Source organism: Lepisma saccharinum, chromosome 6 (genome assembly GCF_977018435.1).
Source record: "Lepisma saccharinum chromosome 6, izLepSacc3.1, whole genome shotgun sequence".
NCBI classification, from domain to species: Eukaryota; Metazoa; Arthropoda; class Insecta; order Zygentoma; family Lepismatidae; genus Lepisma; species Lepisma saccharinum.
Genome location: NC_139234.1, coordinates 6,261,061 through 6,333,149, shown reverse-complemented (window position 1 = coordinate 6,333,149; position 72,089 = coordinate 6,261,061). Strand labels below are relative to the sequence as shown.

The 72,089-nt window shown below is 38.8% G+C and overlaps 1 protein-coding gene across 3 annotated transcripts; it reads left to right on the top strand.

Annotated features, from left to right (window-relative positions):
* The first annotated feature begins 52,453 nt into the window (after positions 1–52,453).
* On the top strand, positions 52,454–67,789 carry LOC145989210 (alpha-tocopherol transfer protein-like). Of its 3 annotated transcripts, none has more exons than XM_083124515.1 (7): positions 52,454–52,529; positions 58,407–58,547; positions 59,557–59,716; positions 60,662–60,911; positions 62,649–62,759; positions 64,157–64,262; positions 67,599–67,789. In XM_083124515.1, the coding sequence occupies exons 2-7, from the start codon at positions 58,412–58,414 to the stop codon at positions 67,751–67,753; spliced, it is 918 nt and encodes a 305-aa protein (XP_082980641.1). In that variant the 5' UTR covers positions 52,454–52,529; positions 58,407–58,411; the 3' UTR covers positions 67,754–67,789. The 3 variants fall into 3 exon arrangements, with proteins under 3 accessions (XP_082980641.1, XP_082980642.1, XP_082980640.1); XM_083124514.1 differs by lacking the exon at positions 52,454–52,529 and adding an exon at positions 57,161–57,340; XM_083124516.1 differs by lacking the exons at positions 52,454–52,529; positions 62,649–62,759 and adding an exon at positions 57,160–57,340.
* Positions 67,790–72,089: the final 4,300 nt, after the last annotated feature.

Below are 72,089 nucleotides of genomic sequence, written 5' to 3'. Positions count from 1 at the left end.
CGTCCTTCAACGCAAACGACATCAAGAAGCAGAAAAACGAATTACTAAACTACATCCACTCCCAGAAAATTGACATCATGTGCATTCAAGAGACCTTTCTCAAGCCCAAACATCGATTCCAATTACGGAACTTTCGAACGTATAGAGCGGATAGACTACACGCGCCAAGAGGTGGAGTAGCCATACTGGTAAACAGGAATATACCCACGGAAGAAGTGCAAATTCCACCACTGCTGCAGATGGAGGCAATCGCAATCCGGATACTCACGCCGAGGACTCCGCTTGTGATTGCCTCGTGCTACAAACCACCGGGCAACAGGTTGGAGGACCAAGACATCCAAACTCTTGAAGGCATCAGTCCACACCTAGTCATCGCAGGGGATCTCAATTCCAAACATAGAAGCTGGAACTCCCGAAACAACAATGTGGCAGGCAACCACCTTGCAAGAATACTACCAGGCACCTCACTACAAATAGACGCCCCAACCGAACCAACCCATTTTCCACCTCGAGGAGAACCAGATGTCCTAGATGTGGTCCTCTATAATGGATGCGCAATTACAGTTCCACCGTACGCCGATGTGGCACTCGAATCCGATCATGTTCCGATCCTATTCGAAGTGGCACATCAGGTGATAACGCACGCACCACCGAACAGAACGGAGCCAACCATTAACTGGGATGCCTATACAATGCACCTTAACCAACTGGTAGACCCAAGGATGCCACTACAAACTCCAAGGGAGATTGACCGCGCGGTAACAAACCTCACAACCTTCATGAAGGACGCAATGCGCAATGCCCGACAGCCAGGACAAGAAGGAGACAGAAATAGACGAATACAACAAGACGACTTTCTACAATTTCTACTAGCAGCCAAGAAAAGAGCCAGGAAACACTGGAACACCACCAGAGACCCAAGGAGCAAACAGCAATACAACGACCTTACCAGACGCATCAAAAGAAGACTCCAACTCAACATTACAGCACAGTGGGAGAAACGCTTCTCCGCAGTCCAGGAGAAGGACGGTGACTTTTGGAAGATAGTCAGACACGCCACCCGCCCGCCACCAGACTCATACACTACAGTTCTACAGGGACCAGGAGGACTGGAAATAGACCCGCAGAAACAAGCAAACATCTTCGCACGCCACCTGCAAGCAGTCTTCACTCCAAACCCACTTCCGCAACTCCCGGACCCACATCATGAACGGGTTCAAGAAACAGTCAATCACATTAGGAACATGCATATCGAAGACCGCCCCCGACTTACTACTCCAAGAGAAATAGCCGGATACATCCGAGGAATATCAGAAAGAAGCGCACCAGGACTAGACGGACTCCCACCAATGGCACTGAAGCGAGCCCCCCGGAAAGCGGTAGTTGCTCTCACCAGAATCACGAACGCCATCCTGCAAACGGCACACTTTCCTTCCCAATGGAAGACATCAAGAGTCACAATGATCCCCAAACCCGGGAAAAACCCTCGTCATCCAGCCAGCTATCGCCCAATTAGCCTCCTCTCACATCTGAGTAAGGTGTGTGAAAGGGCGATTAAGCTGAGACTGCAGGAAATCACCAAGGAGAAGAACATCCTGCCCTACTTCCAGTTCGGCTTTAGGCCGGGGCACTCCACTACGTCGCAGTTAACCAGGGTGGTGGATCATGTGACTACCATGCGCACAAGGAAGCATTACATACTGGGCGTCTTCCTGGATATCCAAAGTGCTTTCGACAAGGTCTGGCAGGAAGGAGTGACCTTCAGGCTACACGACTACCGCTTCCCGGATTGCTACGTCCGGCTCATCGATAACTATCTCCGAGACCGGAGCTTCATCCTGCGCCACAAAGGAGCCAGTGCAACACCTAGAAGGATCCATGCTGGAGTCCCGCAAGGCTCGGTCCTCGCCCCTCTACTATATGCGATCTTCACAGCAGACGTGCCAATCCACAGAAGGGTCTTCCCTGCCATCTTCGCAGACGACACTGCATTCTTCACTACACACCGCGACCTAGAAGTGTGCTACGACAGGATGCAAAACCAACTACAGACATACGAGACATGGACTAAACAATGGAGAGTACTGCCAAACCCCACCAAAAGCGAGGCAGTGATCTTCGGAGCAAGGAAAGTGCATCGACGACGAAGACTACAACTCCTTGAAGATGCCATCCCTCATAAAAATGCCACAAAATATCTGGGGCTGAACATGGACAAAGGACTCACCTTCAGACGCCACGTGGAGGAGGTGAGACAAAAAGCAGGCTGCAGGCTGGGAGGACTCCACGCTGTCCTGAGAGCCTACTCACTCTCATTAGAAACCAGACTACACGTCTACAAGATGTGCATAAGACCCATACTTCTCTATGCCATACCGGCATGGCACCAGGTGGCAGCATCAACATTCCATCAACTCCAGATCATCCAGAACAGGGCAGCAAGGACCATTAGCGGACACAGCAGAGACACAAGAGTCACCCAGATCCACGAGGACCTGAATCTACAGATGCTGAGGACAGTTGCGGTAAGACTAACACAGACTTTCTGGACAGACATTCATTTTCATGACAACCCAGCTGTACGCAGCATTGGACAAACCCCAATCCTTAGGTGGAAACACCGAACCCCCAGACCCGATGACCCAAGAAACAGACAAAGAGACGAACCACCGCAAGACGAACAACTGTAAGACGAATCCTACAACCCGACAAGAGTAGAACCCTGCCTTAACTATTTTACTTCCCAAAAACGCAACCTTATAAGAACCTTATTGCATTACCTTTTATGGATAAACCCTGAATATACCCTGTATACCAACTATTTTAACCTTCTCTAACCTTATTAATGAACAAACCTGTATGTATCAACCTTGTATTATCCTATATTACATCCCTGTATGTATAAACACTATATGTACCCCACCACTTCCCAACAAAGTACTCCTCTATAAATAATTTTGTCAACCTTGTATGTAACCCAATATGTCCAATAAATATACCCATCATACTATCCTACCTATGAACTACCCTGTATGTTAAAACCCTGTAAGAAGTAACTCCAAATATTCCCTGTATGTCTTCATAAAAAATCCCTACGTATAAACTCCAACTGCATTTCACGATTATTTCTCTACCCACACAAGCTGAGGGAGCAAAACAGCAAAACAGCAAAACAACAAGACGACCTGCCAATACGCTCAGCCTCCAAGGAGGCTAACACCACCCTTCTACGAGGACTAGTCCTCAAATCTCTCGCTCCAGCCATGATAACAGGAGCAACCCACTTTTCCCACACTAGAAACCCCCGCTGTTGCAGTTGCAGCGGAGAACAATCCATTCCAACTCACCAACAATTTCTCACTTACACCAATTCTACATAGCACACCTTCACCCAATAAAAGCAGAGTCCTACGGGACGGCACTTACACCAACTCTAACCAATGAAGAATGATGATGATGATGCTGCAGCCATGAACGTCGTCTACCCCCTCCCCTCCCTTGAGCTCCCCTCGCCCACAAGCAAGAAGCACAGCATCGTAGTAAAATAGGAGAAATCCAATTCTGTACATGGGCTAATCTTGAGATTATGAAACAATTACTAAAATTCTGGTTTTAAAGTCTTGTTAACTACTTTTTCACAGTTTTCCGTAAAGTATAGCTAAATGTAAAGAATAAACGCGATAACATGGAATCATGGACATCGTGTTTGTTCCTTCATCATTCTATCACTCCATCATTCCACCTCATTGTTTCGATTAACCCGCGAAATACACCAGCGACAAAAAATAACCAAAATATAAATATTTATGTATGAAACATTTTAATTAAATAGGTGATGCGCCAAATTGTCAACCAAAGACTGAGCCCAAGAGCATAGATGTCTGCGAAAATCTCAGACATCTGTGCAAACAATTTGTGCGTGTGGACGCTCCCCTCAGTCTTTTGTGCACCGCACCTGTCGCTCAGTTCTCATTCTACCCTACTGTCGAAACACTATTAGCGGAGGTCGAGAATTTGTTTTATTTTTTTCCCTGATAAATTAGACCTTTACGACGAAGACCAATCTTCGTCAGTGTTCACGCGAGTATTTAGCTGAGTTCATTGAACTCTACAAGAGCTTTCCGTGTTTGTGGCAGGTAAAATCAAAGGACTACAGTGACCGTGACAAGAATCAGGCCTATGACGGCTTATTACAAGAATACAAGTAGATTGACGCTGCAACAAACAGAGACACAGAAGTAAGAAAACTCAATTCTATGAGGAGAGTTTATCGTAAAGAATTGGTCAAGGTGAACAAATCAATTTGTTCTGGTGCTGGAGATAACGTTGTTTATAAGCCAATGTTATGGTATTTTCATTTATTTAGATTTTTGACCAATCAGGAAACTTTGAGGGAGTCTACGAATTCCATGGATGACGAGTCTGCTATATTGATTAGGTGTTTTAAGTCCACGTTGTGCACAGTAAGGCTAATCGGGATTGGACATACAGTTTAAAGTGGGATCAGAAACACTATGTGCCTCCACCGGGTATCGAACCCGGGACCCCTTGATTACAAGACAAGGACGCTACCACTGCGCCATCGGGGAGGCCTTGAATTGATTCAAGGGATGAGGTACACTCAAGTCTTTCATTTCGTAGTGGTAAATCTGTCGCCATATAATCCAGGGGACTTGAGTTCAGTCTCCGTAGGAGTACATTAAACTGTGGTTGGAATTCCAATTATAGGTCCAGAGTGGATTAGCCTATCTTCGTGTCCGAGGCGGAGTGGGTATCACACTGTACTTCGACGCCAAAGGTCCCGGGTTCGAGTCCCGAACTGATCATATGTGTTTGTGAGTGTCCATTCATCAATTTCATCATGTCATCTCTCATCCCCATCTTCGCAGTTAGCCAAAAGTAGCGTAAAAGTGTAGTAAAATAAACCAAACCACAAATGATAACATGATGGTACTTTTTCAACCTCACAGGAAGTGTACTTTAATATTACCTTACCCTATCTCTATGGCAATACTCTCAGCAAAATATACCAGAAAGACAGAAGTCTCAGGTTCGAACCATGGTCATGTGCGTATGTATCACTTTGTTCGTCCAATCATCATTAAATCTTTCATCATCCATTCTCATCATCGCAATTAATCCAAGAGGTAAAAGAGCGGCATAAAATAATGAAAATATAAGTATCGTGTACATTGTTGTTGATTTCTTACTTATAATAGAAGCATTTTTAAGCAAACTGAATTATAAATAACTTTCTCATTAGAGAACCGTCAAAAAAGGCTATTATGTTAACTTTTGATTTTTGAACATTGGAAAGTATTCCAACTAAGAGGGGCCTCCCCCGTGCCGCAATGGTGAAATTGTTTTTCTCATACAAGTGCTTTGTTTCGTGATATGTGGGGTTACTAATTCCAGTAAATGATTGTATGTTTCAATATCCATTCGTAAGTAATTTCGCCAGTCATCAGGGTCACCACGTGAGAAAAAAATGCAAATTGCGAAAATGGACCACAGTAGCACTTCCTACATGATGGACTGCACGGAACTGAGTAGGTAAAAGACGTAGCGTGTGAACTGCAACATCTTTAAAGGTACAGTTTTGAACTGCGCAAGCAAGACGTACTATAAGACGTAGGGTGTGGACCGGCCTTAAGCGGCTGCAGGGGAGGTAATCTTGAGTTATCTAGGGGAGGCAGAAAATGACTCGTCTGACCAATCCCTTCCCCAAGCACAAAGGGTTCCTATATAAAATGTAAAAAGGTAAAGTGTTCCCCTGTGCTTAGCACCATGCCGGGGGTAATGCCCCACACTTTCTTGATCCGGTCTCGTGAGTGGGGGTGTGATCAGCATCACGCCCCTGACCGCATTTACCCCCCCAGGGTTTCCCCCAGGTACCCATGTTATTCGACGCTGGGTGGGCGCCGGGGCCGCTTCCAACGTTAGAAAAGTACCCGTATTTGAACCGGCCGGGGATCGAACCCGGGACCTTTAGCATGGTAATCAGACGCGTTACCGACTTTTTTTTTTTTTTTTTTTTTTTTTTTTTTTTTTAAAGGAAAGCCCCTAAGCGGAAGCTTTCCCCATCACACTTCATTCACTCATATCATTTACATTTCTATTTCAGGACTTTTCAGGACAGACAATCACAAATACCCATGCCTTACCCGGGACTCGAACCCGGAACCCCTGGCGTTGTAGCGCGCTCTGCTAACCACTTCGCCACGGAGGTCGACGACTGAGCTACCGCAGCCACTCCTATATAAAATGAGTAGGCATAATTAATAATAGTCGTTAAGTTAATACTGGCTATGATTTGATTAGGATGATTACACATATCTTTCAGATATCTGTATTTAAACTGACTCGCAAAATCGGTTTAGCATGATTATTCTTTGGCATCTGTTGAACAACGAAAACTGGGAACATTCAAAATTGTTCGACCATTTCTTACATTAATAAAACGCAAATGCGCGTAGGCGTGGAACTAAACGTACTTCCAATCACACGTGCATGTGCTTTAACTTTGTTTCTGGCGTGGTATAATACAAGGAAACCCAATAAAATACATCTACTTTCTGCGTTTTCCGTACCTTGTGGGGGGGGGGTGATCATCTACTCTCCCCTCCCCCGCAGCTAACGGCGCCAGCAATCTTCCAACCTCTGCATTGAGCACTTGTAGCCAACAAGAAGGAAAGACGAGGTGGTAACAACCGAAGAGGGAATGATATTTGAAAGTGAAAACAAGCACGAATGCAGAAGCAGTGCCCTCGAAAAAATATATATACTTAATGAAATCCACTTCAGAGCAAGAGCTAGGGTTGGATGATATCCGAAATTTGATATTGCGATATATCGTCAAGAAAATTTCGTCACAGACGACACAATACGCTATTTTCTCCCTATCGTGATATCGGCGATATATATCGCCAAATTTCGTGACGATATACCGTGTAGTTGATATCGCCTGGACGATATAGTTTCAATATCGCGATATAACGTCCAGACGGTATATCGCCCAACACTAGTAAGAGCTAATAACCAAGTAAAATTGGAAGTTTAATTCGAAAATAATCGAAAGAAGGCAAGAAGAGGAAATTAAAAATTACAAACAGATTTCATAAGGGATTCTGTGGTTCGAATGTAAGCCAATATAGGGTGGTGGGCACTGGATAAAATGCTAACAGCCCGACTATTTCTTAAAAGTTCTTGAAAGAAATAGGCCGGAGGAAACAGGCTGTCCCTTTGCCTGGTTGCAGGTGTGAAAGAACCAACGCTGAAGAAAGAAAACATGCAGTTTCTGGTTCCGCCCTTGTTTGAAATCTTCATTGCCGAAGTTGAAACTAAAATACAGGGAGGTTATTTCAGTCGTTCACCGCCAGCGGTTCGGCCGTTCGGCGGACTCTTCATGCAACAGGTCCCGGCAAATTGCGTTCAGGAAGTCCGTAACAGAAACCGCTTGTTTTGTAATGTTTCCACTTTTCACAATTACAGTTACAATTACAATTGAAATAAGCACGTACCTTGTCGCAAGGATGCTGGAAAAGGTGTCCTCCCAAATACAAATATTTCTGGCACCTTATTTCTGACAGAAAATCTTAGATTAGACATCGTTACTTTATCGTCATTTGTCAGAAAGCGAAGACAGCATCCCGGCGCATAAAGCAAACCGAAAGCGTAAAATGATATTTAAAAGTAATAATAATGATGATCACTAACCTCCTGTGTTATAAGAGATGTTGAAAATGACCTCCTTTAACAGCAATACAACACGTTTCTTAGGTTCAAGAGATCCTGTCTATCGTAATTCCCTGACCACTTTTCTGCAAGAATTCGTTTTCACGTAATTATCGTAACAGAAACCGCTTGTTTTCTAATGTTTCCACTTTTCACAATTACAGTTACAATTACAATTGAAATAAGCACGTACCTTGTCCCAAATACAAATATTTCTGGCACCTTATTTCTGACATCTAATCTTAGATTAGTCATCGCTACTTTATCCTCAGTTGTCGCGACAGCGCCGGCAGCTTATCGGGGGTTGGGTGAGTTGTCAGCCGCGAGAGGGCGCTTCATACTGCACGTGTCGCAGTGATGCCAACCGTAGGGACATGTCCCTAAGCATAGGGACTTTTCACTAAATTTCGCCCGCGTAGGAACGTAGGGACAGATTTTGCCAAATGAGGGAAAACGTAGGTACTTTTTTCAATCTTGGTAAATGACATTTTATGAATTAGTTTATCTGGATACTTTAGCGAAGAGGAGAAAAAAGAAGTAACTAACAAATCTCCATCAGAATTTTGGAACATGTTATCGGTTACCAAAAACTTTCAAGGCAAGTTCCTTTTTGAAAACATTTCAACTCTCGCGAAAATAGTGCTAACATTGCCACATTCTAAAGCGGAAACGGAAATAATATTTTCAATGTTAAGTGATACAAAAACAAAAAAGGGATATAAAATGGGACCAGAATTGTTAAAGACTGCAGGAAATACAGCATCACCAACCAACATCTATCTCTGCACAGCAGCAGCATGTATGACTTCAAATAACATAATCAACAGTAAACGACTCAACCTTATTCATTAGGGGTGTGCGGGATACTTTACTTTAAAAAGTCGTTAATTCTCGACGTTTTCTGCCTTGTAAGTTTCTGGAACTTATCGAAAATTGTAAGTTTTTATTCTAGAAATGCAAAAACAATCACTTAAAGTGAAAATGACTTGTAAAATTCGAGATTTCCAGTGCTTCGGGAAATTTCGAACATTTCCCGTCCCGAAAATTTTCCGACTTGGTCGGGAAATTGCAAATTTTTCAGTCCCGAATGTCGGGATTTAAAAAAAAATACCGTCCCGATCCCGTCCCGACCCAAAAAATTCTGTCCCGCACACCCCTATTATTCATTAAGGCAAGAATTTACAATACCGGACCCTTCTGTAATTTCTATGCTACGTCTTATACTCACGAAATAATTATTCGTGATGATTTATCTCAAGTTAACATGTTGGGGTGAGGGGGAAAAAATGTTAATTAACGTGTAGAAGTTGTAAAATAAGCATTTCAATTCTCGCAATGATTCTCCGTATACAAGTATGGTAGCCATATTTGTTGATATGAACAAATTACAATTAGTTACGCTGTCTACAGCGTTGCCACACTGTTTATTTCATACTTGGAGAGCATGGATTGTGTAAGAATAGCGGAAGAGAACAGTAAAAAAGTTGTTAATGTTATACAGATTGTTAGGTGGAGTGTGCAGGAGGGCTAATTAATAAACTTATTCATTTCAGTATATTGCCCAAAGAACGTGCTTACATGTGACAGCGACAATCACGATGTAGAAGAACTGATTTCATTACAGGTAAATTTGGCAACATTACATCAATCATAAAATTGCAGGATAATAAAATGGCGTCCTCGATGATGTTAAAGTGCTACGAAAAAAATATTTTTTATCGGTTCGTAATCACAATTACCGCAAAACCATTCAGGAATAGCCCCACTGAGCATTCTCGGTAAGGTTAGGTTAAGTTAAGTTAGGTTAGGCAAGGCAAACATAGTTAAAATTTGGGCTCGAAAAACGGGTAGCCCAACAAACCATTGACGGATAGCCCCACGAACCATTCAGGTACAAAAAAGGTAAAGTGTTCCCCTGTGCCTAGCACCACGCCATGAAGGCGTATAGGGGGTGTGAGGGTAACGCCCCACACTTTCTTGATCCGGTCGTGAGTGGGGGTGATGTGATCAGCATCACGCCCCTGACCGCCTTTACCCCCCAGGGTTTCCCCCAGGTACCCATGTTATTCGACGCTGGGTAGGCGCCGGGGCCGCTTCCAGGTACGGTTAGGTTAAGTTAGGATAGGCAAATGTAAATTCGCTCCTTCATTAATTGTGGAAGCACCGAGCAGAAAGATTTGGTAAGTAAATGTGTATATTTTATCTTCTGTTTTGCATGCTCATGAGGTGATAATTTTTTTAGTCGCTTTACTTGGCGTAGGGACATTTGGTCAGTTGTAGGGACATTTTGACTACGTCTGTAGGGACATTGCCGAAAAATGGTTAGCAACACTGTCGGCTACCAGACGTCAGTGTACGTTCATGTTCACTTCTGTTTGCGTTTATCAGTACACGTGTTGCTTATACTGTGTTATTGTAATGTGCTACTCATGGCCAGTGCTTTATTGTGTGTTAATTGTTATTCATTCATTAGTTATGTCGTTAAACAAATATAGTCTTGAACAGAGAGTTTTTATGTACGATAATTACGTGAAAACGAATTCTTGCAGAAAAGTGGTCAGGGAATTACGATAGACAGGATCTCTTGAACCTAAGAAACGTGTTGTATTGCTGTTAAAGGAGGTCATTTTCAACATCTCTTATAACACAGGAGGTTAGTGATCATCATTATTATTACTTTTAAATATCATTTTACGCTTTCGGTTTGCTTTATGCGCCGGGATGCTGTCTTCCCTTTCTGACAACTGACGATAAAGTAACGATGTCTAATCTAAGATTAGATGTCAGAAATAAGGTGCCAGAAATATTTGTATTTGGGAGGACACCTTTTCCAGCATCCTTGCGACAAGGTACGTGCTTATTTCAATTGTAATTGTAACTGTAATTGTGAAAAGTGGAAACATTACAAAACAAGCGGTTTCTGTTACGGACTTCCTGAACGCAATTTGCCGGGACCTGTTGCATGAAGAGTCCGCCGAACGGCCGAACCGCTGGCGGTGAACGACTGAAATAACCTTTATCGAAAATTATCGAAAGGAAAGTACTGACACTTTCATGTTTTGAAACATAAAAATAAACAATGCATATTTTACACTTTTTTTAGCGTACTGAACCGTGCTCTTGGTTATTTGTGTGTTTGACTTTTCCAACTAATTCTCTGCTCGAACATACCACACACGTACCTGGGGCCTATCCGATGGCGTAGTGGCAACGTCGTCGCTTTATACATAGTGTCGTCGGCACATAGTACAGTGGTTCGGATCCCACTTTAAACTGTAGGCCCAGTTCCGATTATCCTATCTGTGCATAAAGTGGATTTAAAACAACCACACATACACATTTTTGTGTGAAGTTAGATAGAAGTGATAGAAAAAGTATAAAAATATTTTTTAATGTTTTGTTATTTATTATATTATGAAAATTCAATTACTGTTGTCCCCTCCAAAAATTCCCATTAAGCATCGTGTCCCAACCGTCTCCGCTTCCTCTGAACACCCCTGGCTCCAGTTTGTTTAACGACAGAGTTGACTGAAAACCTAGTCAGGTCAACTTAAGTAGCTGAAAGCGTTTTTGTTTTATTCGTACGTTTCTAATTTTACGCCTCCTTTCTGATACTTTTGATTGATTGCGAAGATGAGAACAAATGATGAAGACACGAAATCGCAAAAAATATTTAAAACTTTGCTTTAAGTCGACTCCTTGCAAAGATAGGTTAACCGAGACTGTACCTACAGGTTAAATTGGAATCCGAACCAATGCACAATGTGCTTCCACAGGGGACAGAATCTGGAAACCCTTGATTACAAGCCAACAGTGTTACGCACTGCACGATACACTACACAAAAATAAAACACTCATTCCGAAACAAGGCGTTTAGGCTTTATGTGAATAATATGGACTTATAAAAAATATAAAAAGAAATAAACTCAAAGGACTCAACTTTGAACCGTTGCTGGCGATATCGTGAGTGAGCGTCTACATTCTGTCATTTGTCATCTGAAACCTTTGGTCGGCTTCCGTTGCGGAGTAAACGGCGTAACACGCTACGAAGGTCCAGGTTCGTACCTGGTCAGTCGTGGATGTATCATTTTGTGTGTCCCATCAGAATTTCATCGGTTCATCATTTATCCTCATCGTCGCGATTAACCCGATAGGTAGAAAATCGGTGTAAAATAACCAAAACAGAAATACACTGGAAACCTTAGTATATTGTTCACACTGGGGATGAATGATGGAACTGCGCACACAAAGACTCGTGTATTAGCCGACCAGGATTTGAAAGCTAGGCTCCTTTTCGAAGACCACAGCAAAACATCCTCTTGCTGTATACAGTCAACGGCAAACATTATAGCAGGCAAAATGCTCATCGTTTTTTCATTATTTTCTTATTCAGTCCAATCCTTGAAGATCACATTCAGGGACACAGATAATTGATTGATTGATTGGGTTTATTTTACTTCGCGTTTTGTTCCTCTTGGCTAATTTGCAAAGATGAGGTTGAGGGATGAAATTATGAAATTGATGAATGGACATTTACAAACAACCAAGCCCGAGCGGGATTCGAACCCGGGACCCCTAGCGTCGCAGCGCGATGTGCTAACAGCTCGGCCACGGGGTCCGGCGCAGATAATTAATTAACATAATGATCAGTGTAGTAGCGTTATAGTACGCCCATACGCCCTTCGTACCGTGATTTAAAATTTCAAAAATGCGTGAATTATGAAAATACAATATAAAGTAAAACTTGACTAATTTCATATATGTTTGACCGTCATAGCATTATAATAACTATTTTTCGCGATCCGCTTGCAGCGCTCCACTAAAAACAGTCGTTCTAGCATTTTTTCAATGCCTTTCCTGGCCGGACGCCTGTCAGGTTTGGCGTAAATGACTATATTCCCAGCTGCCTATCTGGAGGTTGAATCTCTACAGCATGCGGGCAATGCTCTCTTGGACGCTAGCTTACGGAGCAGAGATTGGTTCTAGGGCTCATGTGACCTTTCCTTTCTTCTGTCGCAGATGACAGAAGCAGAATTCCTACTCGTTTAATCGGGCTCGTGCTGTTTGATGCAACAATACGCAATATTGACTGACGCAACTTTACCAAACTCAAATATACCATTTCTTAATGACCACTGCATTGCATAATTTATCGCATGAACAGAGATGTGCATTAAAAACTAATAGATCAACAGTTTTTGTCAAATAACTTGGTGAAGCTCTCGTGATATAAGTTCAGCATGTGACTGCTCTACCACTTAACCCGCAAAAACTATTCTTTTTTATAATTATTATTTTGTTAGTATCTAACCGCTTAATATTGTGTCAGTGGGAATGTTTAGTATTCATTTGAAAACTCTTAACATCGAATGGTCTCTGGACAAAATTATTTTAAAATGTTTATCAGCATTCTCAAGATGCAATAAACAGTAGTCTGAATTACTAATCGGCACTGTTACGTTAGTAGAGTGTACGATAGTTGGATCATCCGCCACACCTCCGTGTCAGAGTGTTTTGCATAGCGCGCCAAGACGACAGAGGACCCTGGTTCAAATCCCGGCGTGAGCACGGGTGTTCTTTGTGAGTGTCAGTTCATCAATATCATCACTCATATTCATATTCGCGATTAACTAAAAGTGGTAGAAAAGCGAAGTAAAATAAACCAAATCAATCAGTAGTTGGATCACCCACAACAATAACATCTACTGTTGTTCAGAGGCGCTTGTGATTCAGGTAGGTTTCTTAATGACTTGCGTCATGCCGAAAGGTATAAGAAAGGTGTAAAACACCAGAGTTCAAAACATTTTTGGCGTAGTGAGGCATCTAATTTTCTAGCTAAAACATGCATGGATGATGTTTTATTGAAAACCCAGCTGACTTCATGCAAATAAAATACCTGTAGCTACTAATTCCATAAGTAAATTATTAAGGGCCGACCCTTCCTTTGGACTTGGCTTTCCAACCCGAAATGCCCATGCTACGCCAATGATAATGATAAGCAATTTGTCTATTATTACATATGCCTTCGATTGCACGCACAACACAGGATTTCTGTATTTAACCTAAGTTACACAAGAAGAGCGAGAAAAGTGCTTCTACAGATAACATCTAATAACAACACGTACTGGTTTTCTCCCTTCGCTTGTCTGGGAGGGGATTAGTGGGCATCGTTGCCACTACCTCAGAAACACATGTAGGTCGTGTGGGAAGAGAGAAGCAAGAAAGCTCACTTCCGTGTTTCTCAGCACTACTTCACGACACGTACAGCAATTTTTTTTATTTTCAATTTAAACTGTGTAAACCAACTTTATGTTTTAATGTTGAAAAAATTACGTTATTTAAAAGCAGCGAAGTTAAGCATAAAAGATGAGTGTCTGGCAACCTTAGATACCGATAGCAGAGAAACAAGATCGACTGTTCAACAACTACCCTATCCTGTCTCCTCGTTTGTGAAGTCATCGAAAAAAAAGTTTAAAAGAAGTTGGTTTCTTTAAAGATTATTCTGTCTACGAACTAAAGACAATAGTAATTGAATAGAATGGCCATATTTTCACGCGATAAATTTACTTTTTACTCTCTAGTTTTTTTTGTTTTTTTTTTGTTTTTTTTTGTCTGATTCCCTTCTTTCTTTGGGGCCGAGATCGTACCGGGGGTGCTGGTCTGTAGACCCCCCAAATCTGTGGCAAAAATCAAATGCGTATGTACGAGTGACTTACTAAGTACGAAATTACCTCGCATATAATTTTGTTGTGAAATTTTCACATTCTGCATTGTTATATGGACAATTTTCGTCTGCGATAAACAAATGCTTAGCTTTCTTTAAGCTGTCATTGAATAGAAGTCAACTAAGGAAAAAACAGAAATCCTCAGCATTTATCACCAATATGTGACACGGGCGACACCAGACAAAATTAGATAAATTTCTTAATAGAATGACCTCGTACTCTAAATCAAATGAATGCAATTTTTAAGTTATAATTAGATCTCGGATTTCAGGTGTTTAACCTATTTTTTCTTTACAGGTATGTAAGAAATAATAAGTTATGTCAACGTTTGATTAAAAAGCGCAACAACTGATGAAGTTTTATAGTTACGAAAAAAATATTTCGCTTGTTAGAACCTATTTTAAGTTTTTGTGCCTAAATCAAGCCTTTTTTTAGGTTTTTATATATTTTGAAGGATTTTACAGAATTTTTATGTCACACAGAAGCATTTGCTTTGTTTCGTCACGAAAAAATTCAATGACGAACGTGTTTGAAATGTACTCTCTGTCGATTTCCCTTCCTCCAAGTCCATGGTGATTTTTCAAAGCTCTTAACAAAGCAAAATGTCTGGTTCCACTGTTACCTGTACAATCCAAAGTGGTCTGATCTGTGTCGCCTTGCTCACTTTCGAGTCACTTCGGTGCTTTGTGGCATTCACCAACATTTCAGCATTGAAGTTTGCACCATTGACTATGTTTTTGTTGAAAGATTATTTTCAACATATAAGATGATCCTCACAAACAAAATTGCGGAGTTTGACTGTGAATAACATGTAAAAAGGCTGTTGCCTAACTATACGGTAAAGAGTGGATTTTAATAGCCAATTTCCAATGGTAAGTTCTGCCATTGCCGTAGGGTTAGGCAACACACATAATGTTATGCAAGATAGTGCGTATTTCAGGATATAGATGACTATACCTAATCAGAATTTTCAAGAATTTTGAACAATTTAATTTTTTTTGAACCTATTTCAGGATTTTTCGTGAGTAACTTAATATTTTTAGGATTTTTAGAACCTATTTTAAGGTTTTTCGTACATATTTTAGGATTTTAGAGCCTATTTTAGGAATCTAAAAGCACACTTTTCAGAACCAAAAAATCCGTCTAATCATAACTCATCCCCATTTTTGCGATTAGCCAAAAGTGGCACAAAAGGTAAGTAAAATAAACCAATTCAATCAATAAATAAATCTTTCAACAGTTAAATAATTGTTAAATAATAAAACAATTTCAACAATTTTTAAATTTATTGACTCTTTAAAGTAATCAGTTCGTTACTTTGTACAGATCTGATATTTATAAAAATAAGTCAAATATTTAATAATGCATTTTTAATTTAATAATTAGTAACTCCATATTTAATTTTATTATTATATATTCGCGCGCACTTGTGTGTAGATTAAGATATTTTTTCCCTCAGCCAATCTTCAGTGATTTCACACTATGTACGCCAAGCAAAAAGAAGGAGAATCAGTATGATCATGTAACAACCACATTCTGCGTTTCGTTTCAAAGGTAATTGAATGCAACTCTGTCACTTTGTAATCAAGGGGTTCCGAGATCGAACTTCCATCTCTTCTGGGTGCACATTGCTCAGTGGCTCGAATCTCACTTTAAACTGTAGGTCCTTCCCGATTAGCAAAAGTGAAGTCGAAATAAAGTTAAACCACAGACAAAAGTGGTTTGACCACCTTTTTATAGCTTAAGGAAAGGAACATGCTAGTATTAACTTCTGTGAAGTTAGGTATTTTTTCGTGTTAGTGTAGTATTTTTTTTGTCCCTAAGTAACTTGGAGTTACTTCCCCGATGGTGTAGGAGGAACGTCCTTGCCTTGTAATCAAGGGTCCTGTGTTCGTTGGAGACACATAGTGTTATCATTTAACTTTAAATTGTAGGTCCACAATGACTAGCCTATTTATATATAAAGTGGGTTTGAAATAAAGCTCAAGTCAATTTAACTCACCTGATTCATCTAACCTATTAAGCACAAAACATTAACAACATTTAGGACAGCTGTATTATTCGTAAATCCTCGTAACTTCTTTTTCTCTTAAATTTTACAATTATTTTACACTTCTTCTTACAATCCAGTAATATAGTATTTTTCCCAGTGCTGACATTTTTCTGTACATATATTAATAGTGGACAAAGAACGCTGTCACTTTATAATCAAGCTTTGTAAGCAAGTGGTCCCGGATTGGATGTCAGGTGGAGGCACATAGTCCGGATCCCATCCAGTCCCGATTAGTTTATCTGTTCAAAAAGCGGACTTGCAACAAATCTTTAGCTCTTTACCTGAATATCCAGGAGCAGTAAGTTGTTGATCTGAAATAATTCTACACATGTTTATGTAGTTTATTTATTTGTATTAACATCATTAGAATTAAATGCAAAATTAACATTAAAAGTTTTCCTTCTAAATGCTTTGAATTCAAAGCTTTATTCTTCCATAGCATTTGAGCTTCGGAGGGAAGCAGGCATGAGAAGAACGCTTGGCACATCGAAGTCTGGACAAGACTCCGCGAAGATTAGGGATGAACAAGCGAAAATAACAATTATACCAACACAAAATTAGATTTATTCAATTACTTTAATTTTGTTACTTCCAGTTTCCAAATGCAGCAGTAGGCAAGTTGTCCATCATTGTGAATATTATGCACATTGTTGTATGCAAAGAAAAGCTCTAAGAAAACCGAACACAATATCAGAATGTCAAATAACAGGCACACAGTAGTGATAAGAGAGATGGGAGAAGATAAAGTAATGCAACGTGCACACGTCGCGAAAATTGGCTGCTAAGGCCTAAGAGCCTTAAACCTGCCCTCCTAACCTAACAACGTAGGCAGTATTGTAAAAAATATATACCGGCTGGTTGCTTAGGAGTGTTAAGTTTGGTGCAGTAAGCAAATTTTATCATCACTTGATCCCGAGCGGCGTTCACCGACAAGAAAAACATAGATCGGGTCTATTTAGTGCCCACATCAGTGAATTTCGAGTTCAAATTTTGTCATTGTTGACGTGCATTTTGTCTATTTCGTATTTTTTTTTAAACAAAAAACAACCGACACTGTATAAAATTTCAGGAGCTTAGAGACCACCATTGCGGGGACGTCTGCTATGCTACTGTCATAAAGGAAAGAAATCAATATCTTCAACTCAAGGTTTTTTCCTTCCCCAAAGTTTCCTGGTGGGGACCATTACCAAAGGTACATTCATTGTTCTCTCTGTTGTCTTGTATATAGGAAAATGTATTATACGCATATACGAGTATCAATGCTAATATCCCTGCGTAAGTATTTGTATGTTGTTTCTTTATATTTTTACTTTGAATGCAAACATTTAAACAGAAAGTTCGGCAAAAGACAACGAGTTTTGGGCGCGGCCTTGCCAGATGGAGCTGGAATACTGTGACCAAGGATTATAGAGTATTATAGAAAGAGCATTCCGATACACAGCGGTCTCCCATTGGCCAGGAGCCGCTACAAGCTCTGACTTGACCAAGAGGTATGTCAAGCTTGCGAGTCTCGCGTAGCAAGGCAAACTTACGGGAAATGTATTAAGTTTTAATCGTACATATCTTGGTTCTATCAACCATTTACAGTTGGGTATTAGGCAAAAAACAAGAAATAAGACCTAGGCAATAATATGAAGAAGTTTACAGCACGTAATAACAATAAATTTCGTTATACAAATCAAGCAAAAATAATCATGACTATCATCAAGTATCAAATATCAAAAAGTAATCACGCTACATTGAAATCTAAAGTTGCTTGTGGGAAAATAAATGCAATTTTACGTATGAAATATTTCGCTACGCCACCAACACTTATTATCCTTCATACCTTCAAATTTCCACAGATGTTTGTTATTTATAATGGCGTGTTCATAATAACTTATATATGTCTAGTATATGTAGGATGCAGCTGTTGATATTTGACGTCGCTTTCTACGTCTTTATGGTAACCGCAACATTAAAAATGAATGATGAAATGATAAATTTGATGGGACCGTAGGCAAGATGAGTGTGGCAACTCTGTTCAAATCAACATTTCCCACGTAATTCACTGTCCACAAACTATGGGAAAACTGCAGATATATTCTACCTGAAGTGATTTGTGTTTAGAAAACCGTAACTCAGATATATTTTATTTTTGAAAAATTGAAATTGTTTTCTAGACATTGTAAAAGGATAGAATCTAATGTCGTGGGAAAACGTAATCCATCAATAAAAGATTAACTTCCTCCTGCCTTTGTGGATGAATTACAAAGAAACTCGTGCCAGCTCGATGGCCAATGTGGTCAAGTGCGTTAAGTGTTTGATTTTGGATCCCGTCATTAAAGTTTCCGAGTTCGAGTCACTCGTGGGCATGGATATTCTTTGTGACTGCCCTTTCATCAATTTCATGTGATTATCACTCATCGCCGCGATTAACCAAAAGTGGTTAATCGCTTGTCGCCTGTTACGTGTCGTTTTCGCTTCAGTGTGAAATTTCCCTTACAAAGCGAGAAGCTGGAAGCAACAGGCGACAACCGATACGGAGAATTCACACAGAAGCTGTAAGCGACAAGCGACACCATGGACGGTATTGAGAACACACCGGCCAGTTTGAGCGACACACAAGCTACAAGCGGCACGTGCGGTTTGTTCTGTCGCTTCTGTTGGAAAGGTTCACTTGATTACTGGGGGTTCGTTTCCAAGCGACTCGTGTCGCTTGTCGTCTGTCGTTTGTCGCAAGGTGTGAAATCTCTCTAAAGCTAAACATTCACTGCGAACAACGGACTGAGACAACAGGATTATAAAAGCCCAATTCGAGCAATACGCGAGCGACAAGCGACACAGGCAGCTTGTCTTATCGCGTGTTTCTTTCCTCTCGAAGCCACATTAAGCTATTATTGTATTGTCTTCACCTAAGGAAAGGAAGAATATGCTTACGCAAAGGCAGTATCCGCAGAACTTTTGCAAAGCCACTCACTACATATTTTCTGTGCACACTCAGTGTGCACTATAATCTACTGAAGCGACCCTAAAAAAATATTACTGAAACTAAGTTTTCACCGTTTTCAACGTTCTGAAATGTCACTCACAATACAGATGTTAAGATTCTTGCGCCCTGGGCGTGAACAGATTTAGGATACCCTTCAGTCAATTACAATAGATTGATTGATTGATTTGCTTTATTTTACTTCGCTTTTTGTACCACTTTTGGCTACTTTGCGAAGATGGAGATGAGTGATGACATGATGAAATTAATGAATGGACATTCACAAACATCATGCCCAGGCCGGGATTCAAACCCGTGACCCCCGGCGTCGTAGCGCGATGTGATTGATTGATTGATTGATTTAGTTTATTTTACTTCGCGTTTTGTGCCTCTTGTCTAATTTGCGAAGATGGGGATGAGTGACGATGTGATGAAATTGATGAATGGACATTCACAAACAACCAAGCCCGAGTGGGATTCCAACCCTGGACCCTTGGCATCGCAGCGCGATGTGCTAGCCACTTCCCCACTTAACTAAAATTTTACCTTTGTTGTAATTATTTGCTTGGGGGAGGAGGAGTTCGAATCACGTGGCTTTTGCGAATATACTATATTTCAACAAAGAGAGCGAAGGACAAAGTCACTTATTTCATTCCTTTTTAAAATGACCATAGTGTTAATTTTAGAAGGCCGCGGTCGCTCAGTCGGTAACGCGTCTGACTACCATGCTCAAGATCCCGGGTTCGATCCCCGGCCGGTTCAAATCCGGGAACTTTTCTAACGTTGGAAGCGGCCCCGGCGCCCACCCAGCGTCGAATAACAGGGGACAGGGGCATGATGCTGATCACATCACCAGCACTCACGACCGGATCAAGAAAGTGTGGGGCGTTACCCTCACACCCCCCTATACGCCTTCATGGCGTGGTGCTAAGCACAGGGGAGCACTTTACCTTTTGATAGTGTTAATTTCTCAGAGAACCAGTACAGTAAATTTACAAGAATAAAATCGTGTCTCTTAATGGAAATGTCAATAGAATCTTTCATCTCAAACAAATTCAATATTAATTGAATAGTGCATAATTGAATAAATATTTAATTGAAAGTAGAGAGTATGAACTTGATGTGAAGTTTACAGAAATGTTTGTTTCGCGAGTGGAGCGAAGAAGAAAACGTTTTCTAAATCTCATCCTTTGCAACCACCCAATCACGCTGTTGGTCACCTGACCTCTACTTCCACGTCATCCAAGAAATCTGCTGGTGCTTCTTTGCGTCCAAGTTCATAGACAATTAGCCTTTCGTTTTTGCGATTTTTTTTTTTTTACCGGACTCCGCTCCTTTCTTATTTCGGGATTTTTCTCCCTGCAGTGAAGCACGAGAAATACGAGTTCCACCTGCGCCAAAAGCAAGCACACAGTCACGTTTAAATATCGTGTGTGGATGTCGAATACGGTCCATATATCTAATCAAACCTATCATTATAAGCAATTTTATTGGCATACGTACATTAGGCATAGACGATTCATTGTGTTTGTGCAATTATCATGCCATTACTTCATCATTCTACGGTGAAGAGCAACATAAAATAACCAAAATGGGACTCAGCGATAGAAGAAACTCTCTCCATTAAGCGTAAAATAGCTCCTCCAATGTAAATTTAGTCATGGACGGATTAACTGGGAAATGGGATACTTTCGCCTGAAACGTCTCAAAATGTTATTAAATATTGGGTGGCCGAGTGGCATTAAGAAAGTATCAGTATTAAGAAAGTATCAGTCCTTTGTCCACCATAATAAATAAATAATTTTTAATTAATCAAATGTGGAATATTAATTTCAACAAGTTAAGAGAAAGGAGAGTAAGCGTTACTATGACACTCTAAGGCATATATAAAATACTCTTTCTTCGTTTTATCCTACATTGCTTCTGATGAGAGTATTGATCGAGGCGAACACTGTAGTTGAGCCTGTGACATTTTGTAAGCTAAGCCTAATGGCGGCAAGCGACTAAAAAGTTGGGAGTTGTGTTAATCACGGAGGAAAAAAAAGTTTCTCGTACATTTTTAAAGCGCACACATAACGCTCTTTTACCAGCAGATATCTGCGTTTCTTATCGGTTTTCTTTTCTATTCAAACTCATGTAGTTGTGGAAGAAGGGTTTCCTTTAAATAACAGTGCGTGATGACTAATTTGACTAAAATATCGGGATAAAACTAGAGTTCATCTTCATCTTCACGATTTGCCAAAAGTGGAAGAAAAGTGAAGTAAAATCAAATCAATTAATCAATTAGTAGTGTGTCATTACCGGTCGAGCATCCTTTTCTCCGTCGTTATTTACATAACGATACGATACGCAGTCTCAGTCATGCATCATGATGCCGGGGAATACATATTCAGCTTCTGGAAATGTCACTTATACATTTGGTTAATTAATTTTTCAAATATACGCTCTCCTTTCTCTCTCCTCCCGCTACACACGTGCATGTGCAGACTAATGCATATGGGAGTGCCTAAAGGGGTGTTTCAGTTGACTATCTGGACAACGTTAGCCTATTTGTCACAAGTTAATTTTCCCCTTTCACTGAAACCATAAGATGTGTGAAGATGAAATTTTAAATTATGGTTTATGAGTATGAGTTTTCACATTAGCACACGTTTTCTTATTATTGTGAAGATATTTACGTTATTTACACATAAATAAATCTAATTAGAATTCAGTAACGCAACTGACATGCAAGAAAAACTGTATGCCATGTCTAGTAAATGGAATAATAATAATAATGAGAATATTGATATATTTTACCTACTTTGTGATGAATACTATAAATGTTGTAAGGTTGAAAAGTTTGTACTTCGCTAAAACACGGGACGTTAGTGATTTTATTGCCACAGCCAGTTCCTGACGTGCACTTCTTCTCTGAAGAGGCAATGGAAACTGTTTGAGGAAATCTAATAAAACAGGGGAAAGTCAAAATTGTACTACAAATAACTAAGTTGGTACTTTCTTCAGCATTCCTTGGCACTTTCTATTTCTTTTCAACTGATAGCTGCACTGAGTTCACGATTCGAAGAGAAATGTACAAGAACCAGATAATTATTTATTATTACCCACACAGATTGATTTGATGGCACCCAAGAAATGTCAAACATTTCGTTAATTTCCATCATTGTTGTTTCTACTGATTGACCACTCTAGAACAGATCCTTTTATTTTTTTCTGTTTTGACTGAAAGTAAAATAAAGTGCACCCATAAAATATTTAGGGTGCAATGGCTATCTTTCTTAAAAACATCTTGAAGAGCAAGCTCGAAATTATGACTCAAACAGTGAATGACTGTCATTCCATTCAAAGTACACGTTCAGAGGGGGGAAATTTTCTTCCCATGGTTGGGAATGAAAATATAAATGTAGAGCAGGGCATGGGAAAAATAGAGGGGGGGGGGGAATTCCCCGGTTCACCCCTTCATTCGAATACTGCTTCATCCATCCGATCCTATTATCATTCACCTTCATCTTCGTGATTAGCCAGAAGTAGAAGAAATGCAACGTTAAAAAAATCAAATCAATCGGACTCTACTTCAAACCCTGTTTTCTCTAACGTAGACTGTTGCACCACTACACACATCGCACTGATTACGTAGATCATTTTGCAAATTATTGTGGGTATTGTTGGCATTGTATTATTATTGTTTTGTCAAAATAGTTTGCTTGACACTCGTTAAGCAATCAAGGGTTTCCTCTTATCAGTGGTGAATCCCGAACGAAAGGTCATCTTTCTAGGCGGATTCCAGCTTTGGCTGCAAGTCGTTTCACTCTTCTGGCTTTAACTTTAGAAAGATTCGACCATTAAAATTCAAATCTCGAGACAGTAGGGAAGACATTATTTTCATTATTATAATGGTTCTTTCTACATTCTTAATTTTTTGAGGACGCATTTTGAGGTGTTCATGCACCACTGGCAACCACCGTGCGCACTCCCATGCCCTCACATATCAATTTTAATTTGCTTCATATGTACAAGATGTTGTTTGAAAGTGTGTTAATATCGGGTGTTTTATAGACAAAAAAAGTATATATATATATATTGGTTACTGGGACTCCCTGTTGGCGTAGTAGTAAACGTCGTCGCCTTGTAATCAAGGAGTCCCGTGTTCGATAACCAGTTAAGACATAAAATGGTTCGGGTCCCAGTTTAAACTGTACGTCTAGTCCCGATTAACCATACTGTATGTAAAGTGGACTTAAAACACGAACTCGATCAATTTATCAATTTGTTCACTGAAAGGTGCTATTCGGAAACGAGCAAAGCGTTTTCGTTACTTAAGAAAAATTATCCAACTTTAACCAACAAAATTATAATCGAAACGTTGTTTTATATATCTCGGCTATGACTGCCTGGAAAAGTTAAAGGACGCCACGATTGTTAAATGTCGGTCAACTCATTATATTAGCACAATAAATTCTGGGTTCGAATTCCTACGTCAGTTTCATCTGTTTTACGTGGCAAATAAATAATCAATTAGAGCCAGAGATATATAAAGAGACAGTAAACATATCATTTTGGGGAAGGGGTACTGACTGCATTTACGCACAGTATCGACAGTATTAAAAAAAGGTCGGTAATTGCTTTGGTAATATATCAAAAGCAAAGCAAACGTTGTTATTCACTTTCTTGATTTCTGGTTAAATATTTTTTTACTATTTCATTGTTGATAATTTTATCGGAAGAAAAAATTCTTACACTCTACAGAAGAGAAATCATGTATTAATTTCCGAATAATAGTCACCATTTTATATCATATGCATATCATTAACATTATTCTGTTAAGCCTTGCATGTATCCTGCAGCGAAATAGGACACCTGCCAAAATACTTCATCGCAACCAAAGCAGTGGCTCAAAGGCCACGACAGTAGAAATGCATGTTCCAACGACCTTCAGTGGCTTAACCGTTATCTGTTTCACGGCGCCTGGAGTTGTCTCGCTGAGAGCTCGAGTTTCGGTTTCGCTTGTAAGTGAGTGAACACTTATATACACAAGCAACAGTGGCGTGTGCATGGGGGCAATTAGTTGGGAATACAGTACTCCCAATATGATTCAAGTTCGCTATATTATTAACTTCAACTGCAAATAAAGATGGCGAAAAAGTGTGAATGTTTTCTGCTATCGCAATTCTCCCCAATGGCGTAGTGGTAACGGTATCACATTTAATGGTGCGGTTAGGCGTTTGATCACCATTAGAACCTCAGCGGCTGTTTCCATTGGATGATATTCAGCCAACAACTTCCCCGACAATTGTTTGCGCGAAATCACACCCATTGCAATGATTACGGCAAACGTTTCGGAGCGTGTTGCAAACACTTTATAGACATTGCACCTTCAGTGATTGAGGCAGTGATTGAAGGTGCAAATATAACGATTATATTCTAAATGTAGTCCTGCATTTTGTTTAGTCTTTTAACAATGACAAGACTATCTATTAGACTAGATAAAACGATGTGTAGGGCCTCCCACATCCCTCAATCGCGGCTAATTTGGAGGTGCTGTGATGTGAACAAGAAAAAGCATTGATTCAATATTAACATATTATTTTGAGGTTTAGAGAATAATAAAATATGACGTGTGTAACACTCGTGAAATAATTCGTTCCCTATTTATTATGATGATAATTTTGCAATTATTTGCAACAAAAGAGGAAATTATTCATTAAAAAATTGCTTCTTAAATTTTAATGTTAAAAAGTATCAATATCTATTCATGTCACTGATTGGGAATGATCTACCAAAAGCGCGGATTTTCATAAATGACTAGCATGTGAGTCAATATGTGAAAACAACCGTCTCCTCGAATTAATAGCACGGAGTTAGTGTAGAAACTAGAGCCCCTGGTAGCAGCAGATTTTTCATTTATCCTTTAGGAAAGTTCAAGTTGCTGCTTGTCATATAGTACATGCATGCGAAATATTGAGGACAGAGTGCTGAAAACAATTCTCCTGTCTTTCTTTGTTGCCACTAGCATTTCTAGTTTTAGATGAGAGTATTTACGTTTTGAACGAGTTTCCCCCCCTTCCCTTGAAGCAACAATGCGGCGAATTCAGCAGTCTTTCAACAACCACCCCTTCGCCCTCTGTGATGTCTCCAACTTAAAATATATATTAGCTTCAAGTACATTAACTTGACATTTGTGTGAAACTGTAAAACAATTTACCAATTGATTTTAGGCGAGTTTAACCACAAATATTTAATTTTCGGTAGTTATAACTGCGAAACTCAGTTAACAAAGCAACACCTTTAATCCACAATCATGCAATTATAATTTATTTTATTTTAACGGTTATCCCATTTTTCATATGTCCCTGCTCATTAACACTGTGTTACACATACATATCTGTAAGTTGGGCGGCAGAAATACAACAACCGAAAGTATAGGGGGCATACATACTATTCACCTTGAAACCACATAAAGTTGAGGTATTGATACCGATATGGTTGAATGCTCGGCGCAGACCTGAAACAGCCACTTTCAATATATATTTCGCCAGACAACACAAATAACGCACACGCACTAAAGGAAAACGAATCAACACTACATTATGGTAGCCACACTGCACGCGAACCGGTAAACCGATAAACAATGATGTTGATTTTGGTCGCCAATATCCCCCCAATTGACTTTTATTTGTTGGCATTCAAAATGTTTACATTACTTTTTTCGAGGAACAATTACTTATATTCGAACAATAGAGTTGTACATACTGTTTGTACAGAGGCGAAGATATAGTACAAGCAATGCAAGCACTGCTTGCATAATTCGAATATCATTTAATGTACTTAATGTTCTAACCGTATTTAGTTTCCATCGCACTCGATTTCGCGAAAAAATGCGGCCGCAAACTCCCCCAGCAGCTCTGTAGCAAGCACCAGCCTCAATGCTTGCAGCCGTTCTGCGGGAAAATAAGGCCTCCGAAGGAGTCACATGGCGAAGCGTGAAATTTTGGTGGAACCCGTCCACAAAGCTTCTACAAAAAGCTGTGCTTTCCGAGCTTGCGTGATTCCCGAAAATAGCCGAGTTCAACCGAAAGCAGAAGGATTCATCTATGGGTACGTTGCCAGCAAAAAACTAGTAACGAATATTTGTCTTCATGAACACGTAAACAAGATCGCAAATATAATAATAATTGTTAGTCATAAAATAACTAAAAGAAGTTATTATCACTGTTCTAAATTCCATATATATCATATTATATTACAAATTATTTTAGATTTCGCGAAATATAAAACGCGTAAAAAAAGTTGACATTGGGAGTTGGGGCAGTGGAATTTCTGCACCCCCGTGAAGAGTTTTCTCAGGGAGGGAGGGAAGATTGGACGGACCTTGGTCCCGCACCCTGCTTCCTGGTCGGTCCAGCTCAAATTACGCCAGAAGTGATGACCACTACCAGTGTTTGCAACTGCCAAATTATTTACGCAGTAATTCAAGTGAGCTCTTTCACAAATTTTACAATCAATAAATTGACTGCTTTTGAATAAAACTTGGGGTGAAAATAAAGCTATCTGAGAAAGAACTATCTACTGATATTTGTACATGGCATAGAAGTAAATCGTATACATTCTGCATTTTATGAGCACAAGAATATGTTTTAATGATTGATTGATTGATTTGTTGTTTTAAGTCCACTTTATGCACAGTAAGGCTAATCGGGACTGGACCTACAGTTTAAAATGGGATCTGAAACACTTGTGCCTCCACCGGGTATCGAACCCAGAACCCCTTGATTACAAGGCGACGACACTACCACTGCGCATCGGGGAGGCCCGAATATGTTTTAAGTTCTATTATTATGACGCAAGTGGTGTTCCCAGGGTCTTTTTACGGTCCACATTTTGTCATCTTTTCCTTCCTTTGACGTTTTTTCTTAGATATACTGGGCCAAAAGGGGGTTATGTCTACCATCCAACCCCCCCTTCACCCCGGGCACGCCATTGAATGACACTTTATTACTTAAATATTAATGTACATACTCGTTCTGCTGAAATGATTCTGATTCCTCCGCGTAATTTTTATCTCCAAACTGATATATCTTTCCTTTGTGACGGATAAAATTAAGGAAATAGGTTGGTATCACTTTCTGTTGTTTCAGAGATTTTCAATTTGATCTTGTGTGGATGCTTGTATTTGCAGTTGTGGAAAGCGCGTGGGATAGTGTGAGTGTTTGTTGCTTCGTGTTTTGTGCTGTGAATTTATCGGAATGAACGCGTATTTAGGAACGGTTGATGTGAAGTGCGGGTGTATTATTGAGCAATTGAAAATTGCTTCGTTTAGCTCGAGAGAGATAAGTGTTAAAATGAAAATCGTGGAAGGGGGTCGACCAACACCAAGAGTTTGAAATTTATTGTGGTGAGTACATCGTCTATGCATGTGTTTCTTTGCTTTGAAATGAATTTTTTATTGTTTGTGTTTAACTTTTTATTTAGTGTTTAAGTTACTCCAATGCGGTTTTAGGGTGCCCAAAAATACTAAATTACATCATGCAGCGTAAAATAAACAAATGATTCCCATTTTTTTTTTATCTAAATCGGTTTGGTCACCGTTTGACCATATTAAATAATAATGAACAAATAAAGGTACTAATAAGTAAGTAAGAAATTCCGTCTCCCTTTAGTCGTATGCGGAAAGTTCGCATATGCAAAACGTTTAATATCATATGAATAACGTTACCTGGATTTTTTTAAAAAGGTAAATGTGACGTTTGCGGATCATCTGGTTTATTTTTAGTACAGTCACTTTATTACGATATTTTGACAAATCCAGCGACTGGGTAAATGAGGCTATAAACCTTGAATCTTTCCCCTCGGCATGTCGTTGTACTACATGTTTTGTTGTACTGAAACATTGCTTGCCTCCTTCGTAAGACTACGCTTCGCTACTGTGTTTGTATGATCTAGGTGACGTTTGAAAATAGGCCATGGTGAAATAACTTATTTAATTGCTAGATAGTCCTTCGTTAACGAAATAAGCAAGTAAAAGGATTTGGCACGTTTCAATTTGCCGTGGTTTTCACTTCTGCCCCTTCAGCATCTCATTTTTGTCTGGCCCTTGGTTATAGCCTAGGATAGCCTAATGGCAACCCCCTTCCTCCCTGAGTCCAGGACGTGGAAGAGAGTTTGACATTTAGGCTCTTGCAGGAAAGCCACGCATTACACCCCGCTTCTGTTATCGTTATTTAAGGAACCCTCTCCATTTTATTTGCGGGCAGTATTCCCCACGCTTTCAGTGCCGTACTCACAAATGCAGTAAAGGGATGTGAACATAAGTGGGTTATAAAGGAGTCCCGGGTTCGAATCCCGGTGGAAGCACAAGTGGTTCGCATTCCACTTTAAACTGTAGGTCCAGTCTCGATTAGCCTTACTGTGCATAATGTGGACTTCAAACAACAAATCAAATCAAATCAAATCAAATCATAAGGGGTTATCAGATATTTCTTACCACTCCTAGATCATGCCATATTTTCCTAAATTTGATTTTTTTTTATTTTAAAGATACTTGAGCAAAAATAAGACTACCTAACTCTAAAACTACTTCTAAATACGCCATTGTTCTTAACTTTACAGCTGACATATCATAACACCCATCTATCACCCAGTAACAGAATTCACCTACGATTAGCGTGAAACACAATAATAGCATGCTTTGTTAATATTTTCTCGCCAATCTTATATAAAACAGTTACGATGAAAAAACTCCGTGGCGAAACGGCCTTGAATAACAAAGGCCTGTTAAGTGGCTTTCTTATAAGTTGACACGTGGTCAGCACATCGAATCCCTTTGCCGCTGTTATCTTTATCCTCTATTTCACGTAGCTCCCCAATTGCCTTCAAGAAACCGAAATGTTCGGTAATGGAACCTGTGATCACGCTAAATTGAGTTCTAAGTCTACTTTATGCAAAGATGGGCTAATCGGTGCTGACCTATAATTAGAAGTGGTATCCGAACCACAACGTGCATAAGCCCAACAGTAAGGGAGCGGTTGGAGCGTGGGTGACGGCAAGCAGCTCTTTACAATGTAATCCTGCCCCTGCGTCGTCAAAATGTTCAGCATTCTTGAACAGATGGTCGTCGCCTTTATTCAGTGCTAAGCATTTGTATTATCATGTAACTCAAACATCGAAAGTAGAGATGTAATATTTATCGTTTTTGAAGCTTTTGACAACGAAGCACTGAAGGAAACTGGCAACAAGGCGGTACTCGGCTAAAAGCGATGTGGAGAGGAGAAAACAAATGACTGTCAGTGACGAATCTACATATTTTTGCCCCATCGCAAAGCATTATTTAAGTTCCCTTGAATATAAAACAAACACACTTGTGAAAGGAAATGACAAAACATTTCCTCCTGTTCAGTTTCTTCCATTTATGTATGTTGTTTGCGTGTGTCTGCAAAGATTTGATTTTGTTATTTAGCTTCGCTTTTCTACCACTTTGGCTAATCGCGACGATGAGGATGAGTGATGATAGGATGAAATTAGGAAATTGATGCAGAAACACTTACAAAGCAAACCCACGTCCAGGGGGAGATGCGAACCGTAACCATTGGCTTCGTAAACTCTGTGCTAAGCAGTCCGTGCGGAGATCGGAATATCTCTGGAGTTTTTTAATGTATAGTTTTAAGTTCACTTTTTTGCACAGATCGGTTAAATGGGACAGGACCTATAGTTTTAAAATGACATCCGAACCACTATGTGCCTCCACCGGTTATCTAACATGCTATACCTCTGTAGAGGGAGGTAGAATTGGAGAGGTAGTGTTTGGCACAATCATGTGCAGATGAAACTTTCGATAAGTCACTTGTAAGAGATGTTTAAGGATACAATTCATCTGGGAATGATGGACTAATATCTATTGCATAATATTTCTACATTTGCTCGCTTTTACTTTTAATTTGTTGAGATTTGGGTTGGCTATGCATTGGTTGTTAGATAACTAAATCACGTTTGATGGTTCCCAATGTAAATAGTAATTTCGTTCTATCCACGGGATTTTCGCCCCTTGCTCCGCCTGTCTGTCGCAATTATTAATCATTCATTGGACAAACCATTCGTTAAATTAATATTACGCACGTTCTCTCCAAGAACCAAGTACTAAAGTTAACTGTTGCATTTAGAAGTCCCTCCCACATTTCGTTTCACGCTATGGGGTTAAGAATTTCAAATAAGACGTCCTTATGTTTCTTTGTTTGATTTTCCTTGTAGATACGAGATTTAAAGAAGAATAATATAATATATAATAACGAAATATTGGATCACAGGTCTGTTTCCTAATTAAATCGTCAAAGAAAAGCAAACGCTGTTATTAATTTCGTTGATTCATAGTTCATTCTTTGCTATCTTCTTTATGTTAATTTTAGCGAAAGAGAAAACTATTTCACTACTTAATCTTTAATAATAATAATAATAATAATAATAATAATAATCGCCATGTTATATCACATGAGGTATAATTTTGTTACACATTGCTTGCAGCCAGCAGCGAAAATTACATACCAGTCAAAATAATTGAAAGCACTACTCTCGCAGCCTGGCAGGTGGAACAAGGGAGTGTAGATTACTGAAGCAGATAACATCCACTCCTGCAAGCAGCAGAAGAGCTCTGAAATTGAATTATATCGAGCTGAGGCATTTGTACATCTTATCATGATGCAAGAAAGGACAAGTGCAAAATCATGCTTTTCTGGGTTTAAAACACTAAAACTTTAACCTTTCGCGCTACACGTAAACAAAGACGGACTGCAAATAGAGAAACGCTCGTTTTTTTTTTAATTTTTAGTTGATCTTTGTTATGAGGGAAAGGGTATATGCAGCAGATCTTTGGAAACACTCATATAGTTTGAAGGTAATGATAATTCCGTGTTAAAGTATTATATTCTGTGAAGTAAGGTATTTTTTGTGGGGGTTAGTGTAGGTTTTTTTTGTCACCAAGTAACTTGGAGTTCTAAATTATAATTTGACTGGTACAGTCCGGCCAAGGGAAACGAAACTAGCTGGAAAGTACGATTCCAAACGCGAGAGGGGAAGCAGGTAGAACACCACCCTGTGGCTCTTGCCTGCTATAGTAAAGCACAAGCAAAAAAACCTGCGCAGACCCGCAAAGCCTGTGCACCGTACTCCTGCGAGGAGGGAAGGGGGAGAGTGGACCAGGCTTCCTTATGGCACGAGCTGAACGGAAGAAGGGAAAGCTACGCTGGGACTTTTCGTCCAAGGTTTTTTTCCTTGTGGTCGCTCTGTAGGGTTCGCTTGCTGTGTTTATTACTGCTTTCTGTGTTGTGTTTGTGATGTCTCTTACAATTCGTAACAAACCGTTTCGAAGTGGAACAAAGAAAACAAAGACGTATTGGTCCCTGTTGCACACTCTACAAAACACCCTTGATATAATACACAATGCCACAAACCATTCAGTTACTAGATTTTCTTTACTGTATTTATAATAGTTTGCATAATAATAATACTGTTGAATACTATTCTCATTACTGCTGTGTACATTTGTGCTAATTATACGATTTACTAAGGATACCAATTAAATCGAATGACCGAAAATAAAGTTCCATGTTTACAAACAAGTTTATCTACTAATGTGACGTAATGAATACTTTCCTGATATGTTCCGTTTGCTTATATAGTATATGGATGGTTATTTTTTTTCATTCTGTACCCTTACATAATTCGTAAACATCTATACGTATTTTGGCGGCGATGTTACTACGTTTGAAACTTCATTGTTTTTTAAACAGCTGACGATTTTCACGAAACCCACTTCCTGAACAAAGTGCCCCTATTTTGCCAATGAACACTTTCGTCCATGGTCTCAGTTAAGGTAGCCAGACAGTATGTCTGTAGGGCCACCCCGATGGTGGCAATCTCGGTGCCTTGTAAGCAAGGGGTCCTGTGTTCGATGGAGGCACGTAGTGTTATAATTCAACATTAAACTCTAGGTCCACCATGACTAACCTATTTGTACATAAAGTGGATTTATAATAAAACCTCAAATCAATTTAACTGATTCTTCTAAGCTTTTAGGCCCAAAACATTAACAAATTATAGGATATTCATAAAATAAATAATTATGTATATATTCATAAAAGTTATAAACATGCAAATACATAAATGTAAAGTACTCTAAGTACGTGCAAATTAGTTCTAAGTACATGCAAATTAATTAAAACCCGTGCAAATTAGTTATAAGTACGTGCAAATTAAATTGCGAATATTAATTAGCAACATCCACTGGCGCAGATCTCTACTACTGATATAGCCTAATGAAATTGATGAAGAGACTCGCACAAACAGCCATCTTCTGGCCAGGATTCGAACCAGGGACCCCTGGCGTCGTAGCGCGCTGTGCTAGCCACTCCACCACGGAGGCCGGTTGCTGAAACCATCGATATACGATATCCGTTATCTGTACTCGAAAATATGACCTCTAAATATCGATATACTGAGAACCGACATTTTCGGTATCTTCGGTAACCAACATAAAGTACTCTCTTTAATGGTGACATTCATTTATATCTTGTAAGGTTGAAGAGTAGAGGCACTAACGTTAGGCCCTACGAGAATATTTGTGAGCGTCTGTATTTATTTTCTCTCATACCAACCACTTCGACTCATTGTTATCTTTGCGATAGAGACGGCCGAAACACGCCCGCTCCAGTAAAGACGATTTTATTATTATCACTATTAATATTATTATGAGTTGTATATATTATCTGCCCCAACAGGCAGTGAGCTAGCAGACGGGCGATTGAGTTGTGTAGAACAGAGCCACAGCTGATAACCGAGACGCACTGCGAAACCCTCCCGCCGCCTTTTTTTTTTCAGAAGCGTGCGGTAACGGAAGCGGAGCAAGCACCACTTGCGTTGTTTTCTTTAACATTTTTGTATCTTAAGTTCATGTTTTTCAATGCATTTAACACCTTAGAATGGAATTAATTTCTACAACATATTTACATGTGCAGACCTTTCAGTTCTCCTATTTGCAGTCGTATTGCCTGCAAACATAAACCGACTCGCTCAGCCACGGGGGTTAGCTGATCGCGTTAAAAGGAAGATACTGAAGCTTGACGCCCACTGAGACGCGGCGAAACATGGAAATTTCCGGCAACAGATCTGCTGTCCGCTTCTACTTAAATCAAATGGTGTAACGCCCACTACAGGGAAACGCGCGAAACCGAAGCACGAAATTTTTGGCAGGTTATCTTACAGATTATCGCCCACTGAGACGCCGGAAACGGGTCTGTCGTGTTCATGTACTGGGTTTCTACGGGTCTCAGTGGACGTCATGCTTTATGCAGTTCTTACATGGTCACTGTGCGTCCCCCTTCACGCTAAATAAATAGTCGAAAGCAAGCTATTCCAGGCCCGCGTTTGTCCTTGGCAAGTGTGTTGGAAATAACTCGTCTACGCTGCCCAAAAGTGTTCTAAATTCCAGAATTTTACATGCATCTGTAGAACCACCTAACTCGGTACGATTATTCATGTGTGAAACTTTTCACTAATCAACAAATTACCTTATAAAGTTAGTCGATGATCAATGGTCGTATGGTATATTATTATAAGTAAAATCACCAACCAATACTTGCGCATATCCGTCATGTGTTCAGTAACTCCGAAATATAGAGCGTATGTAACATTGCAAATAGGGTGATGAAGAGGGTGCTATTTGAAAGCGTAGCGTGGGAGCTGCGGACACGTGTTTTCTTTACTGTGGCCATCGTCCTGTTTTATTCTGTTCTTTTGTGTTGTGCTTCTGCTATCTTGAGTGAAAGTAGGGTCTATATTGAAAATGACCGCCATGGATGACAAACCAGACGAGCCACCGATTTGCAGTGGTGCAGGTAAGTACAGTACTCGATTAGGGATATTTTTTCAATCAGTTGAAGAACTTCTACCGAAAAGCTGGAGGTGGTGCATTATGAGAGACCTTGCCCTGAACTATGCATAACCAAATCAAGTAAGAAAAACGGGAAAATTTTCAATAATCAATTAAAAGTGTCTCAGTAAAAAACAATATTATGTGGTGGTTCTTTTTGAATTTGTTTTAATTCCACTTTTTAAGTACCACAAAAAGGCTAATTTGGATTAGGCCACAGTTTAAAGTGGGAACTGGCTACGCCTCGACCGAGTATCGAACCCTTTGATTACAAGTTAACGACGTTAAGTATTATGTGTGTTATAATTAGCCGAAATGGAAAATTAACCCGTCGTTTGCCTATCACGAAAAGTCACGCCCCTGTCCCCCTTCCTATTGTTTAGCTGTTTGACTGTGCATTCTGGCGAATGTCAGTGAGAGAAGGGCACGCTTAAAATAATATATTAGTAAAAACATTAAAATGACGGCAGATTCACAGTTTAGAAGTATATAAGATAGTCACGGTTAACCCAGTACAAAGAAAAGTGCCATAAAATTACTTAGTATAAATAGAAGTAATACTTAATTTGTCTAAAGTTGCATTATTTTCATAAAGGTTATACCTTTTGTGTTGATTCCCAATTTAGTAAAAAAAAAAATACGAGCGCACGTTCACCCTCCATATATTTTTAGTTTTGAGTTTATATTTTAAGGCCACTTTATGCATAGATAGGCTAATCGGAACTGGACCTACAGAAGTGCAGAAATTCAGGACGTTGTCTGATACCAAAATAAATACAACTTGTAAGAAACGTGATACTTATTAGGGCTGCTGGAAATATCAATATAGCAGACCCCCAAGTATTGGCATCAAACAAATATGTTGTAGAGTGATCACAAAGTCCCATTACCCTCTATCGCGTGTCCACATCGTCGTAGATGGTCGCATTGTATTAATGTGAGAACATGGCAGAGGACAACTCGGAGGTAGTGTGACTATTCGTTATGATTTAGTCCAGAGTGTCTGTGTGTACACCATCGTTTTCATAACAGAGTATGATTCTCCGCCATGTACGATGGGACATTCTCCTCAACATTGCTGGCGTGATGGCAGTAAATGCAACAATAAGAAACAACAATTCATTAACATCTATGTAATACATAGGGGGTAATGGGACTTCGTGCTCACTAACATCTATGTATTACATAGGGGGTAAAGGGACTTTGTGATCACCCTGTACATCTTCGATGTGACCTGTATTTCAATACACCGAAACCTGGTATCTAAAATCCATAACTGGCTGTCCTACGCATTTTATTCTGGGATTGACACTTCCAAGGCACAGTCAACGGCAAAGATAATGGTAGGAAAATTGCCCAACGCTATTTTCATTACATTTTCATTCTATTGTACATCCTATGTTGTTTTTAGGTGTAAATTACGTTAGTTCGAAGCGGGCAATGGCCTCTGCTTATTAATGTCATTATTTCAATTCATTATAATCACACTGTGTAATACAGACTGAATGAAAATGGTGATGGATAGTGGCTGCGATTAGGTTCTAAAACTGGGGTGCAAGGTGCCAAAACTAGGGGGGAAGGTGGCAAGGACAGTTTACTTTCCCTTCGTATATAAGGTTTAGCATAAAAGTTGCAAAAAAAAAAAAATTGGGAGGAAGTGCCCCCTAGCCGCCACTGGCAATGGACAATTCGTCGTTACCAGGATTTCTGAATAATAGAGCTGTCCTATGTTCTCTTGATGTTTTGTGCATAATAGGTTAGACGAACCAGGTAATTTAAATTGACTTGAGCTTTTATTATAAATCCACTTTGTAAAGTTGTCACTACACCATCGGGGAGGGCCTCTACAGACACACCAGCCAAATTATAATCGAGAACTCCAAGTTACTTAGGGACAAATAAAAAAGATACTACACTAACCCGAAAATGTAATACTAGTATGTTCCTTTCTTTAACACGAAATTAGCATGACCTGCAGACTACATGAGTGTTTCCAAAGACCAAAGATATGTTGCTTATACTCTCTCCTTCACAACAAACTTCAACTAAAAATTAAAACACGAGTGTTTCTCTTCGTCATATTCTGGTGAGCCTGATTAACAAAAATGTCAGATCTAAATTTTACTTCCAGTCCGTCTTTATTTACGTGCAGCGCGCAAGGGTAACGTTTCAAGTTTCCAATCCCAGAAAAACATGCTTTGTACTTGTCCTTTCTTGCATCATGACAAGCTGTACAGTCACGAACAGTTCTGGGTTGTAACGATTTCATTGACTTTCAATTGGATAATTACAAACCAGTAATGTCAGTGACTGTACAAATGTCCCAATTCGATATTTCAACGGCAGAGTGCTTCCACTGCTTGCGCAAGTGGGTGTTATCTGCTGCCGTAATCTACAGTCGTTGCCCTTCTCCCATTTGTTTGGCTGCGAGAGTAGTGCGTAAGAATTATTTTGACTGGTATCTAATTTTCGCTGCGGGCTACAAGCAAGGTGTAACAAAATTATACCTCATGCCACATATAACATGACGATTATTATTAGAGATTAATTATGATTGCCCTTTTGCGGAGTGAAATACTTTTCTCTTTCGCAATAACTAACAACAACGGGATAGCAAAGTTATGAACTATGAATTAACGAAATGATTAACAGCGTTGGTTTTTCTGTGACAGTTTACTTAGGAAACTCACCTGTGATCGAACGTTTCATTCCCAGTTTTTCTAAATGTAATATTATTATTTTATTATTTTTCTATATCTTGTATTTACAACGACAATCAAAGAAAAGTAAGAATACCTTATTTGAAATTGTTAATCCCCTGAGACAAAGGGAGACTGAGTTCGGAATGCAAAAGTTAACCTTCGTACTTGGTTCTTGGAGAGAACCTTCATAGTATTAAAATTACGAATGGTTTGTCCAATGAATGAGTAATAATTGCAACAGACAGGCGGAGCAAGGGACGAAAATCCCGTGGATAGAACGAAATTACTATTTACATTGGGAACCATCAAACCTGATTTGCTTACCTAAACACTACTGCATACCCAGTCCAAAGCTTGACAAATTAAAAGTAATAACGAGCAAATGTAGAAATATTATGAAACAGTTATTGGTCCATCATTCCCAGCTGAGTTTTATCTTTAGACATCTCTCATAAGTGACTCATCAAAAGTTTCATCTGTCCATGATTTTGCAAAACTCTACCTTTCCAATTCTACCTTCCTCTTCAGAGGTATACCTTGTTCGATACCCGGTGGAGCACATAGTGGTTCGGATCTGATTTTAAAACTTTAGGTCCAGTCCCATTTAGCCTACCTGTGCATAAAAATGGACTTAAAACTATCCGTAAAAAATCCAGAGATATACCGACCTCCGTACGAAGTGGTTAGCACAGAGTTTACGACGCCAGTGGTAACGGGTTCGCATCTCTGCCTGGGCATGGCTGATCTTTGTGAGTGTTGCTGCATCCATTCCGTAATTTCATCCTATCATCACTCATCCTCATCGTCGCGATTAGACACACTTTGTAAAAAAGCGACGCTAAATAACAAAATAAAATTTTTCCAGGGGCCCGCACGCACGAGCAATATATACATACATTGAAGAAACGGAATAGCAGCAAAGGTTTTGACATTTCCTTTCACATACTTGTGTATTTTACATTGAAGGGACCTTAAGCGACGTTTGCCCAAAATATGTAGATCCGTCAATGACATTAATTTATTTTCTCCTCTCTCTTCCGCATTTACCCGAGTACCGCCGTGTTGCCAGTTTCCTTCACTCCTTCGTTATCAAAAGCTTCAACAACGATAAATATTACATCTCGACTTTCGATGTGTGACGTTCATAATGATAATGCTTAGCACTGAATGAAGGTGACGACCATCTGTTGAAGAATGCTGAACATTTTGGCAACGCAGGGGCTGGATTACATGGTAAAGAGCTCATTGCGTCACCACTCTCCGACCGCTCCCTTACTATTGAAAATTAAATAACAGGGCCAATGGATTTTTCTCATCTTGGTGAATCTTAAACATCAAATTCATTCTCTCTATTTTTCTTAGGTGGAGTTCGACTTTCAATCATACTTCGGCTAATTCCGTCCTTTGATGCTGATATGTTTTCACCTTTCAAGTAAATGCAGGATTGATTGATTTGGTGTTTTAATAGCACTTTCTGCTAATCGGGACTGGACCTACAGTTTAAAGTGGGATCCAAACCACTGTATGTCTCCACCGGGTTTAGAACCTGGGACCTCTTCATTACAAGGCGACAACGCTACCACTGCGCTATCGGGGGGACCCAAGTAAATGCAGGAAAAATATGCCTTGTGTAAGAACTAAGAAGCTAAGAGGATGAAAAACGATTCTGCTCTGTCCCTCTCCCTTCCTGCAAGAGAGCGATAAGAAGTGCGTGCTTTTTTTTTCCTTTCGCCAAACTACATTGTACATGCAGTACAAGAAGACCTGTGTCCGGTGGTTGACTGCGGACGGAATAGATAGTCAAAATGCTACAAAAGGAACGTTTGACCCATCTTTCAGGGCTGAAAGACGGTGTTACGGAGTATCTTTGCGAAACTTTTCTTTGGTTTGTTCAAAAGATGTACTGGTAATTCATTACTGCAAGGATTACTGTAACTGTGTTTGTTTTATCAATATTATTTCCGTACTAAACTCACGATTTTCAAAGTGCTTTGAAGCAGTCGAACGGTTAGTGCCTAACATATAGACCTGTCCTATGTAGTTGTGGTAATTTCTTCGGCCTGTAATCAAGGAGATCCGGGTTCGATACCCGGGGGAGATACAACTTTAAACTGTAGATCCAGTCCTGATTAGCCCATCTTTGCATAAAGTAAACTTAGAACTCAAGTTAGCGTGATAACAGATTTATTTACTGGTGGGAGCTCGAACATTTCTGGCTCTTGAAGCCAGTTGGGAAGCTACGTGAATCAGTGGGATCCAATCGAGAAAACGTGATAACAGCGGCAATGCGATTCGATGTTCTGACCACGTGTCAACCAATCAACAGGTGTTTGTTATTCAAGGGCCGTTTTGCCACGGAATGTATTCATCGTGACTGTTATATAGATGATTAATTGATAAGATGAGCGGGAAAATATTGAAGAATCAGTCTGTTATCCTAACCACTACGTCAGCTTGTATTATGTTTCACGCTAAACAGAGCCGAATTCTGTCACTGGGTGATTCACGTGTGTTATGATATGCCTGCTGCAAAGTTATGTAACAGCTGCCTATCTACTCGTACAAGGGGTTTTAGAGCAATTTTTCTTTTAAGAAAACGTCAAATTTAGGAAGAAATTGCATGATCCAGGAGTGGTAAGAAATAACTCGTAACCTCCTTATGGTCACATCCCTTTACTACATTTTTAGGCACGCCACTGAGAGGGTGGGAATATTGCCCACAAACAGGAGCGGGGTGTAACGGATGACTTTCCTTCAAGCGCCAAAATGTCAACGTCTCTTTTAGGTATGACACGATGGACTCAAGGAAGGGGGGCGGGGGGTTGGTACTAGGATACCTAGGGCCCTCACAAAAATGAGAAGCTGAAGGAGCAGAAGCGAAAAAGACCATGGACTATTAAAATTTCTTAACGTTGTTATAATAGCAAAATAGAACATGTCAAATCCTTTTACTTGCTTATTTCATGAACGAAGGAGTATCTAGCGCTTAAATAAGTTCTTACATCATGACCATATTTTCAAAGGTCACGTGATACAAACAATATGTACAATTTTATTGCTCGAATATAAACAATTGTTCCTCGAAATAAACGAATGTAAACATTTTGAATGCCAACAATTAAAAGTCAAGTGGAGAGATATTGAAGGCTGAAATCAACATCCTTGTTTCTTGGTTCGCGTCCAGTGTGGCGAAATACATATTGAAAGTGGCAGTTTTAAAGAACAACGAAGTTTAATCAATTTTTTTTAATCAGATATATCGATATTTTAAACTATACAAGTGCTATTAGTACAGAGTATGCATTTTGCAGACGAACGTGGCTTTGGCGTCTAGACTCACACTCAGTCTGTGTGTTGCTAACCGCCCATGCGTGTTCGTCATTGCCTGGCTTCAATTTCGCCCTGGCTTCAATTTCACCCTAATCTTCGCGAGTGACCAAAATAGACAGAAGCGAGATGTAAACTAATCAAATCAATAAGTAGATAACAGCAGCAAATGTTGTGTCTTCATGCAAATGTCGCATATAATATGAAGGCTAGGATGAATGATGAAACAGACTGTTGGAACAAACACAACTTCATGTCCAGGTTTTTTTTAACGGGATGCGAACCTAGGACACCGTGTTTTGTGACACGCTACGCTAACAATTCAGCCACAGAGCCGAACTGAAATACCTTGTGCTTGCGGGAGTGATTCCCGAGACGTAAACGATATAAATGTGAAAATGAAAAGAGACTGTTGCATTGGCGTCTTCAAGTCTGCACGGAGCATTCACCACATCAGTTGCAAGACCTTAACTTGATTTTGCGGTTTCATGGGTGAATATTATTTATTCCCATACTTCCGGTCATTGTGTTTCTGTATAATCAAGGGGTCCCGGGTTCGATACCTGGTGGAGGCACTAGTGGTTCGGATCCCAATTTAAACTGTAGGTCCAGTCCCGATTAACCTGACTGTGAATAAAGTGGACTTGACACAAAAAATCAATCAATCAATCTTATCCAAAACGCTAGTAACAATTAAAAAGAGGGTGGGAAAAGTTGTTTTGAGCACTCTGTCGCTGTCCTCAATATTTCGGCATTCATGTCTTACTTGAGAAGCACGGACTTGAACTTTCCTACAGTATAAACGAAAAATTACGTGCAACCCTCCCCCACTCCATGCGCCAAAAAATCTGCTGATACCAGGGGGCTCTCGGGTCTACTCTAACTCCACGCTTATAATCCGAGGAGACGGGGTTCTTCACACATTGACTCACATGCTAGCCTTTCATGAAAATCCGCGCTTTTACAGTAGTAGGTCATTCCCAATAAATAAAACTGCGGAGGTATAGCTCGTGCACATTGAAACAATGTTTGTTAAAAAGAACTTACGAAGCTTGGTTCACGTCAAAATAGAGGCCTAGCAGTCTTTGTCGAATTGTATGACTCATTCCCGTGTGTCTCCACATCGAGGCGGGGCAATCGTTTCACGGTTAAGCTCTCGCAATTAGTAATATTTTATCATTACTGCAAGAATTGTGCGTTACTTTTCCTTTCCATTATGCTTACTTGAGAAATGTAGATTATTTATTTCAATTTCACTGGTTTTTATAGTTTTCACTTTGTTCTACAATACGTATATTCTATCAACATACGTATTTTGTATTTTTACCTGCTCAAATGATTTAACTTGGTTCTCTAATATCTAGAGTTGAAGCACGGCCAATTTGTAGCCAGTTTTATACCTTACTTAAAACTGTTATTCCGACAAAAATGATTTGTGTTATTGAAGTCGTGACTTTACAATTTTATGATCTGTGGGAATCGAAGATGAAAGAGGTACAAATTACATCACCTAGACTATACCTTTTTTCGGCTACATTTGAATTGTATTCTAGCTCAGGAGTAAAAGACAGAATAGGAAAGGTGGCAGCCAAATTGTTGAATGAATGGGAATCTGACCAAAGCGAAGAACCCTTGCAGCAATAATATATAATACATGATTGCAAGCATAAAACCATTGTTTTACAAAAGAACTGCAGTTAAGACTGGAAGAAGTTTGTTTTTTCTTATCCCTAGCTTCCCCTGGTGTACAAGAAATTAACATACATGAGGGGGTCCCAGAGGCCCAGACATTTTTTTTCCTTTTTAACATTAAAATTAATTCATGGAACAATTTTTTAATGAATCATTTCTTCTTTTGTTGTTCATATAGTTGCACTTATATAACAAATATATAATAATTGCAAAATGACCATCGTGTGAACCAATTATTGCACGAGTGTCACACACATTTTATCATTCACTAGACCTCAAAATTACATGTTAATGATGAATCAATGCTATTTCTTGTTTTCGTATGTGCTGCTCTCAAGTAATTATAATAAATACATTAATTACCATAATTACTAACCAATTGTACACTGTTACAGGCACAAGTTTCATGGCGGAACATACTGATAGGCCCACAGCGTGAATTTTCCTCCTATGTAAGTTACCTTCATCATTGTATGAGCAAAGGTAATTCAGAAATATTGGTAGGGAGCATTGCAACGTATTTTAATTTATTTTCATTTTTTAAATACAAATATCCACAATTGAGAATTTGACAAACAAGACGTGGTTGGCCTGGAATCCCCCCCCCCCCCGGGTAAGCTAGTGCTAACAATATATCATTTTAATTAAGGGCGCGGGGGAGGGGCTGATTCCAAATAAATAATGGTTATACACAATATAATGTAATCTAGTCAGTAGGGCGCCTGGCTGCCACACGGGAGTCCCTTGGATGATCTAAGGTCGAAATGTTTCCGCCGTTGTCCCCGCGTCAAGCGACTGGAGCTCATCCAGCCTCAAATAAATGTTGGGTAACTAGAAGTAAAACTCTGGGGTGTAAAGGCGGCAGGAACGTAGTGCTGATCACATCATCTTCAAATTGGCCGTGATCGAAGCACATCTTTTTAGATAGTCTGATAGATAGTCTGGTAATTTTTACGAGACTAAAACAAAATGAAGAAGAACTGCATTTAGAATGTAATCGTTATATGCGTACCTTCAGTCACTGCCACAAATACTGTAGGCGCAATGCCTATCAAGTGTGTTAAAAAAACACCCCGAAACGTTTGCCGAAATCGTGGCCATGACGGTGGGTGTGATTTCGCGCAATGAATATCATCCAGTGGAAACAGAACCACTGAGGCTCGAACGCCGGACCGCCGCATCGTTACATGTGATACCGTTATCACTACGTGACTTGCGATAGTGGACAACAGTCAGACTATTTCCCCATCTTTCTTTGCAGTTCACGTTAATTGTGCAGCGAACTTGCGTTCCCAACGCCACTGATGCTTGGGTGTATACATTACTCTTGTTCACTTGGAAGTGAACCCGAAACTCGAGCTCTCAAAGAACTCGTAGATCCAGTACACATGTCTGGGCGAAACAACTCCAGAGTCCAGACGCTTAGGCGCCAGTAAAAGATAGCGGTGGAGTCGTGCGAGTTTCGTTGAAAGGAACGTTCATTTGTACACACGTGGCCAAAGCCCTTTGTTACACTGGTTTTGTTGCGTTTTTACTGTTGTCAATATTTAGCTGCAGGATACATGCAAGGCGTAACAAAATTACGATTTATCTTTTGCAGAGTAAAAAAAAATCTCTTTCGATAAAGTTAACAACAACGAGACAGGACTTAACCAGACATCAACAAAGTGAATAACAGCATTTGCTTTTCTTCACCTTTTGATGTATTACCAACGCAAATAGATGACATTTTTTTTTAAAAAACTGCCGATACTGTGCGTAGATGCAGTGAGTACTTCTGCCACCAAAATGGCATGTTTACTGTTTTACCCAGAATTTTTGGTGCTAAGATAATGAGCCCACGAGATTTTACAATCCTAACGTCCTTTAACTTTTCCAAGCAATCATAGCTGAAAGATATAAAACGTTTCGATTATAATTCTGTTAAAGTAGAAGCATTTTTCGTAAGTAACGAAAGCGCTTTGCTCATATTCGAATAGCACCGTTCAGTAAACAAACGATTCATTGATTGAATTTGTCTTTTAAGTACACATTATGCACAGTATGGCTAATCGGGACTAGACCTACAGTTTAAACCCGAAACACTATATTCCTTTGCCTTCATCGGCTATCGAACCCGCGACCCGTTGATTAGAAGGCAACGACGTTACCACTACACCAACGGGGAGGTCCCAGTTAACAAACGAAACACAATACGAGTAGAAGGAAGAGTAACAGTGTAAATAATGCTTTCTTTTCTTCTACAACACACCCGATATTAACAAACTTTCAAACAACATTGCTAATTTTGGTTACCGTCAATACTTTCTTCTACACATGAAGCAAATGAAAATTGATATGTGAGGGCATAGTCTTGCGCACGGGGGGCGCCAATGGTGCCTGACCACCCTCGAATGTGTCCTCAAAAAATAAAATATGTAGAAACAACCATTACAATAATGAAAGTTGTATCTCCCGTACTGCCTCCAAATTTGAATTTTAACAGTTTGGTCTTTCTCGAGTTCTAGCCAGATTGGAGAAGCGATGATTTGCAGCCAAAGCTGGGAACATCTGGAAAGACGGCCTCTCGTTGTCTCATTCTCATTCTACCTTTACTAACCAGATATCGGTGTTGAGAAGCATCGACAAGGAGAAAAAGAATACAAAATTGATTTATGTAAGAGAGGTGGTCAGAATTGCAACAGCGTAGAGCTAGAATTTATGTTTGCATTCTTTAATATTTACATCGCTTTTCAGCCACTATTGGCGACGACGAAGATGAATTATGAGTTACACTTACAAAGGTAGACTCATGCAGGCCGGAACTTACTTGATTGGTTTATTTAAATTATGGACACGTCAGCACATTTAACACTCACTCTGGTCCCCCATTCTCCAGTTCTTCACTGCCTTTATTTGAAAATGTTGGTTTTCTTAAAATTTCGGAGTGGACTGTAGCCTCTTCAAACATCCCCCCTCGGCCTAAGCCAGTGATTACATACAGTCGAGGCAAATACTAGAACTGGAAATGTTGATATTGGAGTGCCTTCTAACAGTTCACTCATTAGGTCCTTAGTTATGTTGTCATTTATATAGTGTGACCGTACGTCCCGTTTTGACCGAGACAGTCCCGTTTGAGAGGCGTGTCCCGGTCGTCCCTTCGATATTATTTTAGAACACTATTTGTACCCTTTTAGAAAAGTCTAGGGGTTAGCTTGAAAACCAAGTATAAAGTTGAGACATTTCATGCTAAAAAAAAAGTTGTATTGTTTTGCGTGTGTTCCGTTATTTGTAGAGAGTGCATAAGCATGCCCAAGAAGCGTACATGCAGTTTCAATATGAACTTGGGAGAAGACACAAACCACAAACTCAAATGGCAAATCTCGCGTCAGATGTGTGGGGTAAGGTTTTCGTGGAGATTTACAAACGGTTGGTGTAAAATAAAGCCGCTCTCAAGAAGATTGATTGTTCTGATACATACTTCTGGCACTCCCCAACTTCTGCGTAGGGCTAACATCAAAGGTTGATCAGAAGGAAAACTTGGTCTGTCCATCAGAGTGACGTTGCCTTCGGAGAAACAGGAGGCGTGTGACTCACCATCTTCTTCACAGGTAGAAGAACCAATATCGGGCTGCCAAATGTTGAAAAAGCGCTGTTGTTGGTTAAATATTGTTTCAGTAAGGACGGACGGTCAGAAGAAAGAATAGATAAATGTGCATATTTGCTTTAATTGTGCTGCAGAATTTACAAAATATTATTAATAGTATCCGTGTACATTCCAATAAACTATGTGTATCACACTTAATAAAACAGTTCGCAGGATGTTTATACTAAATGAGATACTGCATACACTGGCGTACACAGAGGGAGGCTGATGGAGCTACAGACCCTTCCAAAAGTTTTAGAAAATCAACATTTTTAAATGAAAGTAGTAGAGAACTCTGTAAAAACAATGTGGTAAATGCACACATCCATTAAAATGCGTCCCGATTGCCAGTTTTGAGAATGGAAACTTCTAAAAATACAAAATATATTGCGAATGCCGCGCCCCCTAGAAATCAGCTATGTGGTATATACCTGCAAAATTCCAGCCCCTACCGAAAAAAACCTTGTGTACGCCAGTGACTACATATATATTTGCGGGAAACCTAGAAAAACGACAACTTGTATTTGTGCAGAAAATTATGCACTTCTTCCCATGTATACAATGTAATCCCCAGTTCACATGGGGGTAATGAAATTTGGAAGTTTGTCTTTGCTTCTTAGACCTATAGATTCTACATGATCAAATAATCAGCGTGCTACTACGCCAGGGATTCCGGATTGGAATCACGGCATGGATATCCTTTATGAACATCTGGCCATCAATTTCATCATATTGTTATTCATCTTCATCTTTCTAATTTGCCAAAAGTGACAGAAATGTGAAGCAAAATATACCGAACCAAACATATTTTCTCCAATTGTTATAGTATCCCACATCAGTAGTTAAGTCTTTTCACCACATAATGAGACAATTTCAGTTTTGTTGTAGCATTCCCATCAAACTAGTTCACCTTCACCATGAATTCACGCACACATTAGTAATCGCTTAAACTAATAAATATTCCTCGTATTGTCAAACACAAATAGTACCTCGATATGAAGTTATACGAGTGTATAAATTTTCCTCAGAAGTCTACACACACTAATACCTTAATATGCATTCACGCCCATATTAGTAATAGCTTGAACATACACAGATATGACAAGCATTCCTCGTATTGTTAAACACAAAAAGTACCTCTGTATGAAGTTATGCGAGTGTATGAATTTTCCTCGGAAGTTCTACACACATGAATACCTCAATATGCATTCACTCCCATATTAGTAATAGCTTGAACATACACAGATATGACAAACATTCCTCGTATTGTTAAACACAAAAAGTACCTCTGTATGAAGTTATGCGAGTGTATGAATTTTCCTCGGAAGTTCTAACTAACTAACTAACTAACTAACTCTCTAGCCTTCTTAAACCCGAAGGTTCATGGCTGCAGCAACACAGGCCTTCCATGTTTCCCTATTTTGAGCAAGTTCTATATACTCTTTTCCATCCCTACCAATTTCCCTTAGGTCCATCTCAACGTTGTCCCTCCATCTTCGTCTTGGCCTTCCTACAGGTCTCTTACCATCAGGTTTCCCAACAAGAATCCTGTAAACTCCTCGTTCCTCTCCCATTCGTGCCACATGGCCTGCCCACCTAAGTCTTCTTGATTTAATTATTCTAATAATATCTGGACATGAATACAAATTATGTAGTTCTAAATTATGTAACCTTCTCCACTCACCTGTCTCCTCATCCCTTTTAGGTCCAAATATTTTCCTAAGGATCTTATTTTCAAATACTCTCAATTTATGTTCCTCTTTCAATGTAAGGGACCAAGTTTCACATGCATATAATACTACAGGCAAAATTACTGTTTTGTATATTTTAACTTTCAGTTTCTTAGATATTAAACGAGAAGACAAAAGTTTATGAAGAGAGAAGTAACATGCATTTCCTGAATTAAGCCTACTTTTTATTTCCTCTTTAATATAATTTTCATTTGTTAATATTACTCCTAAGTATTTGAATTTGGAAACTGGTTCAAACGAGTTGTTATCAATAATTAGATTTTGATTATTACCTAACACTTGGTTTCGGCCTGTAAGCATATATTTAGTTTTCTCTTTGTTAACTTCCAAACCTATCTCTTTAGCAGTTTTGAAAAATATTTTAGCATTATTCTTAATTGTATTCACATCATCCCCCAGTAAGTCTACATCATCTGCATATGCTAACAACTGAGTCACACCATTTAATTTTAGTCCTTCTTTAGTTTCTTTTACCTTCCTAACAGCATATTCTAAGGCAAAATTAAAGAGCAATGGAGATAATGCATCTCCTTGTTTTAACCCATCATGAATTGTAAATTTGTCAGACATATTAATACCCACACGAATTTTACTTTCTGTTTCACTGGTGCATACTTTTATCATACTAACAAGCTTCTTAGGTATTCCAAACTCAACTAATATATTATATAGTTTATCTCTTTTGACTGAATCATATGCTTTTTTGAAATCAATGAATAGCTGATGGACATTTTGATTATGTCTATTATTAGAACTCGGAAGTTCTACACACATGAATACCTCAATATGCATTCACGCCCATATTAGTAATAGCTTGAACATACACAGATATGACAAACATTCCTCGTATTGTTAAACACAAAAAGTACCTCTGTATGAAGTTATGCGAGTGTATGAATTTTCCTCGGAAGTTCTACACACATGAATACCTCAATATGCATTCACGCCCATATTAGTAATAGCTTGAACATACACAGATATGACAAACATTCCTCGTATTGTCAAACACAAAAAGTACCTCTGTATGAAGTTATAGGAGTGTATGAAGGTTCCCACATAAATTTCAAGTCCATTTTCCGTGATATTTCCCCTAGTTTTCAGAAACGTTTTTTTTTTTTTTTCAGAATGCCTGATACATTGTTCATTAATATTGTAAATTCATGTTATAAAGCCCTTTACATTTTGCCTTACAACCATAATACCCTCACCTCATCTTACATTACTAACATTAAGAGTGTTGCAGATTAATTAGTATCCTATCAGTATTAGCTGATATAGGTATACCCGTTTGATTGCTTGACTTGGTGTTTTAAGTCCACTTTATGTACAGTAAGGCTAATCGAGACTAGACCTACAGTTTAAAGTGGAATCCGAACCACTATGTGCCTCCACCGGGAATCGAAAACGGGACCACTGCGCCATAGGGGAGGCCCAATATAGGCATATCCGTTTATCACGAAAATTACAGATAATTTTATCAGTCATACACATTTATCAATGACCAGTAATTTAGTGAAAAATTAAAATATTTGTTAATATTTTCATGTGCCGTACCTTTGGAAAAAATTCTAAATACCTGTTTCCTTTTCAAAGACAAAACCCATTGGGGTCACCTGGTTATACACAATAACTAAGAGGTGTATGAACTGCTCATGTTCTTCAAGGAAAGTTTGCAATTTTACATTGGATCACTATAATATTGGTTATCAATATCAGTAAATTTATTTGTTTATCAAAATCAGTAAATTTTATGGTTTACTGATAGTAGCATAAACTTACATCGGATCATCCCTAATTATTACTTTCTCATACGACTCAAGAAACAAATTATAAAGCGACATATATTTGCATTTAATTAAAGACAAAGGTAGAAAAATTTATTGAAATAAAACATCTGTTCTAACTGTATTACAGTTCAAAAAATAAAATGTCAAACAAATCATATAGAAAAACTCTATATGATTTCAGTTTTTGACAAACAGAATTTTACAAATGTTCACGATGTTAAATAATGTGTAATGAGAAACTAAAGTCTATGTCCTCAAAGTAGCTTGTGTAAAGTAAGTTATTGCAGTTGAAATTATTAATGCTTATTAATTGTAATGAATATTACTTATTAGTCGTAGGAAGAATCATATTCTAGTGCCTCTGATGCGCTCAAATGGTATTACATTTATCAATTAGAAGATTTTTCAGGATATTTGCACGAGATTTGTAATTTATTCAAATTGCTTGAAATTCCAGATTCTCCCGAGTTTTTAGGTTTCTGTGTTGGAATCCTGAAAACATGAATACCTTATCATAAAGAAGTCTTCAAACGGGTGGGGAAGGGGGGGGGGTTCAACGCCCTTCCTCTCCTCTGGAGCCAGTAATACACAGTTTCTTGTATTGCCATATGTACAAATGGAAATTCCTCGGAAGTCGATACACAGGTGAATACCTCGATGTGCATACACAACGACAATAATTTGAAATTTTCCTCGAAGTTCCATAAACAATTTGAAAATTCAAATTTTACCTCGAAATTCCATACACGCAAGAATTACCTCCTAAAGTAGGTGTAACAAACCCCATACACATTCTATACACAATTCAAATTTTTCCTCTGAATGCAGATTTTAGGTTTGTAAAATACCTCGGTTCTAAATTTCTATTTTTGGGGTTTAAAATAAGCCTGACACGCCAAAGTCAGATTTTTTCTAGTAAACCACACCAAAAACTATCATTTAAGACATGTCAGATTGCAATCGGAGAGGTACCTCGGAACGCCTGTGAAAAGTTGATTTTCCTCGGATCTACATCTCACAAACGGGGGTGTGTGTGTGTGTGTGTGTGTGTGTGTGTGTGTGTGTGTGTGTGGTACATCGTTCCCTCCCCGAGAGAAGAGGTTTACGAAGATCACGATATATATAAACATTTGGCCCCGTTGATTCCAGCACTCCAACTTCATCTCTCTAAAATGTTGACGACAATATTCTAAAGGTAGAGAGAATGAGAGAATGAGAGATTGAGAGATTGAGAGAATAAGAGGATGAGAGAAGAGGTTTACGAAGATCACGATATATATAAACATTTGGCCCCGTTGATTCCAGCACTCCAACTTCATCTCTCTAAAATGTTGACGACAATATTCTAAAGGTAGAGAGAATGAGAGAATGAGAGATTGAGAGATTGAGAGAATAAGAGGATGAGAGAAGAGGTTTACGAAGATCACGATATATATAAACATTTGGCCCCGTTGATTCCAGCACTCCAACTTCATCTCTCTAAAATGTTGACGACAATATTCTAAAGGTAGAGAGAATGAGAGAATGAGAGATTGAGAGATTGAGAGAATAAGAGGATGAGAGAATAAGAGGATAAGAGAAGAGGTTTACGTAGGTCACAATATATAAACATTTGGTCCCAAACTTGGAAAATTACGATAAAGTGCACTCATCTTTCAAAAAATAAAAGAATGAGAGAATGAGAGAATGAGAGGAGAGGTTTACGTAGGTCACGATATATAAACATTTGGTCCCAGACTTGGAAAATTACGATAAGATGCACTCATCTTTCAAAAAATAAGAAAATAAGAGAATAAAAAAATGAGAGAATAAAAAAAAATATAAGAGGATGAGAGGAGAATAAAAAGAGAATGAGAGAACAACGAGAAAGATGAGAAAGATGAGGAGGATGAGAGAACGAGAGCTCATCTTTCACTCATCACTGCCTTTTTGCCCCCGTGAAACGTCGTCAGCGCAATAAATGAGGCGCGGAACGGGGAGAGAAAGTGAGTTTTTTAACTTTTTGTGGTCGTTTGGTCAAGAAATCAAAGTTGCGGTCAGAAGTACATATTTACTCTACTTTGGAAAAATATATAAATGTTGAATTTTACATTATTTGAAGGGAAAAAATCCCCCCAAAATCTCGATGCGCCATAATTCCCCTCTGTGGACACCCCTGCTCACTTTCTATTGCAATCTATCTTCTCTCAATCTTTCTATGTTATTCTCTTTCTCCACTTCTTTTTCTTGCATTCTTTACTTCTCACTACCCTTCTTGTCCCTACTCTATTTATTTATTTCTCTCTCTCTCTCCATTTATTTTTCTCTCTCTTTCTTTTTCTTGCTCTGTTTCTCTCCATATCTTATTCTTTCTCTCTTCCATTCTATATCTTTTTTGTTTGACTTTTCTCTTTGTATTTTTATCTTCCTTTCTTATTCTGTACCTCAGTCGTTTTCAATCTGTATATTCCTCAATGTATGTGAGTGGGCCGGTTACCCCTGTTTAGAAAAATAATTATTTAATATAAAATACTGTTTCAATTTCACTGTCGTATGTTTATCATTGTGTCTCTTATATGTGCAACTTATTACTCAATATGTCGATTTCACTACTACTATTTACATGTATATAAGCTGATTACCTCTGTATAACTTGTATACAAATATTACATAAACTCTATCAAATCAAGCAATATATGAAATCAGTCATGTTTATAAGTATGTTGTAGATTGAAACGTCATATTTCTCACTTGATGTAATATTATTTTTGTATTTTGTATTACTTTCTTGTTTACTCTGTGAACACTGTAATTGGGCATGTGCCTGTTTGTTCGAAATATATAAATAAACAAATGTCAGATAAACCACGAAGAGTTCGAGTTCTTAACTTCCAAAATACAGATTCATTCTTCATACAAGTTTACTAACACACTTTCTCTTAAAGCCTTTACGTTAAACACACACACGTTCTCACAGATTCCCAATCTGGGCACCATTCTTAAGACGTTCCCAATTTACATCAGAACACACGATCAGCCGAACATTCTGCTCGACTGATCGTCATACTTCTGATAACCTTGGCCTCAAGCCATTGTCCTTGTCATATACCTATAGAGGGCTGCTTACTTTCCATTTTCTTTTTCTGTTTTTCTACACTGCGTTCTCCTGTAGTACAGCGGGAGGGGGGAGGACGAAAACAGGTTTTGATGTGGTGTCCCAGTTTCCACAACACGTAGAAGAGGTACGCTGCTTAAGCTTATATCAACAGACTGTAAGTACAACGTTTCTTCCTTCAACATTATACAGTACTTTTTTTCTTACTTTGAGTTGCTCTTCTGACATTTTTGGCAAATTGCCACAATGAGAATGAAATTGTGATTACATGTAATCGACGAAGAGGCATTCATAAAGGGGCACGCATGCATAGGTCGGGACTCGAACCTCAGAATCTCGTTTCGACGTTACTGTGTTCTCTCTCCTGTATTTATGCAGCTCGGAGCATAGAATCAGGGTTGCCACTGTTAGTTGTTTTCTTCTCGATAAGCAATAACATTTTTAGCACAATACCGATAGAGCACGTGACTAATCTACCTACACAAGATTGTTTCGCTGGGAAGAGAGAGGGAATGGACACCTCATTAGAACGACGTATGACGTTTGTGTGTGACGATAAATGTACGTACGTCGTGAATTGATTGATTGGTTGATTTAGTTTATTTTGCTTCGCGTTTTGTGCCTCTTGGATAATTTGCGAAGATGGAGGATGAGTGATGAAACGTCGTGAAGAAGTGACTGGGGGTAAGCCCACAGACTTCACCATACAGACTCTGCCTGGACAGTAATTCCTATCTGATAACGGGGACAGGATACACCGAGAAGGGAACTCCTTTCGCTAGAGGCCAAAATTATATCTTTTTGTAAATAAGAAAATAAACCAGACAATATTTTAAAGTATTCAGGCGTTTTTTTTATTTGCTTAAAAAAAACTGTCTATGGTCATCTGCTGTTATTTTCTCACGGCATTTAAATTATTTTTTGTGTTTAACTGCATCTTGGGGGGCTCCTTTCGTTGTTGCAAGGTGTAGTTGGAGATAAGTGGTATCCGACAAGCTGAGAGAGCCGTGGTGAAGAATCAGTGGATCTGGAAGTCCACGGTCCAGAGGTAATCTCACAAATATGAGAAATTGAACTCTGAGTGCCAAATCTTACTTTAAAATAGTCACCGTGTACGTGCAATATTTTATAGCAATAGTGACGGTTTCTAGCCGGATAAAACTTGTTGCTGTGAAGCACGATCTTCGGGACTACAAGGATAACTTGAAGGTGCTGAAGTGGCAACCGCGTGCGACAGAACTCAGCCCCTAGAATGGCTACGTGACTTCACAAATCTATGCGGACAACCATATGTATGTCCCACGTTTACTAATAAGGTGGGCATTATAGGGTCAGATTGGGTGTAGGTCAGCTCATTGGGTCTAGGTCTATATAGCTTTGAATTCACTTACCATTGATCTGGAGTAGGCTTACACGCTTTCATACTTCGACAGTGGCGTGACTAACGTACAAAAACTAATCGTACAATGGGTTCCATGACTAGTACCGTGCAAATTGTCCATCGCCATGTTTGTGCGCTTTATTTGACCCAATAGGAGCTTCAAGAATTAAAGGAAAACTCAAAACAAGTTGTTCACAACTTCTGCACCAGCATACATGATAATCCATCGCTTAATAACACATAGGATGTGAGAGAGAAGTTAATGAAAATAGTCATGGACAATTTGCACGATAATACTCATCGATCCCATTGCACAAAAACTGCCAAATATCTAGAAGAGTCTGGTTGTGTTATTTTCTTTACCGTTCTCTTGGTCTGGACAAGGTGATGGAAAATATCGAAACAAAAAACAACGACCCAGCAGCAAACTATAAAATAGCACAGCCAATTCGAATTATGTGAATTTTGATTGTTTTCTTCTAAGCTTATTTGGATTTATATTTTTGTTACACTCGCAGCTATCCTTCTAAATCAGAAATTGGTGAAGTGAAGGCAAATTGAGCAATATTTAAGTTGCAGAAATTCAGGAGTGAGGGGCCATTAATATTCTTTGCGTAGGAAGGGGAGGGGGCAAATTTTTAGTTACGCCACGTCTACTGGAAGTCCGTTGTGAATGAAACCAAAGAGCTGAAATGTCAGATAAGTGATTTTTACGTGCTGTTTACTGGCCATTCTCTTGTCCTGAGTGTCTTGCTGCTACCGGTATGAGAAATATAGCAAGTGTCTGAAATGGAAATAATGAAGAAATATGTTTTAGATTAAAATAGAAAATGTTTGAATTTCATAACATAAGATATCTGCGTTTTCCTGAAGGTGCCAATGCGTTAAGTGTGTCAATAGGAAATATACGGAAAAAATATGTTTTTTGAGTGAATTTTTTGAACGGCAAGAAGTATGAAATGTTTAACAAAAAAAAAATCAAGTATATTAAGTGAAGGACATAAGTTATTTCCAGTCACTACCGAGAAGAAATCAATAGTCCCGCCTATTTCGCTGCTCTTTTTAATACCAGGTGTAGCGCAGGCGTATCCCGGTGTCAGGCTGGTGCAAGGAAATGACGTTCACCCAAGTAGACGAATAGCGGTGTTCTTGTTCAGAAGATCCAACAAATGATTGTCTGCTCCTCAGCCGAACAAACAGGCTGAGGTAGCAAGAGGCAGAGGTCACTCACTCTTCCAGAAGGGTGCAGCCAGCTATACCGCGTTTGTTACAACCTGTCCCGGTTCCCGCGCTAGCTGTTCGCTGGCTTTTCTCCGTGCTGGGGAAAGTCAAAGCCAGGCAGTCAATTAAAATACGCAACGTCGCAACAGCGTCTACGTATGCGCCCCTCTTCTGGCTCCCATTCGCTGCTCGCTGCCCAGCAGACGATTTTTTTCCTCGTTTCTCATTGGCACCGAAACTGTCGAGCGATCGCTAGCGCGGGAAAGGGGACAGGTTCTAACAAACGCGGTATAGCTGTGGCAACCGGGCTCCCTCATTCGCGGACCTGATTGGTTCTTGCAGACACACCCCCACAAGCCGCAAGCCCGCGAAGAGATCTTTTTAAGACCTCATGGAGTATAGATCAGTTAGCACGCACCATGTGACCACACACTGCACCACTCCAGAACGTAGTGCAAACGATTTAAACACCAAATGAACGAAGTAGACGAGTCGGTGTTGCACCGTGGAATCAACTAGATGTGTGAGTGCAGAGAAAGTCAAAACGTGCAGCGTAGAAAGATAACTCGAAAACCAGAAAAATTTGCTAATTCCAACAGTTTTTTTTTATGTGTATAAAGTGCATTTAGTTCTATTAGTAGTTATTCGCACATCATATTCTCTATGAATTGTTACTATTCAGACTGACAAAGAAAGAACTCAAGTTTTTCAGAACTCGTAAAATCTTCCCACCTATACACAGCGCTTTATTAGTACTTGAAAAGTCATTCTGGGTATTGTTTATTTCAGATAAATGTACATTACTTAAATCAGTTGTGTGAAAACAAAGAATTTGCCTTAACCCTCCGCTGGGCACGTGGGGTCTTTAGAGACCCCGCATGTTTTTTTCAAGGGTATCGACTAAATTAAATAGGCTATAGCGGTGTCACCAACGGTTGAAATATCTTATTTTGATTTATTTTCTATAGCATCGTCATATTATAAGCGAAAAGCTATTTTTTTTTTTTTTGTTGATTGGTCCTAAATATAATGCCACTTCGGACGGGCAGTTGGGGCCTTTGAGGACCCCAATGAATATTTCGATTTATTGCTTCTTCTACCGCTCGATATTATTATTATATTATTATTATTATTATTATTATTATAGTATCATTTGCTGTTTTTTCAGAATTCTGATTGTCGGTTGGTCTGGCTGCCCAGTATTACGCAACAAGTCCCGTTTCCCGGACATGTTTTCTTGATGCCAACTTACCTAATGTATTGTTTAAATTTTAACTTCTTCACAAAGGCCAAAATTTGCCCTTACACTCCCCATCCTCGATGGAAAATTATGGATAAAGCCCTGAATACCTCCAATCCAGGTGGTACAGTCAGTATGGCGTCTGACTGTACGCGGGAGACCCGGATTATATTCCCGGGTGGTTAATCTAATGTCTGAAACCATGATTATAGTCTGTGATGTTCCTAATTTGTTAAAAAACAAGTAAAACTATGTTGTTATTGTCAAATATATAAAAAAGAAAGGTTATATCGTGATCTTTCCGTAGTTTTAGAAACAGGAGTTATTTGAAATTTCTAAGGGAGATTTGAGAAGTCTCAGAATTGGATTGTTGGTTGGCCTCGCTGCAGTGTTATCGCAAAGATAAAATAAATTTAAGGTGAAAACACTTATTTGAGTTACAGTAATGATTTGCATGCGATATATTATCCACCAATTTCAATTTAATTAAAACATAAAGCTGGGGTCTTAAAAAAAAACCTAGTGCCCATCCACGTATTATTTCCAGCCGAGAGTTAAGGAAGAACTCTGCGAGGAAGTTATGTTGTAATCGGATGATCCATTCACAATATATGCTGTCCATCAAGTATGCAATGTCTAAGGTCAAATGTTACGTCAACGGTTTCCGTTTCAAAAAATGTCAGTTTACGAAAGAAGCCAGCACAGATCAACCTACCGTGTAGAAGATGTGAAGAAGCAAAAGTAACCAAATCCATTCTGTACGGATTTTGGACATGCAAAATTTCACAAATTATCTTGGCCTTCATGGAATGAGAAATTGATTGTTGTCCTTCATGAACAGAAGAAAGATTTAACGATTTTTCCATAGTACGGTTCCGGTTTTATAGCTCGATGTTTACAGCATTGATCTCTTGCCAATCGCCTTGAATGTTGTAGTAACATTATGAGCGTCATGGGTGAGGAAGTGGCGTACTAACAGATGTCAAACTGCAGTGCATTCAAAAATTCCGTGCCGTGTCCATCAGGGTTTGCATATTGTCTCTGCTGCGTCAGTTTCCATATAACGATAACTTGGTTCAAATATTTGTTGTATTATCCTTTTTGCTTGAAAAACTCCTAGCATAGGGTATGTATGAAAATTTCTTTATGTTTAATTATTTTTCAATATAAGAGTTATTCTTGAAGAAATTCTCCTTACGTTACTAAATGACGGGCAGTTATAGGCCAATGCTTTACTGTCTAACAAAATCGGATTTGCGAACATCATATAAATCAGTAGATTGTTTTTGGTGTATTTTCATAACACCATTTTAAGGGTATCCTTGCGGCCCATTCGGTATGCTTTGAAGTGGAGAATGCGAATATATAGGTCGTTACGTATAGGTAACTTCATGGATTCATCTAGTCTTGCAAATCAGCCAAATAAGATGCCGGACGAAAAATCGATTTTCTCTACTCTGCGCATGGAGGAATTTAGAACTATTGTTGCCAAACAGTCAATTTTCTATAAATTCATCTGTGTAGAAAAATACCTTGCATTCCATGCTGTGCTACAGGGACGTACTAGCACTGAGGGCAAGGGGGCATTGTCCCCTGGGCCCTGCTGCATGTTTTCTCACATGACCACCCTCTTAATGAACAAAATTATATTCAATTATTATTATACAATTATAAACTCCAAGGAATTTATATAAATTAGGCTAAAGAACACTTTTGTGATGATTCAAGTAATAAGTGCTAACAAAACATTTTAGAATCATTCTGTTAGATCTCCAATTTGATATTTCAATGGTTTATATTATTTATACTGTACTCGGTTTTAAATATTATGAAACTTAATATAATGATCCAGATAAGGTTTTTAAAACAGTAAAACAATTACACCCACTATTGTTTTAAAGTTGGCGGTACACTATCTGCAATGGATTAGTTTCAATAATATTTTTATTATGTCTTTTCTTTCGTAACAAACTTTTTGAACATGCGATGTAGGAATTATAGAAATATATATTTGCATTTTACGAACACTGCTTTCGTATTATGTATTTTTGTCCCTCCCCCTCCCCCCAGTTTCTACGTACTAGTTTCTACGTAAGCCAGTACGCCCCTGTAGTGACAAGTTGCATTCTATGTTCAGCAATTCAGAAAGCAAAACGAAACAATGATTATGATGATCATGTTTATTATTACAGGAACAATGGTTTTCGACACAACCCCCGAGGAACGGGAGCTCGTGTTCCGGGAACTGGGGGAGGACCCATCCCAAATGCAGGCGGACGTGGACATTATCTTGGAATGGCTCGCCCGTCAGCCTCACCTACCTAGCGAAATGGGTACGTATGCCGCAAAATCGTGCCGGAGAGAGGAGGATTCCCCGTGCAGCCGCTCGTTGTTCCGGGCACGGCGATCGCAAGGTCGGTCGCCGACCCACAGGCCGTGCTCCCGAGCCTCAGCATAACCCACGCATTTTGCTGTTTGGCAGTGGACTGTGCCGAAGTGACATTTTCATCCTGCGGATAATTTTCAGAATCACCCTACAGTGCACCGAATGGTTAACAAAATTTAGGCCTTGCGATAGTCGTGTACTTCCTGTAGAATTACCATACGTATGTAACTCTTGCGATTAATGGAATGAAACTATGATGTACGTACAAACATTGTGGGTTTCATCCATGCTTTATACTGAAACTCGTGCTTCTTTTATAGACTTGATATAGCAACTCTGAAATAATGCAATCTAAATGGGTACCATAACATTCAAGTATAATTCCAAGATTTCAAGGCGAAAATTCTAAAATTTCGATGCTAAGAATGGAATGACACACAAAGATATTTTTCCTATTTTGATAAAGGTATTGATACTGTCTAAATATGGAAATTTTAACTGTTTGTAGCGTATGCTTTCTAAAGTATATAATATGGTGCATAAAATATTACATTGCAGGAAAATTGAATACTCACTTAGAAAATAAATTTTCCTTACTTAAAATTATTAATTATTCCTCTTTTGAAGTGTAAATTGTATTTCCCGTTTATGTGGCAATGAAAAGCAGGCATCCTTAAATGAAAAGAAAAAGTAGCATATTCTAAGTTTGAAACTTAAACTGCTTGAATCTTTAAAGTGAGGTTGACAAAATAAAGATTGTGGAAGTTCTTTTCCCCAACCAACATGAACACCAATAAATGTTTGAAAAAAATATCGCCTGGATCACGAGATTTCATTACTACATGTCAGAAATTTCACTTTTGTTAAGAAAATTCGAAAATTTCCAGGTAAGTAGACAACATCCTGATAATTTATTGACTGTTCACTGAACTCCAGACTGGACTTCTCTTCAACAGATAGGGAATTCATAGCCACATACATTCGGGCGTGCAAGTACAGTCTCGAGAAGGTGAAGCAGAAACTGGAAATGTACTTCACAGTGAAAGCAGCCCTTCCGGAGTTCTTCAGCAACACAGATCCTATCTCGCCTGAAGTGGTGCCTTACTTCCAGTACGGGTGAGACATTGCTATGTTTAAAATTCTACTTCTAACCCTTCCATTCCACTGTCTGCCACTTTCGGTAAGTTACTTTCTTTTTTGAAAGTCACTGAGTTAGATTTACTTAAGTTTGATTTGCTCAGTTACAGTTTACTGATGACTAAGGTTAGGATTTTGATAAGTTTGCATAATGTTACAAGAAAATAATTAAATCAATCTGGTTCATTTGGGTATAATGTATGCATACTTGGTTAGTTCCTAGTAATAGAGCATATTTTATGTAAAGAGGAAAGTTTAGCGGGATCAAACTCCTCTCATTCGTTAAATATACAGTTTGGGTTGATTAACTAAGCATTTACACTAAAAATGTTTTCAGAGAAATGTTATTTCTTGAATGTAATATGTTTTTAATATTTATTTATTATCGTTGGAATACTGAAAGTTTAACTATTACGATTTCCAGAGATCTAAAAAAAGTAACCGATTACAGTTACCATTACATTATTTACAAAACTAATCTGTCATATACAAGGACGTATTTAGAGGGGGGGGCAGAAGGTCTTCCCTCCGAAAGACTAACGAAGTCCAAAATTAAGTAAGCAAAGTACTTCTTTTCTTTGGTAGGAAAGCTGTTGTTATACAAATGTTAATTATCTTAACGAAGCCAGATAAAGAATACATGCCTTTCTTTATCTGTTCATGCAATAATAACAATAACAATAATTAATAATGTTATTTTAATATTCTTAACCTATTGATTATAAGCGTTATTACTGTTATTATTACTTTATTATTTAATTATTGTTGTTATAATTATTACAAAGCCTGTTTTGTCCCGGCAAATAACTCATCCAGCTCTGAATTGATGCAAGTAATGCACCAACTATGCTCATTTGTAATCTGTATCCACTCCCGAATACCTACATATGGGTCGCACCTCTATGTTTTTCTACTTCTTCACAGATACTTCACTCCTTTGGCACGACTGACTCCACAAGGCTATAGGGTGTTGCTCTTAGGTTTCAACTATTGCGAAGCTTCGAAGCTTGACGTCGACCTCTTCGCGAAGGCCATCTTCACGGTGGACGACGTCCTAACGTACAAAGGAGGGGTGACGTCTGGGATTGTCCTGATACTGGAACCGAATGGATTCTCTGTCGAGCATTTCCTCAAAGCGCCTGTGCAGTGGAAGAAGTTCCTCACGTGCATACAAGTAAGTTCTCATTAGAGTGAGGTTTTTGTTTTGCCTTTTTATTATTCCTTTATCTTAAAACACAGGTTTTAAAGTTTTAAATTCTTTTCATGTTGTTTTCGAGCCTGATAACGCACTTCTGGGTATCAATAAAATGTGTAATTTTGGTTTCTTTGAAATGTTCGTGTCTGATATTCTCGAATGATGTATTTTAGCGCATGACGCAGTACAGCAGCTGATTAAAAAGTACCCTTTCATGCATTTCTGTGTGAATTTTGATGCACAAAAGTGATGGATTGATTTGTTTATTTTGTCTTTTTTTGCCACTTCTGGCTAATCGCTAATGATGGTGATAATGGTGATAATTAGAGATAATGGTGATAATTAGAGATAATGGTGATAATTAAAGACCGAAATATTTTCCTCTAAAAAGGACCCAAAAAAGGAAAATTATTTCCAAAGAAAGGGTGAAAACGCACTATAGTTTTCTTGCACTCCACTAAAGATACCATTTTAAATGAAAGCTCAATACATGTATACCATTCATACATAAAAAGGGATGCATTAAATTTCGTATTAATGTATCCCATTTTATAATATATGAATGGTATATATTGCGTTAATTTAAAATAATATTTTTAGTGGAGTGCAAAAATAAACTATAGTCCTTTTTTATTTCCCTTTTTTATGGTAAAGTACAGCTAATAATCTTACCATTCGTTTCGATGAAATCTTCCTTGTAACAGCTTACCGCATTCCATTGCTTGCTGCCACCTGGCGTCGCCATTTCACTGACACTCAATACTGTCGTCACTGTGAAGTTAAAACTATTCTAAAAAAAAAACTTCCCAATAAAAGTCTAAATCTAGCTGATAAGTACACTTTCAATGCGTAAGCCCAGATCGTATTGTTTCAACAATCGCTGCAACGTACGCCCAACACTCATGGAGGGAAGGGAAGGTAGAAGGCGCTTGTTCTTCTTTCCTCTAAACTGCACCAAGTAGACAACTGTTGAATGTTTTGTTTAGAGAAAATAGTCTAACAAAATATTTTATATGTTATCAATAAAGGAACCAAGGAAGGTGCTTTTTAGAAAAGGAGAAGAAAGGAATGTAGGCTCAAAAACTAGTCAATAAAGGGCCCAGAAAGGAAAATGCTTTAAAAAAGGGGAAGAAAACGGAATGAGGGCTGAAAAAAGGGAAGTCAAAACCATGTGATCTTATTGGTGGAAGATAATTATCAACACTGTTGTTATTTATTCCATGATCCGTGTTGAAAAATGGAAAAGGACTTCACTTTAATATCCAGTCTCTGGTGACAATGAATGAATGAATTACCGTAATTATGTTATTTTGCATCGGTTTTCTGCTAGGAATCAGCCGATGGAATTTTTTCACGGTCATCACAAGAATTTTTCATATTATTTAGGTACACTTAATGATTTGCAATTACCCTTCAAATGTATCCTCCCGATTATGATACAAGTAGTAGTAGTTCTTGATTGTGTGCCAATCAACTTTTCATTGTTCACCATTGGCTCCCGAACATCGCAAGAAGTCAAGAACAGTGTACGACATCATCACCTTATGGCGAATTCAGTCGGAAGAAAACGCTTTGGTTCAAATGCGTGGGCGGTAAAGCACGGTCGTGCAGCTGGATGTATTACACTGACTTACTTTATGGTTTCAGTGAATTCATTAAGTTTTAACTTATTATTTCACATTTTGGATATCAAAGTCACATTTCTGATACTTGCAGGACGCCTATCCTAATATGGTGAAGCAAATACACATCATAAGGACTCATCCATTCATCGCAAAGCTCTTGTCGTTGATAAAACCGTTCTTAAAGCAGAAGCTTGTTAACAGGGTGAGTAACAGTCGACATTTGCTGGTAAGTTATTATATCAAGTAATTTGGATTATGAATACAGTGTCCGAAACCAATGGATCTCGAATACTCTATCCCATAACCCAATTTCGAATTCTCCATCGGATATCCAAACCCTTCATCCTAGTATCGAATTGAATATTCCAAACTTGAATCCGAATATTGGATATGATATCAGAATTCTGGATTCAAGTATTGGATCGGATATCCAAATCCTGAATCAGATACCCCAATCTTGAATTTTGAATCAGACTCCCGAATCTTAGATCCGATATCCAAAGCTAATAGGAGAATGCATTGAAATGATACTATGGTTCAGCAACACAGAGCATTTTTCTATTTTTTTGAAAAAATAACTGTTCATAACTTGCGAACCAATAAACATATATGTAAATTGATTTCGGCGGTGACTTTCTGTGACTTTTCTACTCCAATTTCATGTATCAGATGGTCCCTTTTCCATTGTAGAAAAATATAGTCCAGACTTCAAGATGGCGGTCGTGTTGGGTTTATGTCGCATAAGTAACGCAGGTAATATCACGATGTCATCAGAATTTCAATTGTCATCTTCTTTTGGAGACTACAGAGGCGTATTAGGCCTCCCTGGTGGCGCAGTGGTAGGTCCAGTCCCGATTAGCCTTACTGTGCACAAAGTGGACTTAAAACACGAAATCAAACAACCAACCAATTACAGTGGCGTATTTTTACTCTAAACACAACATTTAAATCGTACAACTTAAGTGGTTAGTTATTCTATGGTCTAAGATAACTGGTAAGAAATAATTACGATATTTCTATCAATGACAGATATTATTTAATTTATGTTATTTTTTGTCTTAGAATTGTTGTTGTTTATTGTAGTTTTACACCTAATAAACTTAGTGTATAAATCTAGAGTGATATCACTCGTCACAGTGATGCACTTGTCCCATCTCAAAGGTTAAATTATACAGATGAATCTGAGTTTTTGAAGCAACACCATTGCAAGAAGTTACATAATGTACTTCAATAGAATAGTAGTACTATAATGCTAACAGTTTGACTTCAATGATTTCCAATTTATCCATTAACTTTTTGTTGCATTATTTTTGGAGGGGTTTAATTTAGGAAAAACACATCCCTGAACCATCATTTTGTGCAAAATTTTTAGGGATTCCACCAACCTACGCCATACGAAAATCCCCGAGTTCTAAACTTGTCATATTAACCAACCTGTATGTATTCATCTTGCTTCCTTTCGTAATTTATTGCGCGATTGATGAATTATGACTGCGTTCTTCTTATCGTTGTGATACACTGACGCAATTGTATTATTCATCAAGTTCTCCTCTACCACTAGAAACAAAATGGTAAGTAGTATTATATCTTTACCCGCAGATACATTTTCATGGCGATGACCTCAAAAACCTCTACAATTACGTTCAGAGGGAGCAGCTGCCAAATGAGATGGGAGGGGATGCCGGAACATTATCTCAACTTTATGGTGAGTAATTCGTAGATCAACACACTTAAAATGTGCAAAGAAAAGCAGGCAAAGAAACACTAATATCGTTTAAACACGTTTTAAAGAGCACAATTAACATTGAAACATGTAGTTCAAAACACAATCAAATGACAGTTGAAAGACGATGAACAAGACTATTATCACAGATAAGTTAACTTATCTGTGCTATTATTCTCAATCTTGAAATGTGTAAAACTGCTCTCGTACACATAACAAATTGACAGCGATTTCAGTTTTTTTCCCGACAGATGGCAGTGCATAAGACAAATTGAAACAAATAGACTTCTCGTAACGAAGATAACCTAACCTGCTTTCCAAATTGAGGTGTACCAGAAACGTGAAAGAAGTGTGATGTATATCCTAAGTGTTACGGATAAGTAATTGAGTAGTCATAATGGACCGTACAATAGTCCTTCCACACAAATCAAATTTCATTTTCTTCAAGAAAATAAGGAAATGAAATTAATTTGATACATTATGATTCCATTTCAGTAACTAAAGATTTTTCCCTGCTCTTTTTAATATTTTGGTAAAAATGTCATAGCCGGGAAATGGATTTCTTCAAATTTTCAGGAGAAAGTACTTACGGAATTGAGTTTCTGTGTAATTTCGAAAGGTCGTAGAAGTGTTGTCTCGCATTTTTCAATGTATTTGGCCGCTAGATCATGTATTTTTCTATAATAATGTCCGTCCTATGCACGAAAGCTGTTGCTTGCATTTCCATCCATGTACTCGAACCGGATGTTGCGAGCATCTGATGACGTAATCCCCCGGTAAGTGTTTCCAAACAGACAATTCTTTCACTAAAGCAACCTAACCTAACCTTGCCGTGATGATGCGTGGGGCTATCGTGAATGGTTTTTTGGGCTATTCGTGGATGGTCATACTATCCCGAATGGTTTTTGGGGCTATGCGTGAATGGTTTTTGGGTCTATGCGGGAATGGTTTTCGGGGCTATGCGGGATTTTTTTTGTTAAGAAGATTGAAACACTGCTTTGCCGTTTGAAACACAACGCTAGTCAAGATTTTCCCGCCATTTTGCGTGTTCAGGAAGCGAGAAAAGAAAGAAAAATAATTACTCGATATGTCGACAATAGATACTAATTTCGTTAAAAAAAAAAGCGAAATCCCTTGTTAAACACTTTTTCGCAATGCAGAATAGGTGAGTAGCTACGAATATCAACAATTACAGAATAAACGAGTTACAGACATTTCCCGGCTTTGATAGTTTTACCAATATTTTAAAATATAATTCCTTAAAATGTATTTTAACGTCGCTTTTTATTTTGCCATTTTGGCTAATTGGCGGCGACGAAGTTGAATCATGATTGGATGAAATTACAGGAGATCAGAAAGAAACACGTATACCTTTGGTAACAAGATCGTGAGTCCATTGCTCAACACGTTCCGTTCGCGTGTCCACTACAATCGAAAATAAGAACTGCGACAGTTCATAAATATTCATTAATCGTAACATGTTGGTTCAAAAATCTCAACATCTGTATAGGGAAACCTTAGTAACTCAGAATACTGACTTGTCGCTTGTAGGCTGAAATAACATGCATGTTATTAATTGTACGGAAATGATAGAAATGTGGAAACATTAGTCGAAAATATATATTTAAAAGGTTTGAAATTATTAATCATAACAAGCCTTGTAAAAACTTATATTGTGTTTACGGTATAGATAGATGTTTCAAGTTTCATCCAATACTTCACATAACTAAGGACTTGAACCAGGTCCGTACCCAGGATTGAGGGAGGGGCTTAACTCTCAAGAAGTTCCTTGTGACACACGTTGAGAGTTCCTCAGCAGGGGTTTTCATTGTGAGCAGGAACAGCCCAACATCATACAGTACTGACGTTACACTTTCATTGCCATAAAAAGCCTTCATTTTCTGATGAATGTCAATTGGGGGACACATTTTCTGCAGTTAGAAACTTGGTCACCACACGCAGTTTCAGGTGCACGGACATAGTATGGTTACATGCTGCAATTTTCCTTGCTCTAGTTCAGCAACCCCTGGTGATAGAAGTTTGAAACTTGGAATGGAGAAGGGAAAAAGTCTGAAGAGTACAATGCATGGTTGCTTAAAATCCAAAATGTCTTTAAACCGTCACTAAAAAATAGGTGGCATTACTTTTCAGGCTGCCCTCGTACCTTGGTAAATATGCGTTTCCGGACATATGTTGATATGAACTTTTTTGTTCCTTTACTTATCAGGAATCACCTGCTGAAGTTTGTCCCTATAGTTTCTGTTCACCCTGTATATACAGGGTGGTCCAAAAGTCCCGGAAGGGTCACATATCGTGAGAAATACACATCGAATCGGAAAACTAAAAAATACGTTTTTAATAAGTGAAAGAAAGCTATTCAATGATATCACACTTGATTCCCCACCCCCGCTCCATATACTATATTGAAAGGTCTTGACGTGCAGATTCCGAATCTGCAATCTGAAAACGGGGGTGGGGAATCAAGTGTGATATCATTGAATAGCTTTCTTTCACTTATTAAACACTTATTTTTTCGTTTTCCGATTCGATGTGTATTTCTCACGATGTGTGACCGTTCCGGGACTTTTGGACCACCTGGTATATATACATGCATATATATATGTCATGACATTCTATGTATAAAAAATAATATATTTATAAATTAAATGTTACGTATTCGCAATTATTATTACAATAAGGAACATGTCTAAAAATGTGTTAACAAAATTAAATAATAAAGATACATTTTCGCATCACGACTGCAGTTCGAAGAAAGACGGGACAGGGATTAAAAGTAATGGACTTTTATGACTATATCGGTGAATCGGACGTCTGATAGCTTTGCATCAATGGTTACAAAACTAAAACTACCCAATATTGCACATTTCAGACTCTGTTCGCCTTCCTGTCTCCACAATAAACACATTCATTTACGAGAGAACAAAATTTAAATACGAGTATTAACAAATTTGAAAAATGGTGAATGTTATTTTCGTAGCTTTGAATAGGTTCACATTTAAATATTCCATGGTCCCCATGACCCCTCCCCTGGGTACGGGCCTGATCTGAACTTCTTTCCACGTCATCATGGCGATTTTAGACCTAACAGTACAGCCCATCCTGAATGTGAGCTCCTTGGAATATGTAATTTTCTTTCCACGTCATCATGGCGATTTTAGACCTAACACTACTGCCCATCCTGAATGTGAGCTCCTTGTAATATGTAATTTTCTTTCCACGTCATCATGGCGATTTTAGACCTAACAGTACTGCCCATCCTGAACGTGACCTCCTTGTAATATGTAATTTTCTTTCCAGCTGATTGGAGGAGGTATTTGACCGTGGAGATGAGACAGTGGGTGGTTGGAATGGAGAGCAAAAAGGCTATAGAGGCGCTACGGACGGGAAAAGCTGTCACACATGGCGAGCTCTTCGGTGTTGAAGGAACATTTCGACAACTGACTGTCGATTAGTGGAACGAAGCGTATTTATATAATGTATTTACCATTAAACAGTATTTGGAAAATCGATCTGTGGATTTTGTGTTCCTTTACAGGGCGTTTGATTCTCCCCACATTCGAGAGCTTGCGTCCAATGCCCAGCGACGGCGCCAGCCTGAAATAAGTGGGGAGCTACAGATTTCGGAGTCAAATTCTCGGGGGGTAGCTAATACCTACTAAAATGTACTTACTTCATACTCTTAGGGTATAATTTTACACCTTGCCTATTTTACAATCAGAACTCAAGATAAATCAATGAGATGGTGCATTTTGTTCCATCATATACAAAAGTACTTTTAGGCACAAATCCTTTATAAAATGCAATAATTATATTGTTTCTTTTCCTAAGCCATTATTGAGTTGAATAATATCAGTCTTACTATTCATGTGAAAAGTACAAAATACACCATAAAAACTACACTAATTACATTATCAACTCGCTGGATATTCGTATAAATACTACACGTAACACTATTTCTATTGAAACAGTGTGACTAATTTGTTGCTAAAATGAGAAAATGAGCCACAGCAAGAAACTACGATAAGATACGTCTGTTTCTATGAGCACCACAACATTTTTTTTAAATCCAAAGATTTTGCAAGCTCTTCAAAGGAAAGAGCAGATAGAGCGCTCAACCTCTCGTCACCAATTATATTTCGAAGGTTTGTCGCAAGCAACCGTTGATGGGAATATGAACATTTCAATAACACCAAGCTTATAAAGTTCGTAAAAGGATATTTTGAATGTTTCAATCATTGCAAGCAGCTGCTGAATCTCTTTAATTTGGCTTCCATTCTGGCTCATACTGTGCCATGACTCTAAACTGTCCAAATCACAACAGTAGGGAGCGTATAAAGATTGCAGCTTTTCATTCTTCAGAAAAGTGGAACTAACTTAATAAAGTAGGCATCAAATAAGCGAAAACACCCTTGAATAGAAACTCTATTAATGATACCATTTTCCCTTCCATGATGAAATATCTTACTTTTCTTGTTCGACGAATGGAATTCAGAACTTAGGGCTAAAAATGGGGAGGATGCGAGAAATATCGTCCACTTAGGACGTGCCACTCTCAAGGAACTAAAATATTTTCACTACAAATCCACCTCCACTACGAGACAAATATATTGACATAAAATCAATGAATTTATGTAGTTGCAATTCTTGCACTTGGCATTTTGGTTAGAGAAGTGACTGTTGAAGATTATAATTTTATTTCACAATATATTATTCTCTGAATATTGATCAGAATTGGATCAATAGTTTTATGAGATGTGCTTCAAAGATTGATTCTTCTGCACGGAATCAAATTTCGCCACTTTAACGGTACTACAGTGCAGAAATTATTTTCTAACATCACAAAAATAATTAATTAGCATGTAGGCCTAGGCCTGCGAAGAATAAAATTTGCCCAAGCGTGCTGATTTTTGCATCGTATGCAAAAATGTTTACTTGATTGAATTTGTATTAAGATCCACTATATGCACAGAAGCTAATTGGGGCGAGACCTACAGCATATAGTGGAATCCGAGCCACTTAATGATATGTGCCTCCACCGGGGATCGAACCCGGGAGCCCTTAATTTCAAGGCAGCTGTGTTGGTGCTAGATAACCAGGGCGGGGAGGTCCAATTTTAATATTTCCAATTCTTAACATTTAAGAATTAGTTACCTTGTGTACTCTTTGATTTCTTAACGTCCTATTTCTCCCTCTTGAATATTTGCAGCGATAAGGATAAATATAACGATGAAAACAATGAGAGAACATCGATAACACTCATACCATTGTCGGTACTCGAATGAGGAACTAACCAACAGAAAATAACATTGATGGCTCTTTTGATGTTGAACGTTGTCCTACTTAAAAATCATTTTACACATCTGTTAAATTTATTCAGAAATATAACAATACGCTTTATGGAGCCTAATAATGTACACGTTTAACTGCATATGCCAACAATTAAAGAACAATCTCACAGCCACTGAATACGTCGTCCGCCTACGAGGCAGGTAATAGATTTCGTAGCAAATTTGGCTGACACTCATGATTGGCCCATTACGTAGTATCAAATGGTAGCCATTGCTATCCAGGCATATCTGCATCTACCCCCCTCCCCTTGATTTTAGAACACATCGTATTAAAACTAACATTGCGATCTAACTGAACTAGAAAATGTACTTCAACATTGTACTTGCCTCGATGGAATTTTAATAATGGAAAATGTAAACTTAAACATTTTTAAGTTTTCGGTGAAAATGCGTCTACTGTACTACAAAAAATCTTGGGGGCTACAGGAGGGGGCTGAGGCCGGTTTTGGGAGGGCTTCAGCCCCCCCTAGCTCCCCTCTAGCGCCGTCCCTGCCAACGCCATCTCGCGGCGGTTGAATGTGAAATGAAGCGCCTCGTGGTATTTACCTTGTGGATACGGGAAAGTATGTTTGACCTGCCAGAAGTGAAGGAGAAATTAGAAGACTTGTGAAACATGCTGCTGTTTGGACCATATGTGCATTCAATACATAAATTTGTTCCTAGAAATGTGGTCACAGTATCTCGAGAACACGAACTCTATGCCATTCTTAAATCAGAAGTTTAGTGCCGCAACAATACACGGTTTCCATCTGTCCTTACCCGGACCGACCTTGAGGTTGGAAGCAAGGGCACTGTTGGCTGCAGCGTCCTTCCCATGAACTCAAAAGATTGTCAACGTTTGAGTCCACGTTATGCTTCTCTTACAGGCCCGTAGCTAGAGGGGGGCAGGGGGGCAGTTGCTTTGCCCCCCCTGGGGAAAATACAGAACACATTCCTACCTGAAATTCTCTCAATGATCTTTACAATTATATCATGTGTTACTCTAGCAACATAACAAAGACAGTTATTGATTTTGTGATTTATTAGGGTGTATGGGATTCCGTACTATAATGTCGTATCATGATTGGAGGGAAGGGGGAAATCCCTTCAAGATTCAGACTTCGGAAAATGATTACGCAAGTTTCAGTATCTAGAACAGTTGTGATATTTTGAGTAGTCTTGTATTAAAGGTGCCTAAACGTGTCGGATGTTTTTCTTGGATGTGTTGCTATGAACTTGGAACTGCTTAAATTTTTGTTTCCCAAGTCTACCTTTTGGTAATATTCATTCATGTGGTAGAGAGAGGGAGTGTATATTTGATTTTTGTTACTTATCGTTGCTTTTCTGCCACTTCTAGCTAATCGCAACAATGAGTGATGACGTGAAATTGACGAAGAGACACTCATAAACAGTGCCGCAACCGCAGGGGGCATTGCCCCCCCCCCCAACCTTGGACGGCAGTTCATTCTAGGGGAAGCAAACATTGAAGTAAAAAAACAAGACTAGGAGAATCTAAGAACAGCAGGACAATTTGATAACCATGATGGAATTATTTTTTACGTGTTCCTTGCATTTTTCTTCCAGACGGCCAAGGACACTTGCAAGGGGCACAGAGGGGCATTTCCCCCCTTCCATTTCAAATTTTATACAAATAAAAATACATTTCGTAAAATTTTCTTGCACGCTTCGCTCGCAACATCTGCTGTTCTTATAGTCCAACTTCAGAGCCATAGCTATGGGGTGGCGGGAGTCGACCCTGGGAGCCAAACGATCTATAGTAAAAAAAAATGTTAAAGAGAATGCCATGGCGCCCCGTCAAGTTCTTTGCGCCCTATTAAAACAATTTATTTCTATGAAACTTAATATGAAATATTAATGATGACATTGTAATCCAAGAAGTCATTGATCAATGAAGGGATTCCTATTTGTTTGTCAGGTGTCAAAACATGTATTTCAACTATAATATAATACAATTCACACAATATTTTGCAAAATGGTTAACGTACCAGTAGGCAAACATTGTCTGTAGTGATGCAAGAGTCTCCCCTTTCAAGGAAATAGAGTCCGTGGTGGACTAAGGGACCCATGTTTTAATGTTTTAGCAAGTACAAAAAAATGTATTACACATTTTTACACAATGCATCAAGTGTAGATAATATGTAACCATTATTATTTAATTAATTCTATTTTTCTTGCATAACACAACACAATGGTGTTTTTGGATTCACGCTAGATTCCTTTGTGAGTAAAAATCTTGCATACTGGAAACTAGAGGGAATCATTATGAAGCATGATTTATAAAGGGCTCCCTCAATCAGTTTTGCAGAGATGCCCAAAGCTGTTGGTACATATTAATCATCTATTAACATTATCGACCTGTAAATATCAAGTAGATACAGTCCCTATTAGCTTATTTATGTTAAACTTTATATCCTTTGCAGTGGCGTGCCCAGGATTTTCG

Bases quoted from the DNA above. Each gene is read 5' to 3' on its own strand.
- LOC145989210 (XM_083124515.1), top strand. From the start codon at position 58,412: ATGGTTTTCGACACAACCCCCGAGGAACGGGAGCTCGTGTTCCGGGAA. The intron at 58,548-59,556 runs GTACGTATGCCG...TCTCTTCAACAG, and splicing joins TCACCTACCTAGCGAAATGG to ATAGGGAATTCATAGCCACA. The intron at 60,912-62,648 runs GTAAGTTCTCAT...TGATACTTGCAG, and splicing joins AGTTCCTCACGTGCATACAA to GACGCCTATCCTAATATGGT.